General features: G+C 34.6%; 2 protein-coding genes across 13 annotated transcripts; both read right to left on the bottom strand.

The window, feature by feature from the left end:
- Positions 1–16876: 16876 nt before the first annotated feature.
- Positions 16877–53410, bottom strand: LOC134854588 (RNA-binding motif, single-stranded-interacting protein 2-like). Of its 12 annotated transcripts, XM_063870905.1 has the most exons (4): positions 30004–30887; positions 26771–26846; positions 18927–20196; positions 16877–18678 (listed from the first exon to the last, which is right to left on the bottom strand). In XM_063870905.1, exons 3-4 carry the CDS (start codon positions 20170–20172, stop codon positions 18104–18106), a joined length of 1821 nt encoding a protein of 606 aa, XP_063726975.1. In that variant the 5' UTR covers positions 20173–20196; positions 26771–26846; positions 30004–30887; the 3' UTR covers positions 16877–18103. The 12 variants fall into 12 exon arrangements, with proteins under 12 accessions (XP_063726975.1, XP_063726966.1, XP_063726970.1 ...); XM_063870896.1 differs by lacking the exons at positions 26771–26846; positions 30004–30887 and adding an exon at positions 52523–53410; XM_063870900.1 differs by lacking the exons at positions 26771–26846; positions 30004–30887 and adding an exon at positions 52440–52552.
- An 8423-nt stretch (positions 53411–61833) lies between these two features.
- On the bottom strand, positions 61834–67413 carry LOC134854045 (importin subunit alpha-5-like). The gene is made up of 3 exons (XM_063870114.1): positions 66025–67413; positions 62544–62694; positions 61834–62325 (listed from the first exon to the last, which is right to left on the bottom strand). The coding sequence occupies exons 1-3, from the start codon at positions 67387–67389 to the stop codon at positions 62237–62239; spliced, it is 1605 nt and encodes a 534-aa protein (XP_063726184.1). The 5' UTR covers positions 67390–67413; the 3' UTR covers positions 61834–62236.
- Between the last annotated feature and the right edge of the window lie 4676 nt (positions 67414–72089).

The raw sequence follows: 72089 nt of genomic DNA, 5'->3' as shown, positions 1-72089 counted from the left end.
CTGGTTCTACGATGTGTTGACGCATCTTTATGTGTGTAATCTCTTCCAAATTCAAGACATGCAACTCTTTCGTTTCTATTGAGTGACGGCATCTCATTAAAGAACTTGAGAATAAAGGGGGAGCTTTAGGATATCCCAAATTTTTCTAATGAAAAGAGTTGAATAGCTTCAAAAAATTAATAAAACTGAATAAAAACAGCAAATTTCTTGACCAATTGTTTTCAACGTGAAAGAAAATCAGAATGGAGATCATCTTATTTGGCCAACATGAAAAAAGGATCCAATCTAACCTTGGAGGTTTCAAAAGTTCTAATATCAACCAATCAGAATCGAGAATTACTTATAAGGATGTTATCTTTTTTGATATCTACCAATCAGAATCGAGCATTACTTACATGGAAATTGTGATCTTTTTTGATATCAACCAATCAGAATCCAGCTTTATTCATAACAAGTTTTTATGTTTTTGGTATCAAACAATCAGAATTGAGCGTTCCTTCACAGTAATATTTGTGGTTGTAACCAATCAGAATGAAGTATTCAAAGATTCAAAATTTTTTATAGATCAGAACAAAAGTATGTTTATGAAATTTTCTAATCAGTCAAAATTATTGACCTTTTTTGACATAACTAACATATAAATTTGACACCAAAGTGAAATATTTTAGTTTTCTTGTCTGGTTTATAATATTGTTTCAATACTTAATTCGAATTTTGAAATTTCGATCGAAACTTTATCGAGTTTTTCTAATTCTAACCAGTAAAAAAAGGAATTACCAAGATATACATTTTAATTGTTTTTTTTTGGTATATTGTAGTATAAACAACTGGAAGTTTTTCAAAATTGGATAATCGATTAAAAGCTATTCTGACAAATCTAGACTTTGTATTTGTATCAAAATCAAAACAGTAATCGAAATAATGTTCCTCATCTCCAATTTATGTTTCAAATGCTCTTCCGTTGTTTTGTTTTTTACTGATAGACCACTCAATCTGAGTTAACTCTTCTAAGTAAAAACATTGTCGATAAATCTGGCACTATTCTTCTTTTTTGTAATTTCCTCTCCATCTTTTTGTCAAAATTATTGAACTCTCTGTGTTTCTACACAAGTTAAAACTCAAACAATCTCTATCAAGGTCATCTTTTCACCACTCTTGTGGTTTTTAGCAATATTTCATTTTAAAAAATTTTTGAATGTCCATTTCAAACATTGAAAACGCTTTTGATAGAAACATTTTTCTTACTGAAATAAACAAAGAAACTTAAAAAACTCGATTTTATCATTTTCAATTTATTTTGTAATAACAATAACCATAAAAACTTTTCCATCATTTAGAAAATTGGTGTAGCCAACCAAAAACTCCAATTATGGTAAAAAAAAAGGAAACAACAGGTTAAATACTGAAACTCCCTTTCCTATCCATCAAATCTCCAGCGCCGAAATTCCCTCAATTCTCTAGCAGACCTCACCTCATCTCCCCTTACCAGTTTTTTTTTAATTCACTACGCTTGGACTCAAGACGATTCAATCCTAACAATTTTCAATACCATCTCTAATTTCAATAATTCTGATATAGAAACCCTCGACGAATTCCTCGACTCCGAACCCAGCCATACAAATCTTCTCAGCCACCTTTCCAACTCCACCAATCCCTAATGCACCCTCTCTCTCTCCATCTTCACACTCTGATGCTACCCCTATCCTTTCCCCTCTGTCAAGTAACGAATCCGATGTCCCCAGCCCTATCACAGACGACCAACTTGAGCATGACTTAAATAAGTTAATATCTCAGCAACAACAAATTCGCGACAAAAATAACTCAATAAGAATTCACCAGTTAACCTACTCAGCTTCAACCTCCGAATCCTCTACCACTTCTGTTGACATTGCGCTACACGAGTACATACAGTTTTTTTTATAAAACGAAACCATCCTAACAGTAAACCTCAATACTTTGTTAAAAGCCCTCGATCATCTCGATTATTCCCCGGAGTTTTTATTACAAAACCTACCATTTTTTCTCAATACACTGACCACAAAAATGAAAATGAAAACCGACAAACACCATACGTCGATGAATATACCCTACTCCCTATACTATCCTGGATCTCTTATTTACAACTTTACTAACCCACTAAAATTCCACTGAAAAACAACCCCGATGTGAAAAATTTTTATGACACCATCAATTACCAACTGACCACCGCACCACATTAAAACTAATTCACCACCATAGGTTTAAGTCAAACACAAAACACATTCAAAACACCAAAAGCAAATCAACTTAATATTAACCACTACAATCAAAGTGTCACCAGATATATAGAAGATTCCCCGTACAACGATGATCCTAATATTAACCCTCAACAAACTGAAATTTTTTTCATAAAATTGCAATACATATTTCATCTGGACAGAACAAAAAAAATTTGATCATATCATAGATCACGCACTAACAAACACTAAAGCCTATGAGCCATTTTTCAATAAACTCAATCTATTCGCTCTTACATTTAACTTCCTCGCGCCAAAAAAAAAGAGATATTCACTGCTCACACGAAATTATATAGATGTATATCTTTTGCCCATTGACTAACATCCACCTTCCCACTAAAAAACGCCCGCCCCATCCTCATTGCCCACAAATATATATAGGCCATTGAAAGAGACTTACTAGAAAACATCCATAACATCAAAACTAACCACAAGCCTTACCATCTAATCCCAAAAATAAATCACGAAATTTCAGCTATTACCGAAGAAGTAAAAATCATCAGAGCGCTTGAACTTCTTTCGCCACTGCTTTGGACTTAAAACGTAATACGCATGCTTGCAAAGCTCTTAGTAACATCTGCCACGATTAAACTCACTTCCCCATGTATTTTTCCTTGAACCTGACTCCTCGTTAGTATAAATTTTACTATTATCACTAAAGATAAACAAAACATTGACCTTTTTTACACGCGTGTTTCACCTTTGTTTTCTAGATTTCACCAGTCACTCATCTAAAAGATAAAATGACTCGAAAAGAAAAAACTCTTTTTTGACTTACTACTTTTCAATCTCACTAAATAACTCCTAGTGAATTAAATTTAATACTATTGCAATCAAATAGTAATTTCGTAGTAAATTTCAAATATGAACTAATAAACTAAAAACAAAAAAACTACAGAAAACTAACCTTTTTATGTGCTTTTTTTAAAAACAAAAGTTTCTCATTTACTCGCCCACATTTCACGCATTCCATTCTTTCTACCAAAATCGACTAACTCGCCCACATACAATTGTTTATTTAAAAATTTTCAGTTTCCAGAAACTAACTGATAACAACTTTAATTTGTTTTCACGCGTATCAAACTTTCCCTTAACCCGTTGGAAGTAATTATAAGTAAGCTTAAACTAACCAACGAAGCTTACAAATGCCACAAAACCAACTGCATGTAGGAGAAAGTCGCACGGTTCCCAAACCAGTTTAAACCCAGATCAAAACTGGATACCTTTTTCTTTCGAAACTCGCTTTCAAATTTTATTAAAACCACTTGAAAGAATAAAAACTCCTGATAAAAAGAACAAAAAGTGAATGCGAAAAAAGACACTGGTCAAAGAGACTTTTATTAGTATCCCATTCCAGTCTAACCCACCAGAATGACGTCGCTCGAAGTAAATGCGCCCACTATGTGCTACGACCCCGATCCACATTTTTTGCAAGGAGTGGCTCCAGAGTGAGCAACTCTTTTAAAATAACTCTTTTAGGCACTGAATTTAAAGTAAAGCGCCTTTGCGAAAACAAGTAATAAAAATCATAGCTAAAACTGATCTCACTAACAAGATATAAATATAAATATGCAATGTAAAAAGATTTCTTAGAGCAAAAGGAGCGAGCAGCAAAGGAAGATGAAATTTCGATGGCATTCCGACTTTGAAATGGCAATTTGTTTGGTTTGTTGCCCTAGTCACAACCCTCGCATCAAAGGTACTCAAAGAAGAAGAACAATGACCAACTCGATATTGACTTCATATACGGATCCTAACCACTTGGAGCTTCACAAAAGGAAGTCAAACTTCACCTTGCACGTAGTCTCGCTCTATCTTAACGAAATTAAAACATCATTGCATAAATCTAAAATCTTGACACGATCACTCAGAAGGGACAGGGTATAGGAGACCCAGTTCCGGAGAATGAGCAACTGTCCCTCTTCTTTCTATGAAGATAAATACTCTGAAACACGAACAACTGTTTCTCTCTCTTCCTTCGCGCAGTCACTGCTTCAAAAAGAAACTACTCCAAGAAACAAGAAACTTCTTCGTCGATCCTTCACTGTAATAAACTTTCAAACTTAATACTCTCTAAACCCCGGATGGGTGGAACCAGTTTAAAACTAGTATTGACATCCATTTTGTATTATTGTTAAAACTATCTCGATGAAATATTTCTAACTAACCAATCATGATCCATATCTAGTTGTAACGCTGAAATTATTCATAGTTTCAGCAACAGAAGAAAAAAATATAACTTAGAAGACAGACGTTCTCCTTCAGAACAGTTCCAGATATCTAACTCGCAAATACCAGTATACACTAGATCTATTGAGACTAGAAGATAAAAGAGTAAGATTAAGATCGGTATTAGACTAAGAAATCGCACGATTCTATCCGGCCGAAAATAAGATAGCGTGACGAACAGACGGTGTACCTTATCTGAAATTACTCTATGAGTGAGCCACCCCGGACAAAAACTCACGAAAGAAGGGCATACATTTTTGCGAAAACCTTCTCGGAAGTGTAAATGAGCTAAAATGGGATTAAATCTAGGTATGGGGCTTTATATGGTTAAGTAAGGTGGTTATATTGAGGGTGTTACAACCACAAATGAAGAAGGGTTGTTAATATTGTGAGGTTTATTGTTTGTTCGAGAATTTGAAGGCAACTAGTTTTAGAACTCAAGTAAGGTAAGGCAAAATTTGTTGCTATATTCAGATATTGTTTTGCTAACCATACTCTTTAAAACATATCGTTTATTTCTTTGCTGGATTGTTTTCGCATCTCTATTCACCCTAATCAAATAAGTCAAAACAAATATTTTGTTTCATTTTGAAAAAAATTCATCGTGTTCAAGACTTAATCTAAATTTATGTCAGTTTGTTTCTCAATCACGAAGATAAGTCGGCTTTTACATTTTAAGGAGTTTAAGAAAATGTTCATTGTTCTGACCATTAAAAATGGGGAGGAACTTTGTATTCGGGTGTTTTAGTATTTTTCCATACAAAATCAGTTACCACAAATGATCGTTGGACTGAGTTGAAAGATATATCATATTAAAGCCCTTGCAGTTCTGATCTGAACCACTTTAAAAAATTCAATACTTTTTTCCCAGTGTCGACAAAAACCGGTGTGAAATTTTAATTTTTCGTCTTATTTTGAGCGAATAAAGCGAGCAAGCAGTCTTATTTTAATTGTTTAAAAGTTTAACATACCTTATTTTAAAACAAAACAAACTTAAATAGAGTTATTTTAGTTCCATATGAGTATTTTAGCGCCTTTTTGGAATCAAAAGTTTCAAAAATATAAAAAACTGCAAAAATAAGTTTCGATTTTTTTTTTAATTCATTTTTTGTTTCCAATTAATCATCTAGTAATTTTTCTACAAAAAATAATTTTTTATATCCTTATTTTACTTTGAATGTCGAATATACCTATTCCACAGTTGTTTGTTCAATTTTTTTTATTACACCACGCCGAAAAAAACGGCAATAATTTTAAAAAAAGCTTTGTTGTATTTTTGTAAGACTATGCTCGGAACATTCTGGGCTTTTTGCACAGTAACCGGCTATCCTCGTTTTTATACGGTAAAATCATAGGCTTGAGAATTGAAACTGATGGCAAGTGCAAGTTGATGGAGTATCAAGGGACTAGTTTCTTAAGGATAATTTTTTTTTAAAAGTTAAGATTAGGTCTATCGAGTAGTAGATTTCCGGGATACCGAACAAATATTTATCTATCTGTTTTTTACGTGACCGAAAATTGGACGTAAGCACAAGTAATAAAAAACCGTACTGTCATCTTCAAGAGCATGATATTGTTTCACAATGAAAAAAACTAATTAGCTTTTTTTTGCAGTGTTTAATAGGAAAACTTATGGTTTTTTGATATAAAAATTTAGAGGTTTGATTTGCCCGAGCATGTTAATTAATAGCACAGGGGCGGATTTAGGGGGGGGGTTGGGGCAGGCGGACGCTTTTTCTTAGTGATTCGACCCCTGCCAACCCAAAGGCAAACCGACCCTAAAATTTTTCTAAAGGCGTCAAAATTTTCCAAAAACGGCTTTTTTGACCTGTTTTTTCAAAAGTGCCCAAACAGCGTCTTTTTAGTGCTTTAGTGAAAATCAATTTGGTGGACCTAAAAAAAAGGTCCTCAAAATTGTCGAAAATTTTTTGAAAATCCGCCACTCGAGAAAATGCTAGATCCGCTCCTGGGATCTACTTAACAATCTCCACCCCTTTCAAGAAAGGGGGGAGATTGTTAAGTAGGTCAAAATGGTCGATTTTTCAACCAATCAGAGTGCAGCAAAATTATAATTCTCAATAGAAAGCTCAGTGCTAATTCACTGTATTTATTTATAGGGGTGGAGATTCTTAAGTAGGTACCATAGGGGGGGGGGATGGTTAAGTAGATCCCGCTCCTGTGAGCACACGACCACTTTCGCTAAATATTTTGTTGCAATAACGTGGTAGCAATGAATTGGAAGGTTGATTTTAGCGGTGATCCAATTGATACCCAAAGCGACTGAAAATTGTCATCTATTAATGACAATTTTGTAAATGCTTATTTTCATACAATTTTGAAAACCATGGGCTTAAGCCACGCCTCTTTATATAACCAATAAAAAGACTATTGAGAAATTAAGCTGCAAACCTTTTTAATTTTTATTGTTTTAAGAGTCAATGAATACAGTAAAGGCTTTTATATGGGTCTTGAGGATTTTTTGTTTGTTCTTTATGTTAGTAATGATCAATTATTTTTCTTGCAATTTCATCTTCATTTTATTCACAAGTTCCGTTCATTTCCGTGGTTAAAAATAAAGCAAATTCACTAAACAAGTGCAAAAGTATAAAAATTACAAAAAACGTGATGTGATCTAGTTCGTTTCAAAATTGAATTTGAAACTTTAAATTTCCTAGCGGATGAAAGTTTTACCTTTTGAGCCAGTTTTCTCAAATTAAAATAATTTTATTGAAAAAAGTAGATCATAAAATGTTGTTGAAAGACAAAGAGAGTCAGTGACATACATTGTTTATCTTCGAAACTTGAAGTTTTTGCAAAAAATTCATACCACTTTTCTGTTGATTGAATCTTTGTCAACTGTGCGTGATCATGATCCATATCTAGTTGTAACGCTGAAATTATTCATAGTTTCAGCAACAGAAGAAAAAAATATAACTTAGAAGACAGACGTTCTCCTTCAGAACAGTTCCAGATATCTAACTCGCAAATACCAGTATACACTAGATCTATTGAGACTAGAAGATAAAAGAGTAAGATTAAGATCGGTATTAGACTAAGAAATCGCACGATTCTATCCGGCCGAAAATAAGATAGCGTGACGAACAGACGGTGTACCTTATCTGAAATTACTCTATGAGTGAGCCACCCCGGACAAAAACTCACGAAAGAAGGGCATACATTTTTGCGAAAACCTTCTCGGAAGTGTAAATGAGCTAAAATGGGATTAAATCTAGGTATGGGGCTTTATATGGTTAAGTAAGGTGGTTATATTGAGGGTGTTACAACCACAAATGAAGAAGGGTTGTTAATATTGTGAGGTTTATTGTTTGTTCGAGAATTTGAAGGCAACTAGTTTTAGAACTCAAGTAAGGTAAGGCAAAATTTGTTGCTATATTCAGATATTGTTTTGCTAACCATACTCTTTAAAACATATCGTTTATTTCTTTGCTGGATTGTTTTCGCATCTCTATTCACCCTAATCAAATAAGTCAAAACAAATATTTTGTTTCATTTTGAAAAAAATTCATCGTGTTCAAGACTTAATCTAAATTTATGTCAGTTTGTTTCTCAATCACGAAGATAAGTCGGCTTTTACATTTTAAGGAGTTTAAGAAAATGTTCATTGTTCTGACCATTAAAAATGGGGAGGAACTTTGTATTCGGGTGTTTTAGTATTTTTCCATGCAAAATCAGTTACCACAAATGATCGTTGGACTGAGTTGAAAGATATATCATATTAAAGCCCTTGCAGTTCTGATCTGAACCACTTTAAAAAATTCAATACTTTTTTCCCAGTGTCGACAAAAACCGGTGTGAAATTTTAATTTTTCGTCTTTTTTGAGCGAATAAAGCGAGCAAGCAGTCTTATTTTAATTGTTTAAAAGTTTAACATACCTTATTTTAAAACAAAAAAACTTAAATAGAGTTATTTTAGTTCCATATGAGTATTTTAGCGCCTTTTTGGAATCAAAAGTTTCAAAAATATAAAAAACTGCAAAAATAAATTTCGATTTTTTTTTTAATTCATTTTTTGTTTCCAATTAATCATCTAGTAATTTTTCTACAAAAAATAATTTTTTATATCCTTATTTTACTTTGAATGTCGAATATACCTATTCCACAGTTGTTTGTTCAATTTTTTTTATTACACCACGCCGAAAAAAACGGCAATAATTTAAAAAAAAGCTTTGTTGTATTTTTGTAAGACTATGCTCGGAACATTCTGGGCTTTTTGCACAGTAACCGGCTATCCTCGTTTTTATACGGTAAAATCATAGGCTTGAGAATTGAAACTGATGGCAAGTGCAAGTTGATGGAGTATCAAGGGACTAGTTTCTTAAGGATAATTTTTTTTTAAAAGTTAAGATTAGGTCTATCGAGTAGTAGATTTCCGGGATACCGAACAAATATTTATCTATCTGTTTTTTACGTGACCGAAAATTGGACGTAAGCACAAGTAATAAAAAACCGTACTGTCATCTTCAAGAGCATGATATTGTTTCACAATGAAAAAAACTAATTAGCTTTTTTTTGCAGTGTTTAATAGGAAAACTTATGGTTTTTTGATATAAAAATTTAGAGGTTTGATTTGCCCGAGCATGTTAATTAATAGCACAGGGGCGGATTTAGGGGGGGGGTTGGGGCAGGCGGACGCTTTTTCTTAGTGATTCGACCCCTGCCAACCCAAAGGCAAACCGACCCTAAAATTTTTCTAAAGGCGTCAAAATTTTCCAAAAACGGCTTTTTTGACCTGTTTTTTCAAAAGTGCCCAAACAGCGTCTTTTTAGTGCTTTAGTGAAAATCAATTTGGTGGACCTAAAAAAAAGGTCCTCAAAATTGTCGAAAATTTTTTGAAAATCCGCCACTCGAGAAAATGCTAGATCCGCTCCTGGGATCTACTTAACAATCTCCACCCCTTTCAAGAAAGGGGGGAGATTGTTAAGTAGGTCAAAATGGTCGATTTTTCAACCAATCAGAGTGCAGCAAAATTATAATTCTCAATAGAAAGCTCAGTGCTAATTCACTGTATTTATTTATAGGGGTGGAGATTCTTAAGTAGGTACCATAGGGGGGGGGGATGGTTAAGTAGATCCCGCTCCTGTGAGCACACGACCACTTTCGCTAAATATTTTGTTGCAATAACGTGGTAGCAATGAATTGGAAGGTTGATTTTAGCGGTGATCCAATTGATACCCAAAGCGACTGAAAATTGTCATCTATTAATGACAATTTTGTAAATGCTTATTTTCATACAATTTTGAAAACCATGGGCTTAAGCCACGCCTCTTTATATAACCAATAAAAAGACTATTGAGAAATTAAGCTGCAAACCTTTTTAATTTTTATTGTTTTAAGAGTCAATGAATACAGTAAAGGCTTTTATATGGGTCTTGAGGATTTTTTGTTTGTTCTTTATGTTAGTAATGATCAATTATTTTTCTTGCAATTTCATCTTCATTTTATTCACAAGTTCCGTTCATTTCCGTGGTTAAAAATAAAGCAAATTCACTAAACAAGTGCAAAAGTATAAAAATTACAAAAAACGTGATGTGATCTAGTTCGTTTCAAAATTGAATTTGAAACTTTAAATTTCCTAGCGGATGAAAGCTTTACCTTTTGAGCCAGTTTTCTCAAATTAAAATAATTTTATTGAAAAAAGTAGATCATAAAATGTTGTTGAAAGACAAAGAGAGTCAGTGACATACATTGTTTATCTTCGAAACTTGAAGTTTTTGCAAAAAATTCATACCACTTTTCTGTTGATTGAATCTTTGTCAACTGTGCGTGATCATGATCCATATCTAGTTGTAACGCTGAAATTATTCATAGTTTCAGCAACAGAAGAAAAAAATATAACTTAGAAGACAGACGTTCTCCTTCAGAACAGTTCCAGATATCTAACTCGCAAATACCAGTATACACTAGATCTATTGAGACTAGAAGATAAAAGAGTAAGATTAAGATCGGTATTAGACTAAGAAATCGCACGATTCTATCCGGCCGAAAATAAGATAGCGTGACGAACAGACGGTGTACCTTATCTGAAATTACTCTATGAGTGAGCCACCCCGGACAAAAACTCACGAAAGAAGGGCATACATTTTTGCGAAAACCTTCTCGGAAGTGTAAATGAGCTAAAATGGGATTAAATCTAGGTATGGGGCTTTATATGGTTAAGTAAGGTGGTTATATTGAGGGTGTTACAACCACAAATGAAGAAGGGTTGTTAATATTGTGAGGTTTATTGTTTGTTCGAGAATTTGAAGGCAACTAGTTTTAGAACTCAAGTAAGGTAAGGCAAAATTTGTTGCTATATTCAGATATTGTTTTGCTAACCATACTCTTTAAAACATATCGTTTATTTCTTTGCTGGATTGTTTTCGCATCTCTATTCACCTCTATTCGCATCTCTGATTTTTTTTTAAATTTGAAATTTGTTCTATAAAACTCATCCCTCCACACGCGATATAAACAACAAAAGAAAAGATTTTGCTCTTTGTAACAAATCAATTATGTCAAACAAGCTTCTTTCAACCAATTTGGAACGATTTCTATGACGGATTAAATCTCCGCTTACGCGTTAATAGCGCGAAACATATCGCGCGTTAATAGCGCGAAACATATCGCGCGTTAATTGTCCCAAAGTGGCCAAAATGGCTATCTTTAAACCCCCAAAACTTTACGAAAAATCACCACAGGTAAAATATCTTTTCAAATTTAAGCTCAGGACAACAATACTTTTTGAATGATATAAAAAAATCTTGTCAAAAATTACTAGTTAGAAAGTCGAAATTTGTCTGAAGAAAAAACCCTCCCGAGCACAAATACTTCGTTACTTTCGTATCGAAAGTCGGAACAACAAGAACAACAAAACTGCTCGTATCAGGGCGAAGCCTTGAATGTTCCGACTGCCTTTTAAGTTTTATGGAGCAGCAGTAATAACATAAAAAAATCAAATGAAATAAAATAAAATGAAAATTTTTTTTTTCTAAAATTTGAAAATTTTTATGAAAATCATCCTCCACACGCCATATAAAGTACAAAAAAAGATATTTCGTTCCTTGTAACAAATCAATTATGGCAAATAAGCTTCGTTCAACTAATTTGGAACGATTTATAAGACGGATTAAATCTCCGCTTACGCGTTAATAGCGCGAATTATATCGCGCGTTAATTGTCCCAAATTGGTCAAAATGGCCAAAATGGCAATCTTTAAACCCTCATAACTTTACGAAAAATGATCACAGGTGAAATATCTTTTCAAATTTGAGCTCAGGACAACAATACCTTTTCAATGATATAAAAAAATTCCGTCAAAAATGGCTAGTTAAAAAGTCGAAATTTGTCTGAAGAAAAAAAAAAACCCACCCCGAGCACAAATATTCCGTTACTTTCGTATCGAAAGTCGGAACAACAAGACTGCTCATATCAGGGCAAAACCCTGAATGTTCAGACTGTAATTAATGGTCTATAAAGGACTGTAATTAATGGTCTGTAATTAATGGTCTGTAATTAATGGTTTATAATTAAGTCTATAATTAATGGCCAGTGTTCGCTTTAGAAAAAATGATGAATTTTTTGAAAAAAAAATTACACAAACTTCGAGTTTGTTTAAATCATCCTTCCGCAAGACATATAAAGTATAAAGTGATAAATTTCGCTTCTAGTAACGTAGAAATTATGACAAAAAGAGTGTTTCAACCAACTTGGACCAATTTCTACAAGGTAATCAATTTCCGCTTAGGCAATATTAGCGCGAAATATATCGCGCGTTAATTGTCCCAAATTGGTCAAAATGGCCAAAATGGCAATCTTTAAACCCTCATAACTTTACGAAAAATGATCACAGGTGAAATATCTTTTCAAATTTGAGCTCAGGACAACAATACCTTTTCAATGATATAAAAAAAAATTCCGTCAAAAATGGCTAGTTAAAAAGTCGAATTTTGTCTGAAGAAAAAAAAAACCCACCCCGAGCACAAATATTCCGTTACTTTCGTATCGAAAGTCGGAACAACAAGACTGCTCATATCAGGGCAAAACCCTGAATGTTCAGACTGTAATTAATGGTCTATAAAGGACTGTAATTAATGGTCTGTAATTAATGGTCTGTAATTAATGGTTTATAATTAAGTCTATAATTAATGGCCAGTGTTCGCTTTAGAAAAAATGATGAATTTTTTGAAAAAAAAATTACACAAACTTCGAGTTTGTTTAAATCATCCTCCCACACGACATATAAAGTATAAAGTGATAAATTTCGCTTCTAGTAACGTAGAAATTATGACAAAAAGAGTGTTTCAACCAATTTGGACCAATTTCTACAAGGTAATCAATTTCCGCTTAGGCAATATTAGCGCGAAATATATCGCGCGTTAATTGTCCCAAACTGGCCATCCTGACAATTTTAAAACCCTCATAGTTTTATGAAAAATGATCTCAGGTAAAATATCTTTTCAAATTTGAGCTCAGGACAACAATACTTTTTTGCTGATATAAAGAAATTCCGTCAAAAAATCTTAGTTAAAAAGTCAAAATCTGTCTGAAGGAAAAAAAACACCCCGAGCATAAATATTCCGTAACTTTCGCAACAAAATTTGGAATAAAATTGTATCAACAAAGAGGGTTAAAATCAGGGGCGGATCTAGGATTTTCTCGAGGGGGGGGGGCGGATTTTCAAAAAATTTTCCAAAATTTTTTTGACCTTTTTTTTTTTTAGGTCGACCAAATTGATTTTGCGAGCTCTCCCAAAGCACTGTTTTGCCCCTACTTTGGCGGCTAAATTTTCTTCGGCGCAGGCAAATTTTTGAAAAAATAGTTAAAAAAGCCGTTTTTGGGCAATTTTTGAAAAATTTTGACAAAAAAATCGCGTTTTTTTGGCGCGCGCTCCCCCTCAAAGTAAGTATATATTGGCGCCAAAGGCGCCTTTAGAAAAATTTTAGGGTCGGTCGGCCAAAAATGGATTTCTGAAAAAGTATCAAAGGGGGGACCCTTTGGGTCGGCAGGGGGTCGAATCCCTGAGGGGGGACGTCCGCCCCCCGCCCCCCCCTAAATCCGCCCCTGGTTAAAATGAGCAATTTAGAGCTAATGCGTCAAGAAATGTTCTTCGTGAACAGTATCAATCAATCGACTCAATCGAAATAAACACAACATTTAAAGCAATGACTGAAGCAACTTGCAAAGCAAATAAACAGCTACTTGTCTAGTTTCCTCATTCCAAAAAATTACAAAGCAAAACTGCCATTCAAAAAATCTTGCAAATGTAAATTGGTAAAATTAATAACTAAGAGCCCCCGGTGAGTAAATGATACTGTTTGAATTTTGCTTCCGTGATTTGTTCTTTGAAAAGATTCAAACTGGCTTGTCGTTTCGAACACGCAGAAGTTTCAAATTGGCATGTATTATTCAAAAATGTTTCTCAGTGAGGACCAGACAAAGAACCAAATTGATCAGCCTGTATACATTTTGCTCATGAACCATTAAATATTTTCTTTTGAAAATATAAGCGAAAAATTTTAGTTTTTTTTTTCAAAAATTCGCAATACAATTTTTGAATAACAAGAAGCGGCAAAAACAATTTGTGGCTGATGCAATAGCATTTGAGTAGTACTTTATATAGAACACATTGAGTTCTTTTAGAAACGATATCACCAAGTTAAGTAAGATTTGTAGCATAATTCTAAACGGGATGCAGAGGTAAGTTGAGAATCCAAGTAAACATCAAGATATTAGTGTGGTGAAGCATTTTTAAGAGTTTTATTAATCATAGATATATAAAAAAAAAATCAAAATTTTCTGATAAAATAAAGTAAACAGTAATATTAGTATTGAGCGATACAATATTAAAAATTAACCGATCTGTAGACCGTTGAGTTCGTGATTGAAATAATTGAGAGGACAATTCAGAATTAATCGAGAGAACGTCAAAACCATCCACGAAAAGATTGCTGGTCTTGCGAACTTTTTTCAAATCCTCATGTTAATTGAGAAAAAGAGGCTATAAAGTTTAAATTTATCCAAATAATTGGGTATTTTTATTTTTAGCAATTTGCATACGTTGCTTCAAGTACCTTTTAATTAAATCACTACAACCACCACCGCACAATTCTACCTTTTAAGCAAATTGAACTAAGCGAGCGTTTCGAACGCTTTTGTTATTTCAATGGAAACAGATTTTCTAGTTTTTTGCTTATATGTAGACAATTTCTTTCGTTTATCTAGACAACTCTGCAATCGCATCCAAACAGTGTAGTTTTTGCGGAAATTGAAAGATTTTATGTAAAACAGATAATTTTGTTTCCAGATACTTGTATGCTCTGTAGTACTTGGTTTTTTCAAAAAGTTAGCTCCAGCTTGTCGAATTAGATGTTTTTATGATGTGTTTTTGAAAACAAAATTTCACTAGTTGCTACCTATTGTCGAGAAAAAGCAATTGAATTTTTTGGCAAATGTGAAAAACAAAAGAGCGTAGACAAACCAAGTGCAGGCTTGATGGAGCAGTCAGGGTTCCTGGTTTTTTGCTGTTTGCCCGCTTTGCTTTACCTCTTCACAAGTGCATCACTGTAATGTCAATTCTTGATTTTAAGTTCCAATATGGAGTAGAACTCCGTTGTGCTGCCAATCAATTACCAGTGCTACTCACTGTGCCAAGAACATTGCGATTATCTTAACTACCAGCATAATTTGAACAATCGAATCACAAGAACATTGCACGATGGAAACTTAGATGAAAAATTGTCTGTAGGGCTGTTTCGCTGAAGCCCGCAAGGGGATGTGAAACAGCCTGATATATTAGTGCAACTTCAATCATCTGAAAGACAGTGCAGACATTTTATTTTTAAAATTTCACTAACTTCAAACCAATCAAAGTAAAAAAAAACATTTAAAAAAATGAACTGTCTGTTTTGAGACTCGAACTGACTCTGGTATATTGGAACGTTGCTTCACGATTTCAATATCTGTACTAGTATGGCCACAGTTAATGACAGTCACGAAAGAGGAGAGACATGTTTTTAAAGGATAAAAAATCATTTAGCGACGAAAATATTTAAATCATAGCGAAGAAAACTTCAATTTCTTTAAATCAAAATGAGCAGCCTCTATTTTATTCATATTCGAAACAACTGATCAATTGAGTGGTACCACTGAAAACTGCCGGTGCTTATCTTTTTTTTAGCTTAGAAGATATGAATGTTTCATTTCGATGAAGATATGAATGTTTCATTTCGATATTCAAAGTGAACTTATGTTTGGTAACTTAAAAAAGGTTTCACGGATGAAGGTTCATATTTCTCTACTCAGCTTGCGATTGCGCGACAGATACACTCGCCAACCGACCTTTATGAATATAGTGATTAAAAATTGTCTCCGATCGGAATTTGAACCTGGTCATCCGCCGTCGTGGATCAGAACATATATGCTCGGCTATGCTGATATTTGAAATATAAACATAAAAAATTTTTCAAAAATTAATTCATTTTCTGTTTAATTCGCCGATGCTCCGGAAAAAATGGGATATCTCCCAGAGAAGTGAATGGAAATTGAACTTCCAGTTTTGTGTTCTCCCTAACTTAAGAAGCAAGTATCAATGGAAAAAAACCCGAGCAAAAATAGCGTAGCGTAAACTTTGCGAAATCGTCATTTTGCAGGTCAAAAGCATAACGTTAAAACCTCGCGGTGGCTCGTTAAAATAGAACTGACCCTCGTACGTAAGGGTGGCGGAACAACGCCGACCACTTACGGCCTAGGGTGGAGTATTCTAGTGTTGTTTAACGGTAAGTCATTTCGATTCGTGATTTGGATTCTTAAAAAATACCGGAAAATGATCGCAGTGTTTAAAAAAATTGATCGGAATGTTTCCGTGTTAAGAGCAGATTTTCATTTAGTTAAGTAAATGTACTTAATCACTCAAAGCCTGTAATTTTAATTGTTTGAGCTATTTCGATTTTAGATCTTAAAGAATCAAAAAAATTTTAGCTATGCCAGAAATTAGCCAAATTTTTTGAAAACATTTTGTTTTTGAATTGCTGATGTGGTTGCTACTCTTGTGCTACATTCACAGAAAGCGGCTACTATTGTTATTATAAGCTAGTTTTTTAAATTCAATTAAGGGGTGAAAATTAACAGGGCTTCAAACATCACACACAAGCAGGATGGAATTTTGCAATTCGAAGTTTGGCAATTATGTTAAACTCGATAAGGCCTGGTAGAATCGCCGGTTATATATGCTTCGCTCTTGCACGCTACAAATTTTTTGTTCCAAAGTGATGACTTGAACGGTTTTTGATCAAACGCAATTGCCAGATAGTTATTTTAGATTTTTTTGACATTTTTGATTCAAGTTTTGGCAGGCTTCATTAAATCCAAACTGAAACATTCATGGACATTTTTATTTTCAAAAGAATTGGATAATATGAAAGATTCAATATTCAAATTTGTTCCTCACTGCAAAAGTTTAAACGTCAGTTTTATTAAACTGCAAAATGACAATCGGATTTTAAATTACGGCGCAGTTGAAATGACAAGTCCACTATCACTCATAGAGTACATACTTGCCGAGTGATATCAGCATCGGCAAAATTTACTGCTGCAGTTCATAATTTAGACGAAGAATGTATTCTGGCCGTTTTCAATAGCAAAATGGGAATGTCAATATATGGAAAGAAAATGAGGAACTTCAAAAGAAAAATTAATAAAATTTTTAAATCATCTTTTTAAACAAATTAAATCGCAATTTTAAATCATTTTGGTTTTATCTTTAAGAGCACAAGAAATAAAAATAAAGAGATATTAAAAGGAATTTGGAAAATTAGTCACTTTACACACTGAAATATTGTGGATTTCAATCAGTAAACTAACAATTTTTGGCCAACTATCAAACCATGGGGACCAAATTTCTCAAATTGAGTCCAACATCAGTAGAAGAAACCGTGCTGTATTTTCAAGTGAAATTAGGACTTAATTTTAAGAAGGGTAAAATAATCAGCAACGTTGCCCTCGATTTAAGAAATATTTAATCTAACTATCCTCTCGACATGGAACTAAGCAAAAAAGATCTAACACAAAAGTGACATAAGCTCGAAACTTCATATTAGATCAGAAAAAAAATGTTAATATCGTTCGCGGCCTTAAAACCAAACTTTAAATGCACTATCACGTATGAAGTAATGAAGTATTATCTGCAATTGGCTGACCCGCATTTTAATACCATTCGAAGAGTTAAACATCGATATTGGACAACTCAAAAACTGAGCAATAATATTGAGAAATAACAAAGAGCACAAAGTAATAATATTTGACATATAATGCAATTAAATTAAACATACAACACCTGTCGTGTCTGTTTACAGCAAAAAGGACAATATTGGACATCACCGAAATGTGAGAACTAATTCTGCTAAAACATCACTGCTATTGCGCAGCAGAGGTTCTAAGGAAGGAGGGCAATATAAGCGTTTGAAAATTGTCAAAAGCGCAGAGAGTTCAAATGGGGGGAGGGGTGGGGGTTGTACTCTTAGTTGCTTTAAGTTAGAAAGACTGGAAAGTTTGTATTATTAGTAGCGACTAAAGTTTTCTCTTGTGGTTTTCTGAAGTTTGCTTCACTGCGAAAGGGCTGTTGTGTAGTCACCGTTGACATCCTGACTTGTAGAAACTGTAGTTACGAGTCCGTTGAGTTGCTGCTGTTTAAGGTGATCTTCCAGAGATATTTGCAGATGATGGGGGTTCGCCTGTTGTCCGTATAACGCCGCCAGGTGTTGATGCTCGTTCCCGTTTGCCATCCCGCTTTGGGCTGACGCTACTGGCAAGTATCCTGCAGTCCCGTACGGTCCGCAGCCGGTAGCTGAGAAAGGATGCTGAGTGGTCAAATAATGCGTATGGTGGTTAGCCAGTGCGTTAGGATGCGGCCCACTTAGACCATTGACAGCTTGGGATCCATTTCCGGTGATTGCCATATGGTTCATCTGATGTGCCAAATGAGCCAAGTGACTCGAATAGGCGATGGAAACCGGGACTCCCGAAGTGGCTCCCGAGAACCCGTTTCCGTTCGGCATCGTCGGCGAGACTCCGTGTCCATTGGCAACACTTTGGCCCGAGGCAGTGGTAGTTGTCATCAGAGCCCCGTTGCTCTGAGCTCCAGAGGTGCCAGAGATTAAGTTTTGGTCCAGGTGGATGCCTACAATTATGAAATATTGATCGAACCACTCATATCCGATAACAAGTTTTGAAAAATAAAATGTCTTTTCATTTTTTCCACTAGAGTTAGAGAAATTCTGAAAAGTCTGCTTGCAGATGTTTTGCAGATTTTTTCCAGAACTTCTAATCAAAGTTTTTTTTTCCCAGAGCTTCCAATCAAAGTATTTGAATGAATTTAGATATTCCATTCAATTTTAATAAATAGAGAATCAAACGGCGAATACTGACCTTGTGAGTATTGGTTATTGTTGGTTGTTGACAGCAGGTAGGAAGGCTGTCCCGCGAGTCCCGCTGGAATTCCGGCCGCAGGTTGATGGGCCCCGTTGGGCGAGAGCTGCTGCATGGCTGCCGCAATTGACTGCTGGCCCAAAAGTGCGGCAATCGGAGGGTAAGCCCCGTTCCCTAAGTGACCGTGATGGGTAAGTTGGCCGGGTGCTCCGTTAGGTGAGTTCGAGGGATATCCGGCCGCGAGTGGAAGATGGTGTGGGAAAGCAGCCGCGAATGCGGGGTTCGTGGCCGCCGCCAGAGGCAGCGCTGCGGCGACAGGCCCTGACGTCATTCTGTTGTTGGCAATGCTGTGATAACAGAACCCATTAGGTGTCAAAATAGACGGGTCCAGTGCTGTCAAACTCGTCAAAAATTCCTCTCCGTTTCTGAACTTCGTTTCCGGTTTCTTTTTCTTCCCAGTATCTGCAAACTTCACTAGAAGAGGTTCCTTCTCGGGCGGTGGGTGGGGCTGGCCCGGCAGAGGGTTTCCGTTTAGTTTGTCAATAATGTGCTCACAAATTTCTTTGGATTCCATACGCGCAAACCCAACTCCCTTGCTCTGGGTTGAATTGTCTCTGAGAATGCGGGTTGAAATCACATGGCCGTAATTTTTAAGAAGTTTTTCCAGTTTCTTCTCATCGAAAGACTTAGGCAAGTTTGAGATGTAGAGATTAGTTGGGTCTTGTTCTTGCTGTCGAGCCATTTGGGCCAAAACCCCTTTATTTTGAAGCGCTACAACTGCTTTCAACGCTTCACCCTCGTAGGCGAAATCAACGAACCCGTAGCCCTTGCACAAATTGGTGTTTTTGTCTAGAATAGCTTTGGTTGACACTATTTGCCCATATGCTTTGCACATCTCTACTAAGTAAGCATCGGTGGTGTTCTCTGAAAGACCCCGAATGTACAAGTTAGTTTTGCTCAATTTTTCCCCGCTATGGTCGTCGCCGCTGAGGCAATACTGTGTTATCAACTTCGGGGAATCCGCGGACGACTGGGAGTTGTTAGAGGAGGAATCACAAGGGATCCCGTTGTTTCCCGAAACCGCCACACCGTTCGTGCTATTCTTTGCCGGCGAGTTTCCGCTGGCGACGCTGCCTCCGTTCAAGTAAACCCCGCTGTCTTTGCCCGGAGATGAGAGGTCGGGGGATGCACTGTGAACCCCATTGGGTTGTTGTCCGCTGTTGCTTCGCATGATAGTACTCACCATGGTAGGGAAGTCGATGGTCGGATGCTGAAACAAAATAACTTTCAATATATGATTAATTTATCGATTGCACTAAAAGCACATTACATTTCAGACTTTTTTTAATACAGTCCATTTTTTTAATACGCCTTTTCGAGCTGTCACATTTCTCTGCGTGTCTTGTAAAAGCTGGGATTACTTCTAATTACTGAAGTTAATCGTTTTTTTTTGCTTAAATTTTGAAAAGCAAGCAAGCAGATGGCCTCGTGGTAATTACATGCAGCAGAAAACACGTTGGTGGCATTGAGATTGTGAATTCAGGCAGTTGTTATTGGGAGGAAAAAGGCGGCAGATAAGTTTAATTTGCATTCGACATTGCTCTCATGCTTACTAGTAATCGCCTTAATCTCATCCGAATTAATAATGCGAACAGCATGTGACGTAAATAAATAAATTCGCTTGGTTTACTGAATAAAATACAACATTGCTTTTTTTCTTTTTTGTTCAGAGCGGTTATTTATTTAATAACATTAAATTACGTAAATCTAAAAAGGTCCCTCTCCAAATTCTCAAAGAAATGTCAAATGTCACCCCTATGCAATAGGCCACGTGAATAGAAAAGAACGATCATCAGAAAAAAGCAAATTTAACGGAAGAAAATCACAAAAGTGCACTATTTAATCAGCCAAATGTTCCCTCTCAGAGAGAGCTTTGTTGTTACTATCAAGGATTTCCCTTCACTTCAGCCAGTGCTGCGCAATCCAAGTTGAATTGAAATAGTACCAACATAAAGCGTGCGGTTCACTTCCAGCGTAACTGGCAATTGAAAATTTCATCATCTCAACTGAACTTAATCCAGATTATCGCAACTGATGACGCAGGGAAAATCTAAATGAACGCGTGTAGGAAGAATAAGACCAGGCAATGTTTATAAAAAATTAAATCAAATTGGATTTTGTGAGCGATAGATTATGAAATGAGATGAAAAAAACGGCTTCAATTTATGTTGGAATAAATTGAAATACTTCGTGTACCACCATTCGCCAAAAATGACGGAAAACCTTAGAAAACCAGCAAGTTCATGCAATCCAAACTTACTAAGTTTAACAAGACCTCTTCTATCAAAGCTCTGAAACTTCCGGCTACCATTTTAACATATCTAAACTTGTTTTTCGATAGTTTGATTTATCATTTTTTTAAAGTTGTTTTTCTGAGATCTTCTTCCCAGACGCACGCAATTTAAAGTACATATGTTTTAAGTCTAGTTATACATTATTTGGTGCAATTAGCTTTTCCCAAATCACTTTGGACTGATGTTTGCACCGGATTGTATCACCGACTACGCACCGCGTTGAATGAAAATTGGAGCACTTGCACGAATTAGTTTGGCAATTTATAAACACCTAAACAGAGTCGATGAATGCAACTTAAGAAAAACAATTGACTAGCTTTTTTGGAAAAATCTCATCTTTTGAAAGTCTACGGAAAAATATATGGTATCAAAGCTCTTGAAAGTTCTGAAACAACTTATGGTTGCCACTTTTTTGATATATTTAACCAATTTGAGAAAACTGGATCAATAGCTAAAATTTTCATTTCGCTAGGAAATCTGATAAATATTTTCCATTTTCGAAATTAGAATTTGATCACATTTTTCGTGACCTTTACGCTTTCGCTGTTCGATAGTTGAGTTTGCCTACATTTTAACAAAAGATATGAAGTGACCTTGCTTGAAAAGAAGACAAAAACCAAACCGCAAAAAAAAATAAATTTGAGCCTGAACAAATTTTGAGACTGTTTCTGAAAAAAAATCAATGTGACCTATATAAAGCTTGAACTACCTTATCGACTCTTAAACATAATCATAGACGAAAAATCGTTTTGGAATTTAAACTGAGGTCAGTAATAGCTTTCAGATCAAAAATGCATCAATCAAAACTTGCTGTTTAGAAAGTCGCAGGAATATACGCATGCATATTCGTAGTTTTCTATGAGAGTCGGTGCAAAAAAACTCAATATTATCCAAAAACTATTATGATCAACACAATTGTGAATAAAAATTTAATTTTTTGAACAATATTGTCACCAACAGATCAACAAAAAAATTGATAATGAATTCCAGAAACCAAAACAAAAAAACAGTTTTTTTTTCGAAATCCAAATCCCAAACTTTTCTGAAACTGAAGTTTTTTCTTAACACCTCATAGAATTTCAAGAAAATTTTCCAATGACAGTTCCTTCGTTAAACTAATTCAATTGATTAAACTGGATGCAAGTTCTTATTCAACTGAAAAATTAAATTTAAACCAGTTGCAATAGGTTAATCCGCGTTAAAAACAGAGGGAGCAAAATTTACACATTTTTAATGAATATAAAATTAAAGAAAAAACTGTTGTGTTGGCATGTTTTTTTTTAGATTTATGACATAGTTTTTGGCTCAAAAATTATAAAAATGGAAATTTCATTTGATTGCAAAATCGTCTTCCCAGCGCAAAGTCGAATACAAAGTAAAGTGTTTCTTCTCATCTGGTAAAACTTGATTTGTACCCACTAGCGTGTCTCAACTCAATTTGGATTGATTTCTGAGCCAGGTTAAATCGCTGCTTATGCTGCGAGTTACAATGAAAGTGGTGAACTTGAGCCCGCCATGACTTTGCTAAAAACGATAACAAGTAAAATACATTTGTAATTTTGAGCTCAAGGCATTAATTCGGGCTGTATAAAAACAGCCTTTGAAAAAATGTAGTTAACAATACGACGTACGTAAGTGTCTTCACCAAGTTCAGTGACACTTGAATGTTAAATTATTTTTAATCACCGGTATGTGTAAAAATAATGAAAATTCGATTAAAAGTAATAACCTTTTTTGACAAGGATGATGAGTAAGTCTCGCAAAGAGAGACAAGCTTTAAGTTAGAAAAGTCGCATTTATTTTGATTTTCACTATGGATAATATAAAGATGATAATGGATCAAAAAATAAATTCTAATTCAACGGGAATTGGTGCCATTAACGGGTTAGTACTGCTCAGAATGAAGTACATTCAAATTTTTGAGGGTCGTCTAATACCTTTACAGCAGGAAAGTATTTATTTCAACGCAGCTTCTGCTCACTTTTTACTGGTTTCATAACACCAAGAAGAGTTTGGTCATAAAAGTAAGAATTTAAAGCTCCTTTATAATACAAGATCTGTTTGGAAAAATGGAAATTTAAATGGTTTCTATAGCGCTAAACAGAGAAGCGGTTTAAAGGGCGGAAATCAGGAAGTACGCTGACTTAAATGGCAGATTACTTCAGTTATCGTACGAGGAAAAATATATAAAATTAAATAACTATTACAGAAAAAAAACAAGCAAACCAATTGACATTACTGGTACTATTTAGCTCCAAATCAAATTTAGAAGAAAAATTCCCACTTCAAGGCTCTGTATTTGAACAAAAAAACACGCCCAATTTTGAAGAATTTTGTATAAACAGCAGTAATTTAATTTGGAGCCAATTATTTTTTGGGGAAACCCTTTACGCTTGCCGCATTTGTGCACTTTATGGTCCAATCTCTTAACAGCTCTTCCATAGCTGATTCTATTGTGCACAATGTTTAAATATTAGAGCAAGTCGAACCATCAGCAGGATGAGAAGCAATTCAGTGGCTCTAAACTGAACTTCCTCGCTAAATGACAATAACGTATAGGCGGTTGGACGGTGAAATTGCACGCTTCTGGGCGGCGACTATTAAAGGTGTCACGGGCAGGCGGGAGGCAAACTATTAGGGCGGGGGTCTTTGAAGACGTAGATGGTCAGCAGAGTAGGATCATGGCGAGAAGGAAGGACGCACCTCAGTGAAAGAGGAAGCTAGCTAATTGTTCGGGGCTAGAATAGAAAGACGGCAGGGGAAATAGGGGCAAAGGGCGGAAGGGAGACAAAATACAATGGACAAAGGAGAAATTTCACATGGTCAAATGAGGCATATTGAAGCGATTTAGCGTTGCCAATTAACAAATGCATTTTCAAATTCACTCTCCGTTCTGCCATTAAACGCAGATGCTATCAGACTACTGCGCTTAAAATGTCAGATACAGATTTAGAAAGCTGTTTTCAATTTTTTAATATATGCAAATTTGAAAGAAGGGTAGCCGACGGCTCTACAAAAAGCGCAGAATACTCAGACCACAAAAAAAAGTTTGAAATGTAAAAAAAGGTCGTTTTTCTTTTAAATTGTCTGCTGTTTTTTTGAACAGTGAATTGAAATTTGCTCCAAAAAAGATAATGTTACTTCTAATACGGCTGAAAAAAATTCTACAATGAACAATTTGGATCTGAGCGATGAAATAAATATTCAATCCATGACAAAAATTCAATCCCATGAAAAGTAGATATTCAGAACAACTTTTCTCGACATTGAGTCAAATTTTTCAAAATTTCATTCAGGAATCCGAATTTTGACAAATAATTCTTGGTGGTGCCTGATTTTGCATGAAAAACGCATCCTAGGCCATAGTTCCACAATTAGCTGAAAACATTTTTCGAACAAAATGGGGTTTCGAGCAAAAAGTTCGGTTTCACATCATTAAAATTTTCTTCAATATCATAGAAGAAAAAAACAAAAGCAACAACTTACTGAAAATTGGCAAATCAAGAAGCTGCACATTTTTGAAACTTTGTTCCAAGAATAATCATTTTTCGGATCTACTTAACAACCTAACAACCCCCCCCCCCCCGCTATAGTATCTTTTAAAGAATCCCCAACCCTACTATATATAAATAGTACATTAGCACCCTAGAGCTTTCTATTGAAAATTCTAATTTTGCTGCATTCTGAATTGGTCGAAAAATCAACCAACTTCATCTATTTAACAACCTACCACCCTTTCTCGAAGTGGGGATTGCTGAGTAGATCCCATATTTGTTTTTCTTATGAAGTATTGCATACTCATTTGCTGAAAGACATCAACAAAATATATTTCGAAAATTGCAAATGTTTACCTGTATCTCAATTGAAGAGAGGCCCATTGAACTAGATGCTTATATTTAACAAAGAAAGAAATGATTAATTCAAAATGAAAACTTCTTCTATTTTTTTGTGATAGTTATGCAAAATCAGGATCTAGACATAAATGAAATTCTTTTCATCCAGACATCCAACAAAGTTTTCAGGAAATGGTTTGAGGTGATATGTTGTGATAAAACAAGGGATTTCAGGATTTAATAATTTGAAGTCGTGAAATAGCCGTAGATTTCTTTGATCCAACTTGGACAAAACTCGTCGGCGCGGTGGCGGGACCTAAGGTAGAAAGAGTGAACGAGTGTGCACCAATGTTTTAATGCTATTAAGAATCAGAGAAAACTCTACTATCTTGTTAGGCAAATCGAAAATCAAACAAAATCTTAAGATAACAAAAACAATTTTGGCGTTACATCTACTGATGAGCAATAGTATTGACTTTTCTGCTCAATATAAACTACTACATCGTAAATCTGGACTAAATTTCATCTTTAGTTCATGATTCGGTTACATATTTTTTCAGGGGTTCAAGTTTCGTCACGTACATATAATCTGTCTACAATTAGAAAGCAGCTTCGAAGGCTCAAACTACTTTTGCAGGTAACTGCATTAGGTGGCCTGGTTGCTCAATGAACAAAAACAAGTTATTTCTCATCCGATCAATTGTATGACAACGTCCCCATTAATTAACCGACTAAGCACGCAAAGTCAAGCCAATAGACTATTTTGACCAAGTTACAGATTATTGCTAGCTAAATGAAAATACCTGCTTGGCAATTTTAAAATAGCAAACATACAATTAAAATGAATAATTTGCAAATTTAAGTGCTTTCACATTTCAGACATTTTTAGCTGAAAACGATTACACTCGTCAAATAAGTCGCATAAATGTGACATAAGTTGAAATATTTGAGTACACTGAGGGAAAAAATTTAAATTATTTCTTATTTAAATGATTAAGTATAATGATAACTGCTGAGCATGTTTTTATCTCGTTGAGAAAAACTAGAGCTATAAAAAATGAAAAAAAAATATCATATTATAGCTGTGTCAAGTGTTTATCCAAAACGCAATGTGACTAACATAGATTAAAATTAAAAATAAACGATCTCATTTTGCGATAGAAAAAAAAACGTGTTTAATGATATAAAAAATGTCCCACATAATTTTTAAGCAACACCGTCCCACTTAACACTTCAGCTGATGTTGCCAAAAATAGATTTAGCTAAAAGATGAAAAGTTAAGTCGTTTTGAAAATGAAATCGCGTTTTTTTATCACGTTGAGAAAAATGTGAGCAACAACAAATTTAAAAAAATCAATTCTAGTAGTATTTAACTTGCTTGTTGAACTTACATCGAAAAGGCGATACAGACTCAAGCAAGACTAAGTTAGAACTTTATATTGAAAATTTTGCTTCGCGAATGAAAAAAAAATGTGTTCCCCGATTTAATAAAAATGTCCAGATATATTTCAAGCACCACCGTCCCACTTAAAATTTTCATTGATTTCTCAAAAAACGCACTTTGAGAACAATAATTTACATTTTTCTTTAAAACATGATAACTTGAGTCATTTTAGATAATAAAATCATCTGCAATTCAAAAAATTTGCGCACTAACCTTTTAAATTGATGTCAAGTCAGCTGCCATTTATAAATACTGGTTTCCAAATGAACTCCGGATTAAATTAAAATATCTGCCGAATAAAAATAAAAATGGTTTAACGTCATCTCTGTTGAAACGCGGCTAAGAAACTAATTAGCTTAAAATAAAAAGACCACAGAAAAAAATGCAAAAAATTGAGTACTATTGTCTACTTCAAAGCAGTTATAAGCCCATAGGTAAAAGAATTTTGATTGAACAACAATGTTATTTGCTCTACAAAAAGACGACTTTATTTTTTAACCTAATGTTTCTTTTGTTCTCTTTCCTAGTATGAAAAAAGCACGTTTGAACTAAATTCACTCTAACAGTCAAAATTACAACAGAGATCAATAATGGAAAAATGCATTAAAGTAGTTTCCTTGGAGCAGAAGAAGCGCCGCCTCCAAATAATATGTCGCTATGCTTCACCGAGCAAGGAAAAACCAATCAATGGAAAAGAAATTGTTACAAAATAAACACGAACAGCGGGCTTCTAAAATTAGCGGAAAAGACTAAAAACTTAAAGCCAACAAACTTAACGGCTAGTTATCCAATATCTCCAGAAGAAAATCCCCTGCAAATTGGAGTCAACTGCATTTAACGAGTGAAATGTAGAATTAACAAGTTCGCATACAGAAATAAAAACTTGAAATGATATCACTTTTCCATGTTGGTTAGATGTATAACCAGGTTTAAAAGCTGCGTCTCGCTATTGTGAAGTGCGTTTTAAGAAAAAATCTTCTCTAAATTCCCTGATCGTGATTGCTTTATGGCGACTTATTTAATTAAAAATAACGTGTGACTTATGATTGGGGAGTATTGGACAGAAAAGAATAAGATTCCTATGCAGTTGCACACAACTTTCAGACATCAAATTCATTTTATTACTTTTTTATAATTATCATTTTTACAGCTTGAACCAAATTAAATTTTCAGACAACTCTCCTTCCTTCTCTTTGGAGGCGGTCAGATGAAAAAAAATCACCTTAATACAAAACTTTCCAGAAATAGTTTATTGACATTTTAATCCGAGGGTGTAGACAACGGTACAATTTACCCTATTCTACCATATGTACCAACCTACTCTATCACACTTTACTACACAACTCGGGTTCATCCTTAATAATACGAGGTGTTAAGGACATGTATCGAAATATTAATTCACTCTGAGTTTTACCACGTAGACTCAAAAAAAATCTCGGTTATTCTCAGATAGAAAAAACCTTTTAAATTTTGATCGAAACTTTAGCCTTTAATTGAATTAGCGGAATGTTATCGGTAATTAAAATAGAAATAGCCACAAAAATTGAATCTTGGTATAAATTTATTAGTTACAAATCATCACACAATGAGCGAAATTGCATGAAGATTACGGTAGCAAAAATGCGAAACGTTTTTTATGGAGGTACAAGCATTAGCCGGTTGCTGTGCAAGTAGCACAGAATGTTCTGACAATACTTGAAAAAACTACGTAAAAAACTTGAACAAATGTTTCTTTTCAAATTGCGTCGCTTTTGTTTTTGGTAAGACAAGAATCCTATCGAAAGCCTAAAAATTCGATAGCAAAGAAAAAATTGTGACAACAGCTTTTCAAATGCGAAAATATAAATTAATTTAAAAAAATGGTTTCAGAAATATTTTCTAAAATTTTTTCAAATTATCTGCAGAACTTTTTTTATTCGTTATTAAACTTTTATTCCCAAGAAGGCGCAAAAAAGAAATTCTCTGTTAATAATTTAAATTGAATAAAATTAATAATCAATTAGTTTTTAAAGTTCAAAACTAAATGTTATCAGCCTGCTCACTCGCTTTATTTGCTTGAAATTAGACTAAATTATTTTAAAAATTCAAACCGGTTTTTCTTGAAACTGGGAAAATCTTTTAATTTCGTTCGAAACACGATTGAAAGGGGTTTAATATGATATATTACTCAACCTATTCCTATGCTTCTTTATGGTACATGATTTTCCGTGGAAAACAAAAAAAAACTAAAACACACGAGTAGTTCCTCCTCACTTTCAGTGGTCGAACAACAAGCAGCAAAGAATGGCAAAAAAAAGCTTGTAGTGTTTACATTGGCACTCCCACAAAAGCAAGAAGACTGCAATCGCAAGTAGCCTCAGATAGAAAAACCCAGTCAGTTGCATGAACGTTAACAAGAAAAAAAAAACATGTTTTTCAGCTGATGACTCTTATAAAAAAGACTACATCATATAAAACCAAGATAAAAACAAAAAAAATCGTGAAGGACAACTTTTTCACCTTTACACTAAAAACAGACCACGTGGCATAAAAAGGTACCATTACTAGAATCAACAGCATATATCAACTACTAGAACAAAATCAAACTGTCACAACCAAAGCATTTCCCTGCAAAAAATTGAAAAAAGTTATCGGCTTGAGGAAAACAGCAAACAAAGCAAAGCTGTAATTTTTTTCCGACCAATTTTTGAAGAAAAAGCCGGAATCGACGTTGCCGGGTTGTTTTCTTTTTTACAAGTCGAGATTTTGAACAAGACATGATTCTTTTTCAAGCATCTGAAAAGTTTTGATTATCTGCGCTCAAACTTAACAACAATTTTTATCTGTGATCATTTTTTGCCAGGCTATGAATTTAAAAGATACTAATTTGGCTAATTTGGGATAATTAAAGCGCGATACACTTCATCCTATTTACTCGTGAGCGGCTATTCAGTCCTGTTCAGAAATCATTCCAAATTGAATAGGCATAAAAAATTTCTAATTAAAATGTTAATGTATGCTAAATAAAACATAACCAACTGATGGTCGCATACAGTAGTGAACGCAAGGATACAGAAAAAAAAGACTTGTTTTTTGAAAAAAAAAACTTCAACTTTCCAATTTCAAAGGGCATAGCCAAACATAAAATTAACTCAATTTGAATAAACTGGATATATTTTCTCGTAATCTTTACACTTTTGCTGTTCTATTGTGGAGTTTGCCTTTCTTTCAAAATGGAAATGAACCGAACTTGAGAAAAAATCAAATCGCGAAAAATTAAATTTGAGCGTGAACAAATTTTAAAACTTTTTCCTAAAAAAAACAGCAAGACCTATATAAGAGTCCTCACTACGTTCATTACTCTAAAAATGAACTGCTTTAAAAAGAGATCATCGACTCTTGCTTAGTTCACATGCGCTGGTTCGCATTTAAAGCTAGTTCTAAGAAAATCATGAAAATTTTCTTACCGGTGAGCTAGTTATTCTCATTTCAGAGTCCAGATATAGAAACAGATCACAATCGCGGAAACGTAAGTGACAGATTTTCCGGTACAAAAGACGTTTTTAAAAGGGCAATAAAAATAAAGAATATAGATTAACCTGCTTAATGACTTGAATTTTGAAATAAAACACTGCAGTAGCTTTTGTTTAACGTTGTCCACTAGTCAGGCAAGTGTATCGAATCATACGACGATATGAAGCTATAAAAATAAATTTAAGTAGCACGATACTAAAGGTCACAGCCTACTTATTCGACTCAGTTAGGTATAGTAGCGAAACTATCTGACGAAAATAAACCAGCGCGAGTAACAAAATTATAAGTTGAGCACAAAAATTCGTTTTGTAACATAAAAATGTTTTTGTGATATGCGAATTGCAAAAAAATACGTTAAATGAACAACGACCAAATATATATTTTATTTGGGTTTCAGTTACATACGCCTAACTAGGCAGGTAATAAGAATTTTTGATACAACTGAGATTTAGTTTCCCCAAAAACAATAAAACTAAAGCAAATTATTTGAAATACCAAAATGAATGAACACAGGACAAAACAAAGACCTCCAATTGTAAGAGAAAAATTGAATTACAGTAGATAAAGAAACAAGAACCGCCAAGATAAAGCTAAATCGCAATAAAAGAAAATTGTTTGGATAAAAAGAGAAAATGTTTTTCTATTTCTCCTTTATTTTTTCTTCCTTTGTTAGACACACCGCAGTTGGTAGTAGTCGAGGCACAATGTACAAAAAAGGCTCACATTTGTGCCAACAGAATGATATCTCAGTTCGTGGAGACACGTGTCGCAATGCTAATGGGGGAATTAAGTTTATTTAGTCAGCAACTAATTTCACTTAACAACTCAAGACTCATAACGTTTCGATCACTGCATGATGATGACGTTGGCATTTAGATTTCTAAAAAAGATAATTTCCGGAAAATTCTATAAAAAAGATTGACAAAACAGTACATTGACAACAAAGCAAATTTCTACTTAACATCTTTTTCTGCGAGTAAGAAAATAAAGCAAGAAAGAGAGAGAGAGAGAGAGAGAGAGAGAGAAAGCGAAGCCTAGTAACACCATTAATGGCTTCAGTAAACGTTAAATATTGCTGCAATTTGAAAAAAAAATCCAAAATTAAAATTTGGCTCGAAAAGTATTTTTTAACGGATTTTTGTTATATTTTTTGCAGTTTTTGAGCCGGAAAAGTAATTAAGTGGTAAATGAAACCTTACTGCGTTAAACCTTACTTTGCATGGAAAAAGTAGAAAAAATATGAAAAACTGAAACACACCTGAAGATCACGGTTCTCGGACAAACCCGACGACAAAGTTTTACTGGTCGGAACAAAAACTAACAAAATTTTAGAAATTCAAGAAACTCTAATGTACTTCCTTTTCGCGAAAACTAGATGAACATAAAAATTTTTGGTTTAGCTGATAATTCTCAATATATGGATCGAATTTGAATCGAACTTTGAACCTGAACGCCGAACTCTATTTTTAGGGCAATTTCAATTTTTTGAGATTGCGATTTATCCTTTAGTTGGATTGCGGAATTGACAGGGTAGCTGCTACTAAAGTAAACCTAAATATAGCGTCGGCAGGACAGTATGTGAATAAAAAAAACCAAAACCACGAACTGCTTAAGAAAGCGAGAACCCACTATGTTCATTGTGCATTAAAATTCAATATATCGTAAATCAATGTGCTAAATAACATTTAACACAATTGTAAAGAAGTCTTCCAGCTTCGAAAATCCAGCTGCAATATTTTGTCAGCTCTTCGCTAAGTGTAAGTCTGAACAGCAAAGTTTTCAGAACAATGTTTCTCGACACAGAGATTTTTTCAAGATTTTTTTAAAACCCAAACTACGACCAGATGGTCTACAATGGAAACTTCGATTATATCCCCAATTTCGTATTCATTCGGTTGTTAGGCCAGATTTTACTTTCAGGATTTGGGATTTTTTTTCTGTAAGTATTAATGAACTTCAGGTGACCAAAGAAACTGACCACTTTTTTGAAAACATTTATGGGTGTTACAGAAACCATATGTGACCTAAGCTCTTTGAATTACAAGATTAATTTATCATTTACAGTACTCTTAGTTTTTTTTTTTGTAAAACGATAATTTTGTGCGCCATTGAAGTTTTTTTACTGGAGAGGATGATTTGCCTTCCTTTCAACAAATAAAATTGAACTGAACTTGAAAAAATCGAAAGTCAACAGCAAGAGAATCAAATTTGTGGGTGAACAACTTAAAGACTTTTCTTGAAAAAAACCATATGACTTATATAAGTATCTTCACTTTGTTCATTGACACTTAAGCAAAACATTAAAACACAATTTTTTCCCTCATAATTATATAAGATAAATAGTAGGGAAAAAGTCAATGAAGGTAAGGAAACAGAAAAAAATGACTTATTTTTGGAAAATTTCATTTTACGATTTTCAAAAAAAACATGAAAATTCTGAAAATTTCATTTAAGGATTGAACCTTGTTAAAAAATTAAATTGGGAAAACTGGATCTATTAGGTAAAATTTTGATTCCAGTGGGAAACCTGAAAAATAAAATCCACTTTCGAAACTAAAATTCGTTCTCGTTTATTTTTTTTGCGCCATTTTCACGTTCGTATTTGGAGAGCAAAAGTTACATTACTTTTAGCTGATGAATTTGAATTTAAATCAAGAAGATTATGTTTTTGCTCTTTCACACATGTTCTTTCACGATAAGGCATGAATGAAAAATGAAAAATTAGAACGCATGAATGAAAAAAGAAATCATTTGCATAGTTTTGCGCTTTTTTCCGGGCTGTTTCACAATTTTCCGGTATCTTTCCCTCAGAAAGAGCAAAAACCTACTCTTCAACAGTTAGAACATAGTTGAAGATGGCCTCGGGCAAAAAAGCCGCACTCGGGCACTTCGTGCCCTCAGGCCGGGCTCTTTTTCCCTCGGGCATCTTTCAACTATATTTCCATATATTTTCCGGTATCTTTCCCTCAGAAAGAGCAAAAACCTACTCTTCAACAGTTAGAACATAGTTTAAGATGGCCTCGGGCATCTTTCAACTATGTTCTAACTGCTACAAAGAGCATATTTAACTAAGAGCATTCATAAATGCATTATACATTAATATGTATAAATGCATATCCGTCGTTATTAGAGCATTTTAAGACGTTCCTGAAAAACAAAAACGAACCAAAAATCACCAAGGCCTATCAAAGAGTCTTCGATATCTGCGTGCAGTTATCCTTAGCAAGTTTTTTTTCTGACACTACAGAACAATGAGCTTTTTTGGAGCGAGTAAAAAAGCGAAACCACCAAACGAGAATTCATAAAACGACTTAGTTTTTTCTGCGTTTACTATAACTTTGAATTTTTCATAGTATTAGCCCTTGCGAATTGTATAGTTTTACCTGGAGTGACTCCTTCAACAGTATTAGTCCATATAAGGAGAGTAGATATAATCAAAAAGAAAACACTCCAGTCATTAAGATAGGGGTAAAAAGTGTGAGCGAAGGAATAATCTCAATACGTCAAACAAATAGTCGCCATCGGGTACTGCATTAAATTACATTTTTTGAAGTTTGTATTTCTGCCAATAACACTCGACTACAATCCCCTTTAATCCATTTACAAGTCAATAAAGCATTGTCCGATGAATGTGCAACGGGACTCTTGATGACTTATGTAGGGCGGTATTTCTTCCAACGCTACTCTATTCAAATGCCAATAGGAAAGAAAGCCCTTTCCATCCATCCAAACTTTTTATTCCAATTGACAGCTTTAGTCTCAAATAGATAAGGGCTTAACAAAATACTAAGCGATCCATTCAATTTAAATTCAAATTTCCCTCATAAATTTACCACAATCTAGCGTACTTTTGGTATGAATTCTAAACCCGAGTAGTTTAAAGACTGCTTAATCTTTAAGACCACTCGTTCTTCTTTTGAAGCGCTTTAATCAAAAATTTTTCCTTATTTAGGCATCCTCGACAAGAATTTCAAAACATACGAAGAAAAGAAGCCGCTATCAAAAAAAAACTGCTCTTTGTGATTCCAATTTAAAGTTCAAGTGTCGATTTTTCATCAACAGAGCACGCCTTTATTGATCTTTACCAAAAATGGCGTATTTTTTACCTTTAAATTTATGCAATTTGGATGGTAATCTGGATAATAATGCAAGAAAAATACATATGATTGTAAGATATGAAGCAACAGAGGTTAGAAATTGAAATGCAATTCAATCGATGACCTAGCCATTTCAGGAAGCCAAAGTTTGCTGAAAATCAGCTGGAGGGAAGGGCGTTAGTATTAAAAAGTTACTCGATACGACTTTTCAATTTTGCTCAAATAAAAAAGAGCTAAAGGGGAGATTATGGCAAATAAGACCCCCAATTTTTGAAACCAAATACCTTCAGCAAAGCATTTGGGCAATCAAGCGTGGAAAGCAGTGAGATAGCCAGCGACAACCAGGATTGAACTGGGCTAGAAAGCCCGTATTAAGCAGTTTGTCGTTTATCAACTTCAGACTATAGTTTCCACAAAAATAGGGTAAAATGAACTGCGCCTAAATCGCCTGACCGGTGCTCGTACCACATAGCCAAGCACTGACATCCAGGAAAGTCGATTAAAATCAAAATTATTTCTAGAACGTAAATCGCACGATGACATAATTGGTTAGTATAATTTATTCATAACGCATTAGACACTAAAAGCCCAACAATCCCCAGCAGATCTTTAGATTAAAAGCCACAAGGCAAAAAAAATGTTTCAAAAAAATTACCTTTGAATTTGAATCGTCTCTCTGTTTAAGGATTATTGGATTTGAGTAAAAACTTCAAGTGCTGAATGGAAGTCAAAATCAAGCTCTACTATTTCAACGGGTCAATTGACTAGCGACATATCTTTTTACTTAGAAAGAAGAAAAACTGTTCTAAATCAATTGTAAGAACATTAATTTTCGAGCTTTCAAATTTTCAAACGACCGCTGAATTATGGCTGCTAATAATGATAAATTTGGTTTCAAGCAAGTAAAAAACCACAGGAATTAAAAATATAAACGTAACTTAAATGACTGAAAAGAGGTAAAAATACGGCTTGAATTCATAAAATCAGGAGCCGAAAAAATGTTTAATCTGGTAATAGGCGCTTATATATTATTAGTTATCTGCAAGGCAAGATTTTAGATTTACTAATAAAACGAGGTAAATCTAATTCATTCCTTTACACAAAGCCAGACAGTGTAGATCTATTGAGGGAGAAACAATGGATGCTAGATAAATCCCCCATGGAACATTTCACATGGACAATAAGTACACTAACTTCAGTGGCGACCAAATTCTGAAGGTACCTCTACGCAAGTTACTAGTCAATTTTATTGACAGATTTTTTCCGCAGCGCGACTTCACGCGACGTAATCTACTGCGCTTTTTTCACGGGCTTTGTAAAATCATAAAAAGAGATATCGTGTTTCATAAAAGAGACATGTTTTGTCTCGAATTTATTTCAAGATGCCATAAATTAAAATCAACAAATTTCTCGTGAAATTTACAGTTTTTAATTTACCAAAAATTGAACAGGCAGTCAAATCACTAGTGCGGAAAAAGCACACCGATGAATAAATTACAAGTTATCGTAGGAAGAAAATGTCAAACAGAGAATGGAGAATGCCATCAGAAAGGCTGCTTCATGCCAGCAAATTTTGCTAGTATTTTATCGTATGTATTTAATCGGGGTACTCCGGCAAAAAATCAACGAGAATTGAAAAAGAAACTACATTTTAGGTAAAACTAAAAATATAATTTTTCCAGTGTTGATAAACGCTAGCCGAGTTCTTACAGAATAGCTTCTCTTGCTACAAACGAAGTAAACTTGAAACCAAACACAAACGTATATAAACTTTTGCAAAATCCGCCAATTCTCAAAAAGGTGAACCTAATCAAGTGATCTTTCGAACTCTTCCACAATACTATAATGACCCTATATAGACACAAAGGCTTGTAAGTTTTGACTAAATTTAGATTTTTTTTTTACAATTTCCTTCCCTGTAAAACTCTAATATTGAGATAAACGTGCTTTTAGAAATGATTTAGGGTTGGACGACTAAAAACAGGTACCACTAATAACCACCAAATGAAGACCATATGCGTAATGAAGTGGTCGAGTTCTTGGGAGGAGTGGTGGATTTTCACGCCCCAGTCTGCAACTGGCCACACAAGTGAAAAATTATTTTCGTAAAACTTTCAAATTTCTAAGCAAAACATAACCAACAGACAGTTAAAATTTAAAAAAATCAAGAACAACGCAATGAAACAGGAAAAAACGACCCCTTTTTTCCGAAAAACTTCAATGTTCGAATTTCAAATTTAAAAATATATGGCCTTATAGCTCTTTGAGTTTCTAGAACAACTGATTTTTGACCATTACACAAAAAGATTTCGTAACCATTACACTTTTGCGGTTCGATAGAGGAGTTTGCTTTTCTTTAAACAATGTAAATGCATTGAACTTTGAAAAAACCACGAAGTCAAACCGCGACTTTTAGCGCAAATAAAGTTACGACTTTCCTGAAAAAAAAACAGCCTTCATATGAAAACTAACTACGTTCAAATTTAAATTCACAAACTTCTTTCTCTCTTGAAACTGTTGCATAAAACTTAGCCACTACGAGAAAGTTGATTAACTATGTAATTTTTTATTCCGGTGGGAAATTCAAAATTGAAGTCCACTTCATCGACAAGAAAACATCGACAGTCAAATTGCGACAAATCAAGTTTCAGGGCGAATAATTTGCAGGAAATTTTCCTATAAAAATGGGTAAATAAACCATAACACCTAAATGAGGATTTTCCCTTGTTTCTTTACAATTCAGAAATAGCCAACAGACAATTTAAAAAATGTCAAGAACGAAAGGAAACCAAACAGAGATATACTTTTTTTACCTTCAAAGAAACAATTAGGTGGCCTTAAAGCTCTTTAAATTTACGGACAATTTATGATTGACAATTTTTTAAACATAATTAACCAAAATTGGGAAAAAAAAATCAAACGACAATTTTTTAACCCACTAGAAAATCTAGAAAAATAGCCAACAGACAGTTGGAAAAGACTGAATGAAAGCATATAAACAGAAAAATGAACAGAATTGTTTTTTTTTTAAATGTCATCTTACGAATTTCAAAGAAAGAAACAGATGCTCTTAAAGCTCTTTAAATTTAAAAACAATTTATGATTGATAATTTTTTAAACAAAATTAACACAAACTGGGAAAACTGAATTAAACGAGAAACTTTGAACCCACAGAGAGTTGGAAAAGAGTCAATGAAAGCAAGTAAACAAAAACAAACAGATTTTTTTTGTTATTAAATGTTATCTTTTGAATTTCAAAGAAAAAAATAGATGCTCTTAAAGCTCTTTGAATTTCTAGAACACATTTTAATAGACAATTTTCTGATGAAATTATTCCAACTTGAGTAAGCTGGATCAATAGGTAACAATTTTAATTCGCTAGGAAATCTGCTTATTAGATTCTATTTTCGAGATAACATATCAATCACGTTTTTCGTGACCTTAAAACTTTCGCTTTTCGGTAGTGGAGCTTGCCTTTTTTAAACAAAGGAAATGAACTGAGCTTAAAAAGAAAAGAGTTAATCCGCGAAAAAGTAAACTTTAGCATGAATAAATTTAAGACTTTTTCCTGAAAAAAAAACTTACGTTCATCGACTCGTAAACATAATCGTGAACTGAGATTCTTTTTAGATTTGAACTGAGGCCAATTTCTCAGAGTCTAAAAAAAGTGACATTTTAAACATTCATTTCAGTAAGTTTGCATCAAATCATAGCACAGAAGCAAAACAGCACTCAAGAAAGCACAACCAAAACAATGAACCCAAAAAATACTGCAAATTAATTTCAAAGCTTTTTCAAGGAGAACTACATAGCCTAACAATTTTTTAATACAGAGGCGAAGTTGCACTTCGCATACACAAGCAAAAATATGACCGATAATGCTACTGGGAAAACTGAATGAGTAAAACTTTGAGTCTACAAAATTTCTTAAGTGACGAACGCCAATTATGAGTCTACATAAATGCTAAGTGACGCTAGCCGTTTATGACGCATTAACAGTACCAGTCAATTTGAAAAAAAAAAATAACCATCTAACATGCTTCAATTAATAGAGTAGACGCATTTTAACTAGCATACGAAAAAGTTCGTTTAAAACATCCGACCCTGCCCATGTTCGAACCCTCTTATTTTATTGCGGGTCTCCTTCCCTACCTCTACGCTCCAGATCCATGATATCTCAAAGCTAAAGAGCTATTTGCAATATAATAGTCTGTGTTAATATCCTTAGCATTGGCTGTACTTAGAAGCTGGCTATTGATCAAATTGAACACTTTCAAAATGAACACATTTTGTCGCAACAATATTTGCGACTCAGGTTGGAAAAAAGAGAGTTCATACTATCACACAAGCTTCGCTTTTGTAAATATCCAATTAAATTAATAATTAACACTTTTTAGATCAATCTAACCCCCATTCAGCTCGGAAACCTTAGTATTAAAACCGAAACTCAGACTCATTCGATTTTTTTCTCCATTTCCTTTTCAATAGTGTACTGAAAAGTGTAATTTGCCTTCTTTTCTGCAAACGAATAGGAAGCTCGAATCACCACTTAAAGCTCAGAAAAAATCATATCACGAACAGCCAAATTTCCCTGAAAAAAAAAAACTTTTTCGTGAATTTTTCCGATTTTGCCAGAAACTCGATACATTATATCTTTTTTCGAAGCTTCAATTAGTAAGCAACTTTTCATCCGTTTCCTCTTTCACACTCAGAGAAGACATTTTCAGCTCTCCGTGCAAATATATTTTCGCAAGTTAAAGAAGATCTCAATAAAATTCAGTAATATATACTTTTCATAAAAGGAACTATTCGACCTTAAAAATGTTCACCCGATAGATAACTATTACTCGATCAAAGTTGCCGTGTCCGTGCACATTCAGATAACAGTTGGAAAAGCTGTAAAACTTCAGAGCCCAATAAGCACGGAAAGTTGTCAATGAACCCAAGAAGGCTGAAAAAAAATGTTCGATTTGAACAGTTTTCTACTTTCGAGTTTTGAAAAATTGATCATGAGAAGGCTCTTCGTATTTCAAGAATCTTCTATTCCATAATAGAAAACTAGGTCAAAAGTTAATTTATTTCATTCCGCTGGAAAATCTAAACGTTTTTGGCGTCATTCGAACTGGATAACGTAATTGCCTTCATTTTAGCAAATGAATTTGAACTAACTTCAGGAAAACAGAAGTCAGATCGAAAAAAAATCAAATTTGAGCGTGAACAAACTTAATGACCTCGGCCTTAGCAATTGTCTTTATTCATTATTACCTATAGATGAATCATTCTGTTTTGTTCTGTAAGAGTTCTTGGTTCAGAATTAAGATATCGGCTTTTCCTGTTGAAACAAGATTAAAAAAATATTGATGGTTTTTTCACTGTACTCAACTATACCATAGCTTTCAACCGCCAATGCTAATCACTAAAAACATTCCGACCATTTTTACCAAAGCACTGAGAGAACATTTTTTCGAATTGCTCGAACCTAATTTTTGCGTGATCACAAAACAACTAACTTAATTCAAAGTTTCTGATCTACTTCGTTATCGTTCCCTTCTGAAACTTTCTTCAACTATTATTTATATGAAAAATCAATTATAATAACAACAAGTCACCTTCATGAAAACATTTATAAAAAATGAAGCTGCCATTCATAATTTAAACTCCTGCCAATAATAATTTAAACTAAAACGTGCTGATTTAAATTATCCGGACAAAACGAACAAAACTTGAATTTTTAAACGCGTTTTTCTCAATTTGGGATAAGATTAGACAAAAAGCGAAGAGAACAAAAGTTGCTTAGAATTTCACCAAACTAATATCGTGCAATTTTTTCTCCGAAACTTTACCGCAAAAATGGGTCATTTTGGCTTTTTCAATTAATCAAAGTTTACGCTGAAACTACTTTGCTGATTGATGAGAAATTTATATCACAAGAAGCCTCTAAACACAGCCCAACAAAGTTTTAGAAAGATTAAATCTCCAAAAACTTGTAAAAGAGAAAATATTTTTGCTTGATAGTCAAGAAATGTAATTTTTACTATATAAAACCCAAAATCTTTGCTTAAAAACAAATTTTAAACAATTTACTCAAATTTTTGGAGATTTAATTTCTCTAGAAGTTTGTTGGGTAAGAGGCTTTTTGTGATATATTCTTCATCAATTAACAAAGAAGTTTCAGCGTAATTTTTGATTAATTGAAAAAAGCAAAATGACCCATTTTTGGGGTAGAACTTTTGTTGAGAATTTCGAGAAACAATTGCACTATAATAATTCTGATAAAATTCTAAGCAACATTTGTTCTAATCCATTTTTATCTAATCTTAACCCAATTTGAGAAAAACGTGTTTGAAAATTCAAGTTTTGTTCATTTTGACCGGATAATTTTAAAGAAAACATGAGTCGAAAAAAAAATTAGATGTCGAAAAAAACTAAGTGAACCAAATTTTCGTTTATGTCGATACAAACAACTCGGACATCAACTAAAGCTGGGGGTACGTGTTTGATATTGAATGAATTTGCTATACTGATGCAGTACGAAAAGTGTGATTTCATAAGTTGAAATATTCCGAAAACCTAAGTTGTTTCTCTACTGAAATAAGTGAGAAAAATTTTGAAATAATCAATTTTCCCGAGGAGATAACATTTATCTTATGAAAAATTGAGGAGTCGTCGCTTCTGCAGGATCAATCAACGCAACCGGTTCAAATGAACTTTTCATCTCAGATTTGATTGTGTAAATTTTAAGCAAAGTCAAAAAGTTTAGCGATAGAACACAACCTGAGAATTGGCCTGGTAGTTTTCGCGTAAAGTCATTAAGTTTCCAAAAAACAGTCAAAGACTCAAAACTTTGACCTGTTTGAAGTCCATACGTTTTTTCTTAAACAAGCTGGGCAGGGCTAATTATAAATGTCGACTTTCAACAACCTGTTATTTCGATTTAAACTATGATATCAGATTTGGCATGATAGTTAACGAGAAATAAACCAAAAGACAGTCAGATAATCAAAATATTGACATTTGGGTCATAGTTTTTTGTGTGGAAAAATTATGCGTAGCCGCTTCTGCAGAAGGGACTCACGCAAACTGCACTTCCCATTGAACCCGAAATCTTAGATTTGGGATGGCGTTTTCGAGAAAATTCAAAAAACTTTCAAACAAACTGTCAAAAAATCAAAGTTTTTACTTTTCCGAAGGCCAAAACATTTGGTGTCAAAAAATTGGGAATAGTCGCATAAACAAATGAACTTTCAAAACTCGTTCTGAGAATTGAACCCAAAATCTCAGATATGGCAGGAGATTTTTATAGAATATTCAAAAAGTTTAAAAAAACGTTCACAGCCAAAAAAATTGACTTTTCCGAGGGCATTAACTTGTTGTGTAACAATTTTTTGTGTGTCCGCTAATCAGAAGAGCTTCCCGCAACTTATCATTTCCATTGAACCCACAATACCAGATTTGAGAGGTTCATTTTCGTGAAAACTCGGAAAGATTCACAAAACGGTCAAAAATTGGCCTAATCCGAGGGTCATAACTTTATCTGTGAAAAAAATTTTGACGCAGCCACTTTTGCAGGGAAACTTTTCAAAACAATTCTAATAATTGAAACCAAAAACTCATATTTGAGAGCGGTAATTTTCCTGAAAACGAAAAAAAAATCAAAACATGGGTCAAATAACCCCCAACACTTTTTCGAAAGCCGTAGACAGAGGGGTCAACTAAAAAAAGACTCTAGGGGAGTATGTGGGCACATAGAAGAGTGAGCGGTTTTTCAATTGATATCTTTTAATTGAAAACCAATAGAAATTTCCGATAAAAACTAAACTTGTTGCAAAATGTGAAAAATTTTTCCAAAGTGAAATTTCAACAAACCGATAGGTAAACATACAACCAACTTGAAAAGAGGGAAGTGTTAAAATTGTGTTTCCTTTCAAAAGGCTCAAATTTAGGTCACCAAGCCGATGAAAAACAGGCCGAAATAATTTGGGCCAAGAAAATTTTTTAGCGAAACAAAAACATAGCAGTCAAGATAAGTAAAATAATAAATTGTAGCGTAAATCAAACAATAGAAGCAACATTAAAGAAAATGCGGGCAGCAAAAAAAAAACCATTCTAAGATGAAAACACTAAGCCGATTTCATATAAGCAGACAAATAATTGGCCGAAAACTTAATTTGAAACAGAATATTTCCGTTGTGAAAAAAAAACAGGTCTTGGTCAGATTCAAACCCAGACCCAGGTTCAAAAAAGCCTAGAACACGATTGCAAAACCCTAGCTTGTCGCAAAAATAAAAATTCTAAACCATTCAAACCGACCAAACCAATAACAAAAAATCTAAATAAAATCTTGTCTGGTAAACTTACAAGTTCAAGGAACAAAGCACAATGATTTCTAACAATTGTGATAATTTGAAAATTGTTTTTATCACAAAAAAACGCACTGTACGCGCAACTATACAGAGAAGCGAAGCTAAAATTCGCAAACACAAGCAAAAGAAGCCAAGAATTAGCTTTAAAGAGGATGAAAAAAGAAAGAAAAAAGGCAAAAAAATAAAAAGTAATGATGAGTTTTGGAAAAAAAATGACCACTACGTGATTCGAATCTCAACCACGGAGGACACAAAAGCATTTCATTCACCTTCCATGCAGACCTGTTCCACTGGAGCTTACAGAAACCAAACGGTGGAATCCCTCATACGCGAAGGACCGAATGCGCGAAAATAAAAACCAGCCAATCAGATTTCAGTAATCTAAAATTTGGAAAGAAAGTAAACATTTCCAGGGACTGAATATTGATATTCACCGAATATAAAAACGGCAGAAACATTCTAAATTTTCAAAATGTCACTAACCGCCGCCGAATTGGAACAAATTTTATATTTCATGGGTTTCGTTATGAAAGAAGCAAAATATTGCTTCATTTAATTAATTTTAATTGAATGGCAATTGCTTCTTTTTAAAAATTGACTTTCGGCTAATTTTGTTTTCGGTCCTTCTCACTCACGAATTTTTTTCGCCCATTCGGTCCTTCGCGTATGAGAATAGCCGCAAACCAAACACTAGTCACTAATAAATTGGAGAATAAATTCATCAAAATGCCAATACAAAGCAACGAAAGAAAAACCAAATGAGCACTTTATTTTCCACTAAGCGTGGAGAAAAGTAGCGTTTGTAATGTAACACTACACTCGCTAGCTCGCAGGGGTACACCAAACAAACTTTAGAACTGATTCAAGGATTCTGTCAGACAAGCTGGTGATCTGCAAGGGGATCGGGAGAAGTTCTTCAGTAGGTCCAAAGGGGGAAATTGTTAAGTACGACCGAAATTCTTTCCCACTTCATGGTCGGAACAATAATTTAGTTTTTTAACATAACAGTTAATAACTTTGTTTATCAAAACCTAATCAAGTTTAAGAACCTAAGGCTTTATGTTTCTATCTACTCAATCAACATGAAGGAAAAACCCAGTCACATTTTGAAAACCCACTTAAACGAACGTAACGTTTAATAAGATATCTGATTACGCGTAAAAAAACCGCATTCACTGTTCTTTCTACCCCCATGGGGGGAAAATACAATGAGTCGTCTCATGGGTTTTTCTACACCCAAGAGAAGCAAATATATTCGTGTTATTAATAATGAATACCCGAATATGGCGTGAAAACAACTGATGATGACAGCGATGGATGATGACAATAAAAAAGAGTACAGATTTTGAAGTACTTAATCTCTTCAGCTCACAAATAAATTTTGTCTACGGAATTAACAGACAACAATTGACCAAAATTAATTTTTTTTTCAATGAATCGAAACTCAAAAGGAATTGTTTTAGGATGCGGTTATTATATTTAAGCTAAAGAGACACGAACCCGAAATGGTTCGATTTACTTTAGGATGCTTGCAATCACAAGAAATACAACATTTGTCAAGATTGATTTCATTTTAAGTCGGTTGTAAAAGTGATTGGGAACTAAGTGATCAACCCCAAGAATTAATTGCAATTGGAGAGCAAAATCTTTACTTTACCTCCTCAAAGTGATTTAGATGTCCAGAGGCTGCGTGGGTGGTTTTGGGTTCGCTACTTTCAAGACCAAGCTAGATAAAATTTAGAAGCAAAAATATGATACGTGTATCGGGGTTCTAAATGTAGATTTCAACTAACTATCGGCCGAGAAAAGGGAATAAAAATGGTAAATGTTAAGAATTAGAGTCCGACCAAGGGAAGGGTAGTTTTTAAATTTATTCTGTTTCCGATCAAGCAGCAGTTCCAGCAATTAGGAAGTATTTGTTCACTCGCACTTGCACGGGAAAATGTTTGAAACTACACTCAGGAATTTTAATTACGGAGGGTAGATTTGGGGTGCATCGGGCAAATGTGAATGGATGGATTTTAAAAAGGAAAAACAGTTTTGGAAAATAGTGAGATTTAATTGTGCATGCCATCTCAACCAAAGCAATTCGAATTAGGCTACTGATGCCAGTGATTGATGATGCATTTATGAAGACGTTAAGTAAAACTGTCACTTAAATGTGCCCAAAAACGGCCCAAGTCGGGTAGAAACAATACGGGCTAATCTTAGTTGAGCTCAAGTCGAAATTCAAACGCTGCCATTCCATTCCATTTGCGGCAACTAGATGGGCGGCTTACGTCCACACAATTCTGGGCTGACCTGACAAAAAGGATTGTAACGGGCACATAGGGATTGCGGCAAGAATGAAGAATATTCACCTCACAATTGAAGCGTATGAACTAATTTAGGGGGAAAGCACCGAACAAAAAGCAGGTAAAAAGCTGAAATACAAAGCCGCGATATGATGCCTTGAGCATTGCTAATCACAATTAACTCGCCTTGTTAGCGCAGCCCGTCAGAAACATAATCAGCTCTTGACTTGGGTCGGGTTAGATTAGCACACACCATTTCACAGAAGAAGAAATCATCAAAGAAGACCAGCAACGGAGAGAGTTCATTAATATTTAAAAGTACTTTTTGTACTTCGCTTAATAGTACAAGCGGTACATAAATCAATGAAATCAAATTACTTAACAGCAACGCAACCTGGCAACTGCTAAACAATCATGAAAAATACCTTTCTGTCAAATTAACTTTAAGATCCCTTTTATCGCACAATATTTCATGCGATCTTATATGATAATAACAGCAAATTTATCCAACTTTCAACAGTACTCTGCTAATATAAAAACGAATTTTAAACAAGAACAAAAATTATTTTACACCCAAACTAGAAAACTTACAGAGATATGAGTAAACAGTAGATCCTTATTTTCCTAACTTTTAATCCCACTTAATAAAAAAAACTAGCGCTTAACGCACCTCCTGTGCTTCGAATTCTTTAGACAGCTCATGAAAAACCGCATATATTGGAAACAAAATCTGCAAACTTTTAGTGTACTCTAACTGCACCCAATTACAGGGTTGGTAATTTCAAACTTTTTAATTTTTTTAATTCCCATTTTGAAAAACCATAAAAGCGCCATCTTGAAAACTTAAGGTGCCTCTGGAGAAATTTGGAGCCCAGATTTGCAACCACTGAAAGCCTCTGATAGCACCCTACTATACGGTTGGGAATTTCAAATTTCGTGAATTTTTTTAAACTTAAGATTCCCGACAAAAATTGAATAAATCATAAAGTAACGTCTTATCTCGGAAACTAAAAAGATTTGAGCATTCATATTGGAGGCAAGATTTGAGGAGCCTGGGTATACGCTGACAATAAGGTTGTGTCTTCACCAAGTTGGTATTTTCAAATTTTGCGAATTTCTTTGTAGATAATTTCTTGTAGAAATTTTGAAAAAAAAATTACAAAAACGTCACATCTCGGAAACTAAAAGCATTTGAGCAGTCGCATGTGGCAAGATTTATAACTCCTGAGAGTGCCCTGAGAGCACTCAGCTACACAGTTAGGAATTTCAAATTATGAAAATATATATATTTAAATTTTCTCAATTTTTTTTGAAGAAAAATCACAAAAAACGTCATATCTCGAAAACTACAAGGATTTGAACAGACATACTTGGAGGCAAGATTTGCCACACCTTAAAGTAGCCTGACAGCATCCAACCACGGGGTTGGGAACTTCAAGTTTTCAAAATTATTTTGTAATTTGAGTTTTCAGAAAATTTTTGAAAAAATCACCAAAATCGTCTCATCTCGTTAACTAAAAAAAATTGGGCCATTCAAGATTGGAGGCCAAATTTGCAACCCCTTGGTGAATCCGGACAGCATCCCAATATTGGGCTGCTTATTTTAAACTCGGTGAAATAACGACTAAAACAAAACTGGAAAATCGAAGAACAAAATCTTAACCATTACAATATACGATATTGCTTAAACGTGCAAAAATAATACGTTGAAAAAGCTTAAACTTGGCGAGATAGTGAAGCCCGCATTTAAATATATAATAGATAATAGATTGCACTAGCAGTTCAGCAAAATTTTGGAAAAAATCCTGCAAATATTTGAAAAGCAATGGCAATCAATGGCTAGAAGATATCAAAAAATGGATCTCTTTTACTATATCCCCCCTCGGGTACCTAGCACAGAATACCACCCTATGAAAAAATAAATCAACGGTTAAGCATATGAGAATAATAAAACTTGTAACGAATCTCCCCTTGTGCAAAAGTGGGGATATAATTAAAGAGATCCAAAAGTATTAATCAAAATTTTTATGTAATCAAGCTTATTAATGTATATTAGGCTCACTAAATTCAAGCCATTGAGACTCAGATTCTTCGCGAAGCTTAGAATATCTCTCACCAGAGAAGTGAATGCTCAATGTTAAATCTATCTTAGAGACATGGCTTTTCTGAGACTTTTCCGGTATGGCCGCATCACAAAATAACATCAAGCTATGTTTCTTAATCGAAAATTTTATGTCAATCCCTTTAAAAACCACCTAAGCAAAAGTATAAATTACCTCGAAAAAACCGAAAATAACGACACTTTTTGAACAATTTCAAAATTGCGAGTTTCAAAGATAAGAAACATATCACCTTACAGCTCTTTCATATTCAAAAAACTTTTATGATAGATACCATTTTCTATAAAACAATTTCCCTATTCGTAAAAACTATAGCAATAGGTACTTTTTTATTCCGTTGGAAAATTCCGAAAAAAAATTCTTATTCATAAAAAAAATACTGGCGTTTTTTGCGCCATTTTACTTTTGTTAATAGTATCTTCGATTTTTCCATTTACACATTGTGAAAAAACTTCAAATTATAGCCAATGGACAGTTGAAAAAGAGGCATGAACGCAAGGAAACAGAAAACAAAAATAACTTTTGAAGTTCAAATTTTAAAAAAATATATGGTCTTGAAGTTCTTTGAAATTCTAACACAATTTATGATTGACAATTTATGATTATATAAAACTGGTCCAATTTGAGAAAACTAGATCAAAAGGTAGAAATTTTATTCCGCTGGGAAATCTGAAAATTAAAATTCTCTTTCAAAACTAGAAGTCGATCGATCATGTTTTTCTTGACCTTCTTTACACTTTCGCTATTCGATTGTGGAGTTAACCTTCTTTTCAACAAAAGAAATGAACTGAACTTATAAAAGAAATCAAAAGTCAAACCGAAAAATGAAGCATAGCCAACGAATTGGAATTGATAGTGAAAATGACTCAAAAGTCAAACCGCAAAAAATATGTAGAAAAATAAACTCTTCGAATTTCAAAAACATTCTATGATAAGGTTAAAAATTTTGTGCTAGACAAACTAGGAGATATGCCATGCAGTGCTTTGCACCATTTGTGATACCAAAATGATGAAATTAGGAAAAGGCAAAACCAAAAAATAATGTGAAAAAGAATTGATTCAATATTACTTGAAAATTTTTTAAAAATATTGAAAATCAAAAAATCATTAATGGAAAAGCTATGGAATGTAATCAGATAAAATCGGTGAATAAAATTGAAAAGTTCGGAAAGCAAGCCAACATTTCCAGCCGGAACTTAAAGCCAAAAAAATGAAATTGAAAAAAAGAGCCATAAAATGAAATTGAAAGAAAAAAAACTTCGAAAATTTTATTTTAAGCATCGTCTATAAGCCCAGAAAAACGGCCGTACAATGCTTCATACAGGATTTACAAGCAAAATTCAGCAATTTTTTTTTTTACCAATTAAAAGACGACAATTTTTGAAGAAGAAACTTAGAACTCAGACCAGTTGCTATACATGACGTTTGAGGAAAAAATGTTCAGGTCAATGATCCAGTATTATACAAAAAGCTAAACAGATGCCAAAACCCCCGCCAAAAACAGATACAAATACAATGAAGGCAAAAACCATTGATTGATTTTTCCAAAAAAAAATTCGAGCTTCAGAGCTACATTGCACACATCAGAAACGTTACATTGAAATGTCTATTCGATGGTACACTCTTTGAGGTACTTTAATTTACGGAGCAGAATAAACCCTAGTTGATTTTTTTAGGCGGAGAAACTTCAAGATTAACATAATCTTGCAATATTAATATTGGCGATCGACAGGTAGCATTGATTATTTCACTTTTCAGGAAAACCTGTGATCAGGCCGGTATGGATTGGATCAATAGCTATAAGCCATCTCAAAAATATCAAATAATCACTCAAAATTTAATGAACTTGTTGATTTATAATGCGACACACTGTTTGCTCTATAGTACATGTATGAGACATCACCGTCTTAGGCTATTGTACTTTTTGGCGGATATTGATTTTACCACAAATCAGCTGAAATTCGTGAGATAAGACACTCAGTCAAGGAGGGGCGGAATTATTAATTCTTCTGGTCATATGATTTATTTAATCTTACTTTATGCCACAAATCATGCGCAGGTATTCTAAAGGTTTTTCATTTGACTACTAATTCCAAAAAGACTATTTATGATGCAAGTTTTATTTGATAGCATTTGAATTGAAGTCTGCGTCTATCAAATGGATACTGGTCGTTCGAGACCACTCATTCGCTGCGCGCGTTATCTGTTGCAACATTTCCCAGCCAATCAAAGTCGGGAAAATTACTGATGAAACCTGTACGAAACTTGTCTTATAAACATTTTGAAATCTTATCGATGTTTTCAGTTCGTCATTTATTAGCAGGCGGCTATAAAAAAAAAGAGTTCCTAACCAATTTCACAGACTTCTGGAATGCTCAAAGTGTTTTATAATGGCATTTTTATTAACATAACCAACAGACAGTTGGAAAAGGAGCCATGAACGCAAAGAAACAGAAAAAAAATACAGTTATTTACTGTCTAAAAAAAATACTGTCTAACACTTATTCACTTATTTGAAAAACCTCAACTTTCGAAATTCAAAGTAAAAATAGATGTCTCCGAAGCTCTTCGCTCTTCAAGAACAATTTACGACGGAAAATTTTTTGACAAAGGCTAAGCTCCGCTTCGTAAAAACTTGAGAACACGCCAAAAAGCAGCTCTATAAGGTGCAATAATAAAAAATAAGAAATAAGAAAAACTAAGCTACCTCTACGATTCAAACCTGCGACCTAGAGATTAGGCGTCTAACACACTAACGACTCAGCCACGGAAGCTTAGTAGGCACCAAACACTAGCCACAAAAAAGCAGAGAACAGATGCCATGCAATTTCCAATGCTACAGTGATATTCAAATAAAAGAACACTTTTAATTAAAACTTTCATTTGCGCCTAAGATTATAAAAAAGGGGAATAAATGTTTGTAATAATACACTCAGCTGATCGCAAGTGTAATAACAGTAACGCAATTTGAGAAAACTGGATCAACAGATAAATTTTTTATTCAGCAGAGAAATCTGAAAATTAAATTCCACTTTCGAAATTAGCAGTCGATCACGTTTGTTGTTCCGCTGTCCGATAGTGGAGATTACCTGTCTTTCAACAAGGAAATAAAGTGAACTTAAAAAAATCAAAAATCAAACCGCGAAAAATCTAATTTTAGCGTGAGCATGAATTGAAAACTTTTTCCTGAAAGAGAAACGAGCAAAATTTGGCAAGACCTAAGAAAATGTTTTCAATACATTCACTGACAGTTAGAAATGCTGACTCCATTTTTTTGACAACCAGAAAACAATTCAAAACTGATCATTACAGCTCGCTTAACCGCTCAAAGGGCTTTAATACGGTGTTACAGCTCGACTAACGACTAAAAACACTTTTTTTTGTTTATGTGACATTTATTTATGAAGTCTGAAATTGTGGCAAAAAAATTGCCTGATTACAGAATTTTCTACAGCTCCAAAGTTCAGATCAGAAACCGAACGAGAACAATTTTTGAGAGTTCTTAAATCACATGGAGTAAATTAATGATTTCACTGCGTCTCTTCAAAATTTACTCATTTAAATATATACGATAAGTTCGAAATTTTGTATAGTTTGGTTATGATACAACAAAACTATAGCATGGCAAAATGATCGAACTGGCAGCAATTGAGCAGAAGCCTTCAGTCGAAACATTTTCAAATAACAGAAATACTAAGATCTACCAAAACTTTCATGGTCGTCTCGAATCATTTTGAATTAAATGCATGCCAAAAAACAATTGATTGTTAAATGACTATCGAAGAAAACATACAAAGTAGTAACAAAGCGGACAAATGTTGAGCAAACATCGGTTCAGTAAAAAAAAAACGTTTAAAAAACTCAACTCTCAAACAAAAAGTATTCCCATCAAAATAATTAGATTAAAAAATTTTTTGCTCATAGAACGACGCACTAAAGGCCACTAAAATGATAAAATATTGACAAAAAACAAAGTCGAACAACTGAACGCAATATGCAAACAAGGATAGCCGGCTACTGTGAAAAAAGCAAAGAAAGTTCCGACCATAGTCTTAAAAAATACAAAGGTTTATCGAATGATATCGTTTTTTTTACTGTGTAGTGTAATAAAAATGTGAACGAAAAACTACAACTTAGGCATATTCGACAGTCATAGTAAAATAGGCAAATTTGACAACAGTGTTGTCAAAAATTGACTAGAAAACAAAAAATCGTGAAAAAAATTGAAAACTTCTTCCACATTTTTTCAAAACTTTTAAGCTTTTGATTCCCTAAGTATCACTGAAAAACATCCAAATAAATACTATGTTTTCGTGGCTTAAAATAGGCATAAATAAGCTATATTAAGACTGCTCGCTCGCCTTTATTCGCTGGAAATTAGACTAAAGAGTCAAAAAATTCAAATCGGTTTTTCTCGAAATTTCTAAATATCGTTCGAATCACAGCGTAAAGAGTTTTTATATGATATAACACTCGACCCTGTCCAATGATTATTTGTGGTACCGGATTTTGCGTGGGAAAAAAATTTCAAAAAAAGAAAAAAAAAACTAAAACACCCGAATTCACAGTTCCTCCCCATTTTCAAGGGTCTGATCTATAAAAATTGAAGAAAAAAAAAACGGAGTGCAGAAAGTATACTAATTATACTGAAAACAAAGGTGATAAAATTTCAACTAACATAAAAACAAAATTTCTAAAAGGAACACAAAGAAAAAACAGGCATGCTCAAATGCGTGTTGGTTGACTAAAGTAAAGATTTGGAGATGACCACCGACTTCAGTCATCATGTGAACAAAGTTATCTACGTGAAAATGTACCTAGTATCCAGTTGCAATACCCTAAAATATGTCCAATATGTCTTCAATGTCCATTTTTGGCAACCTTTCCTTTGAAATTCAGTAAAGATTTTACATAGACCCAGAGCAAACGATCAGATCTACCCTCTACTAAACTATCAAAATTTGGTTTCAAAGACTTACCAATGTAATCCGGGCCTGAAAATGCCAGTTTCCCTTATCTGCACTAAGATTTGTATTGTAGTGAATTCTTTCTTGAATAAGCGGAATAAAAAAATTGTTCATGAGACATGCAAGATTCTCAGCCAGAAAATGGAAACAATCACTGTGAAAACTTTACAAAACTGAACGTTTTTTTTTTACTTTTTCACGCAAAGTAAGAAACTTAGTGCAAATAAAAACTGGCAATTTCAGACCCGAACTTCATTGGCAAGTCTTTGAAACCAAATTTTGATAGTTTAGTAGAGGGTAGATCTGATCATTTGCTATGGGTCTATGTAAAAACTTAACTGAATTTCAAAGGAAAGGTGACCAAAATGGACATTGAAAACAATTATTTCAGAGAATAAAATCTTAAATTTGCGCTTAATTTAGTGTAGCATATTTATACCGCAACTTCATCGTGAAAATTTTGGAACACGTATGACTTTGTGACTAAGCGCAGTAGTAGTGGTAGTACTATTAAAACTGATAACTTACCACCAATGAATTTCAGGGAGAAAATTATTCGTGCGCCTAATATTTTCTTCAGGTTAAAATGTTTCATCCCGATGTGAACTTACTGGTCTCGATGAAGATTTTCGTTCGCTCACCATAATGATAATGGAGATAATCTATAATTTGGGAAAATTACTGGATTCCAATAAAGATTAAACTGGTAGATTGATTAGGTGTTCTATAAAATTTGGTACTAAGTTGAGGTCGTTAAATTTTAAGAATTAGTTCGCTATTTGTGATAAAAATGACCGAATTCAATGTTCGATTTGCAGTCGCGAAAGTCCAATGGAGCGATCAAACTAAGTTTCTTACAATATGAGCCCAAAAACGAAATGAATTGTGTCAAGAGGTTTGAGATTGACAATGGACATCACTCTTTGTAGTTACTCACTCGCTATAATATGGTTCTCGAATTTGTGACGGAAGAAGGTAAATGATTTGGGCGAAGCTATAACACTTTCTTGCTTGACAAACATAGCTATCAGATAAAACTTCGGCTGATTGTAATTGGTCGTCAACAAGTAAGTTCAAAAGTTTAACCTGATTGCTTAAGCCAACCAAGTTAGTCCAAGAATTACTACGTGCCAAAATAATTGATTTTGATTCTATTACCAAACCCATCAGCTCATTGGTAAATAATAGATGAAGTTTACTCAGGCCGAAAAAGGAATTTTTCGGACAGTCGAAATGTTTTCGTTCGTATGTCGTAAACATTTACTCGGTCAAAGGTAAATCAACAAAGCACGCATTTGCGCTGTATTATTTGCCCTGATAAAGAAATAAGTAAAGAAAAGATGCTTCCTTCCCTTCAGAAGATGGACGCCGGGTTGAAAGCATGTTTGCCTAATTAGCAACCCTTCTGTTTATCTCACCTGAAGCGCTTGATTTGATAAGCTGTCTCTGAACGAATGATAAGACAATCAAAACGCCCCGTAGATTCTACCCAAGGGCTAGTCGTGTATTGACAACATGCGATGGTTCTTACAATATGATTACGTCAAGTGTGCCAAATGCACAAAGCGTGAAATAAAAAAGTAACAATGGTTAAGATGACGTTTTCATTTTTATTTCATACCCAGATTTTATTCGTTACTTCATGCGTTCAATTCACATCGAAACTTTTCACGTCACCGGAAACATGATTGATTTTATTCAATGCATTCAAATTTATTCGTCAAATTTTTGCTGATTTCTGTGTTGTTGAAGTACAATTTGAGCCTTTTTAAATCAAAGCTCTTGTTCGAAATTTTGCTTAGATTTATAACCAGCCGGTGAATTTCCAGATAGAAATACTCCAGAAAACTTTCCCGTAACTTTCAACATAATTTCCCTTAGTTTTTCAAATAAGAACCCGGAAAGTTTTAAGCTATTTTCTTAACTAGATTTCTTTTTAAATATTAACTGATAGATTTTTCATGAGTTGAATACCAACCCCGAATTTCTATATTTTTTATCAAATCGTTTTCATCATATGTCAGATGGTCCTAGAGACCTTATTCTTTTGCAATCAAAAATTCATGTCGTAATTGCTCCTCGATAAAATGGGGATAAAGCTACCTGTCATGGTTAAAGGCTACGCGTCTTGCTATTTACCTCGGACGTGTAAGTTCAAAATGCGAACGAATGGACTATTTTTTCTGTTCTAAAGAGACAGACAGAATACCATATAACTGCATTTACCCGGCTTCCCTAAACCGGACTTTCGATTGATAAGATACGTCATAGAATTGCATTACCTTGCTAACAATTAAATGATTGAAGACAAAACCATCGATCAATTATTGTGTTCAGCATTCACATTAGATGGTTGAATTAGTTTTGAGCCATTTATTACCATTTTCATCACATTCATGCGCTTAAAGAATTATCTACCATTGCAGAATGAATTTCTGTTCAATTAACACCTTTTCAAATGAGTAGACGTAAAAATTTGACAAATAAAACTCCGCAAAGGTGGAGAATTCGTTAAGCTAAATATATTTTCGAACTAACCGGGCTGAACAAATTCATCTGCGGGCTGTACCACGGGTTGTAGGACATCATTTTCCAAATTGTAGACTTCCAAATTATCTGAGCTATCAAATCAATTAGTTGTCTTCTGACAGCAGTTTCTTTACCTTTATAAAAAATTTTAAAGTGGGAAAGAGCAGAAATCACTAAAGCTAGCGGGAATAACAGGGGTATATTTAGTGATCAGTTCTTTTGTTCACGAATTCTCAAACTTATTATATTATTGCATCAATGTGATCAAAAACTGACCTTAAGAATACTCGCTTAGCTAGTTGACTTTTAAAGTTAGAATAAAAAATATTAAAATTCGCATGATTTTCATGGAGGAGTGCCCTTAAAAAGTCAAACGTATGAATGCGAAAACTTCCTTTGGAAAAATGAATACACACAATAGATACAAGAACACTAGCGGCTGATTCAAATTAAGTTAGATCATGACTGACCAAAAAAGCAATTTAAATATCCCCCAGGGGTTCAAATAAAAAAGATTAATTTCAAGTTTCTTCTGTGAACTCAACTGCGCCTTCTTTTTTCCACAAAAAAACTATCAACTGCGCCTTCCCTACATGCATATTAGTTTTTGACGCTCAAGCTCAAAAAAATTAATACTCTTCGGAAAACCTCAGACAAAAGTACAACGCTTAATTTTCGAGCATAACACAATTTTACAAGGTAAATTGTAGGATGCCTTTGTAGGCAAATATGAAAACGCGGTTACAGCGTAATTAGCAAATAGCACCAGACACTTAGCATAGTTGTAAGGTGTTCGCTTATAGATAGCCAGATTGAAAATCTGACAGCTTTCCATGGCACTGAACTTGTATGAGGACTCACTGATGTCTAATTTACGCCATAACAGAGCCTGACCAAATTTTTATTCAATAGATATCGCACATGAACTTTTAAGATGCAAAAAAACAGCGTCTCTCCGCGAAATAACTCAGTCTAGTACGTGTGCAATAAAGATTATTTCACAGGCTATAGCAGTACTAGGATAGGATATATCCTGTAGAATTACCAGAAATGAAATTACTTTTCATGGCGAAAAAGAAGCGAAGGAAAACTAGGCGAGCTTTTGCCAAAGCTACCAACAATATATTTGATAGCATTGCTTGCTGACTTTTTCGACTGAAGCAATCAAACTGATCAATTCAACAGTTTAGCAATATCAATGGCTGATAGCGATGTGAAAGATAACAAGGCTTTCAAGATTAAAAAGAAAACAACTGATAAAGCGGGCCCAGTTCGATAAAGATATCAATTGGAAAAAAAAGTGATTATTCAAATGAAGGAAGAAAAAATAAAGCTAGCGAATATTAAATAAAATGGAAATAGCAAAATCAAAAAAAATATCAGAAAAAAAATCAAGAAACACAACAAACACCATTAAACAATTCTTTGACCGTTTAACTAAACCGAAAATGCGTTCATTCAGCCAAAAACAGCTGCTCTAAGCCGCTCATTGAGCCCAAAACAAAAATAAACGCTATAAAGATTGTCGATACATTTTTTCGAGCAATTAATTATAGTGTTTTGCAAACTTTAAGCTTTTACAAGACACAATAACTGATAATTTTAATCAATCACTTTTTACCCATGAAGCGACACGAGCTATGGTATCTAAGCCGATAAAACACAAGCCAAAAATGTTTATTCCAATTACAGCTTTTAAGCGAAGCTAAAACAAAAAAAAACAACAGAAAATATATAACGTCAGGGCTATTAATTTTATGAATTACAGGAATACAGCCAAAGCACTTGCAGCTACAAAAAACTGTTAATCACGCGAAAAAAATCTACAAAATAGCAACTACGGCGATTACACATAAGCCGACAAACAGAAGCCCGACAATTCAGTTTTTTCAGTTAAAAAATTAATTTCATACATACTGAAAAAAAAGGTCCGGCGGTGACTCCATCCCAGCTCTTAGGGCACAGAGACAACCGGGGTGCCTCTAGGCCAAGTGGAAAGCTGTCTCGAAGTTGCTAATGTTCACTTACAAAGTACCTTCAATTTCAACTCACGAGGTAAGAAAGGCTGTTTACGGGAAAATAAGTCGTTTCCGATTACAAGACACTTGCTCTCGCAAGTGAAAAAATGAGATGATAGGTCCCTTTCATGATCATCACAAAATAAGCAGCGACATTTTAAAAAATTATAATACAATCAACCTGAAAACTTAAACGCAAAACAAATCACTCAAAGAACTAGATCTTGATTTTTAGATGTGCTAGTGATACAAAATAGCCAGTATGTCATATGAAACAAAATTAATAACGCCATCGAATCGCAAAAGGAGAAAAACCCATTTTTACCGCAAAATTAGGCTTTCTTGGCAAATTTTTGTTACATATTTCTGATTTATTGAATTATATCAACACGTAATTACTTTTATTTAGATACCTGGACAACAATTAGCCTAGCCCTTGCTTTTTTTTTCAGTTTGGTTACTAATTTTCTGAGAAGTTAGCAAATGGTTTCAGGTGCGCTTAATTTTTTGAAAATTGCGGGTTTTTTGTAAATAGCACGTGATTCGAACTACATTTCTCAGGTAGAGATAAAGAGTTTACCACTAACTCACCTACTCTGATAGCAAGGTTTCGAAAAAAAATCATTTAGAAAAAAAACTAGATAACTTCAAGGTTTCGAAGTTAATTTCGACCAAAAAAAAAAGAAAAAACAATAAAAACCTGCGATAAAATCATGTCTCGACGGAACTTGGTTTCGACTCAAATTTGTCTCGGTAGGCATTTTCCGCTTTTTTTATCTCGACTAAATAAAACTAAAGCAAAAACTACAGATAAACATGAATCAAATGAAAATTTGTAAATTTTTTCAAATTCTGAGAATAACCAACATTCAAATAGCTAACCTAAATCTAAGTTCCAACGAAATCAATGAATAAAAACTTCAGATAAATCCAGGTTTTCGAGAACTTAATACTTAAAAACGAAAATTGAAAAGCAATATATACATTACTATTCAAACTTTTGCTACAACTTTTGGGCTTTATCTTTATCAAAAAAAAACCTACGCTAACTTTTTCGATTTTTAAAATCATTCAAATTACTATCTGGAAGTTTTGTTGAGTTAACTAAAAGGGAAACATAATAAACATGTCAGAGCGTCAAGGCAATTTCAGATATCATTGACCTTTGCAGTTAAGAAAAAAAATCCTTGAATATATTGGTACACTTCCTCAAAGGAAGCAATTTACTTTGAACTTACTAAGATGTTCGGGTACAGATCAGGCGTAAAGTAATATTAGAGTTTTAAAAAATTGAAAAAATCCAAAAAAACTAACTCATAATTTAAATTTTTGAATGGCATCTAATTAGCTTTCAATTCTGGTTGTTGATTTTTCTTTCAAAATTCTTCAAAGGCTGCAGGAAAAGTATCCGACGCCATGTTATCTTACAAACCTAGCATAATCTTTGCATTAAAAATCATTTTAACTTTTCACTTCTGCCAAAAGCCATCGTATTTATTGAACGCACCAAAAACAGCTACAGAACGAAACGTTAAACATGCTTTACCAAACTATTGCCAAACTGTAAGCTGGAACTACCGTCAAACAAACGAGATATTGATTGAAGAAAACACATCAAAAAAAAAATTGGTTCAGTGACAGTATGATAAACAAAACTGGTCTCGTTCGTATTTGGGTTGTGCATTTAAGCGGTGCAAATTTATTAGGAACAAATTCAAATAACCTCTTGGAAAAAAACAGAACGCTTCATCTGGATCTTCCATCATAAACTATTCATTTTTACAAGATTCAAAACTATCATCGAGGTTTTCAAGAAACTGACTGACTTTATTGGGATTTAAAAGGAAAGATGTATCCCGAAACGTTACTTTATCGTTTGATATATCAACTGCTATATTCATTTCCGGGACTTTTGAATTAGGCGATGGTATGTTTTGATTGATGAAGTGATCCAACCAAATTTGCGTACTTAATGTAACACGAATTGGTTCATTACTAGAAATATCAAAACCGTTTGATGATATACTGTTTAATTAATTATGAAAAAGTAGTGTCCTGCGGAGTATCGATGTTAGAATTGCCACATAAGATGAATGACCGCTTTTAAGACTTAATGTCATCCAAAAAAAATTTCACGAATATCATTTTGTTAGCTTTTGGTCTATTGTACATAACAGCAAGTGAGAACTTGATACCCTTTTTTCGACATTTCAGCAAGTATACTTTCATCAAATAGCGTTTCGATATAGTTAAGTATATAACAAGTATTAAATGTTCAAATCATTACACCTCCACCATGCGTGTTTCTATTTTTGACGTGGAACTGACTATAACCACTCAAAAACCGATTCTCAGTTTTGTCATTTTCTGTTAAGCATGTTTCAGACAGGCATACTAAATCGGGTGAAAACTAAGCGCTTCCAATTGTTCGTAGTGTGGTTATTTTTTAGCTGTTTTAGATGAAGCTAAGTAGCACTGGGTAGCACTACTTAGCAACTAAAACTAGGTATCATTGTTTTCGATAAACTCAGTAGAAAATGGTCGCTGTCTGAATTATTTGCTTCTTCATGTAGTTGCTGGTTGTCATGTCCACTCACTTCATGGCCCAATTGGTTTATTGGTCTTTTTGTATGAAGCTTTCACAACTACTCTGTAGCTTCACAACAACAGAAGCGCCGTTGTTTTCGCAATATTTTCACTTAATTGAATATAAGTATTAACTTCTTGGTCTAGCGATAAATTCACCCGGGTTGACCTCCATAGGAAAAAAATGCTTATTATACAATTCCATACAAAAAAATGCTTATCATACAATTCCATGCATGGGTTCTATGAAAAAAAAATGTTTATCATAGGATTTTCATTTATGAAAATTGTATGATAATCATTTTTTTCATTGAATTTTTTTCAGGAAAACCTTTAAAAATAATTTTTTTAAAAGTTAAAATGAGCTTGATTCGTTTTCTGATTAAATAAGATCAAGTTGGCCCATTTTTTTTTTTTGACAAAAAATGTTTATTATACGATTTCCATTCTATGAAAATGGTATGATAATCTTTTTTTTTCGATAAACAAAATTTTAGCCGCGACACAAAAAATTTTACTAAGTAATTTTGAAAATTTGTCCCACAAAAATGTTTTTGTTTTTCTTTCCAACCGCAAATCAAATTTTCTACGCAAACAAACATTTTCCGAAAAAAAAAATTTATGCATGCAAAATTTAATTTTTTGTGTGCATAACGTAGTCCTGGATACGATAGTTTTGGCTTTTTCTTTTCAGTTGAAATTTTTTTTTTCAAAAACGCTAAAAAAAATCCTATTTCTTTTGTATGGCGTGTTTATGTATGCCCTGATCAATGTCTGATAATTTGAAAATTCAAAAATCCAAAATAATCATCATTGAAAAATTAAAAGTTTGTTACTTTTGTTATATCATTTGTGAAAGACAATTCGAAGATAATTCAGGTCGTTTTCTATGCATTTCTAAAGCAAGACCGCCCAAACTTTGGTGCTTTGTGTAACCAAGGTCGTTGTCACTTGGGTTCGGTTGCAAACAGACCCCAAATTGTTTCAGAAAAAAAATTATAAACAAAAAAAAAACTTTTTGGTTTAAGGCAAAAACAACTATCATACAATTCCATTTAATGGAAAAAATGGCTATCATACAATTCCATTGCATGGAAAAAAAGGTTATGCGATTTTTTTTCTACGGAATTGAATGGAATCGTATAAGTATTTTTTCCATAGTATGGAATTGTATAAGCATTTTTTGTCAACCCGGGTAGCTTTCATTTTTTCACATAAGGCAACTTTGTATGAAGGTTTCATAACCACTGTTAGAAGCGTCATTGATTTCTCAATATTTTCAGTTAATTGAATATAAGGATTAATTTCTTGGACTGGCGATAAATTCAGCTTTTATTTTTTCATATTAGGCAACTTATCAGGATTGCGAGGTAACAGTAGAGGTCTAACAGGGGTATCGTGAGTACTACGCTTCCAGGAAATTTTATGCCGCAATTTTACAGGGGACTCTTTACTAACCAACTCTTAACCAATACTTTAATAGTCCCTTGCTCCGGTAGGTTCTGGTTGTAGCAATGCACGTCTTGCTTTCGTGTGAAAATTAAGAAACCTAATCCCCTCGCTTCCGCTTTTAGGGCTCTCTCTCGCATCCAAACATTCCTCTTTCATAATTAGATAACCGGCGCGATTGACCTAACCTTTGAGCCAACTGAGTCGCCGCCAGAAGATTTCACGATCAGCATTTTAAATAAATTTTACTTTTATCGTAGCATGCCTTCGTAGTCCTAGTGGGTGGCAAGCTTCAATATTTGACGGATTGGTGTTGATTAATAGACGCTGGTATAGAAGGGCTAAAGTACTCGTTAGTGGTTCTCTGTTCAATTCTACCGTGTTAAAGATCAAAAATACCTTTGGCGATTACTTCTCGAGTTCGATAACTCTTTCGCCCATCTCACAGATTCCATTTATGTTGGCAATGATTCGATTTTCCATCTGAATTCGACTTTCCGTTAAAGTGTTGATTTGCCTTCCTTGTAGCATAATTGTATCGATCATGGATAGCATCAGCTTCTTCATTGTTCCAAAATCTTCATCTCCAATTTGATCATTTTTTGAACGAAAGTTTGCAATAGTATCCTCCATATCAACGTCAAAGTCAAAACTCGACACATGCATTTCGATTCTTTATTTAATTAGTTTATCGCAACAATTAGGCTAAACATTTATTAAATTGCAAAACATCCCAAAAAGCTCCGGAGAAAATACCTGCACCATAAAAAACTTTACAAGCAGCTTTCAAAAAGCTAGAAAGAAGCCGAATTTTTGAATAAAAGTCCTTTCTGTGGGAACTAAAATCCGGCAAAAATAAGCAGACAAAAATCTAAGCTAGCAAAAAATTTCAGGTTGAAAAAAAAAACAAGTCCCGATTGGAATCAAACTGCCGGCCTTTATGGTCAAGCATGGGTGTTACAGCAACTTGGAAAAAAGCTGAACTTTCAAAACACAATCGGGCTACGGGAACTAAGTCGACAAAAATACACAGACGGACGATAGTCTGAAAAAGCACAAAACTCAAGTTTGCAAAAAACAGGTCCCGACCGGATTCGAGCCACAGGCTTTTGCCATTTTAAGCATATGTGTTGCCTCTACTCCCCATGCGCCGGATGGTTGATTGAATTTATAATAAAGGAAGCATATAGGGGAGTTCAGGATACAGGAGATGAGTCCTGAAAACAAAATTATTTACGGGAAAAAAGTCTAGCACCCGATTGCAATACCCTTTCTTATCGCAAGGGTAAGGACATCTGCAATCGTTCAAGGGGATATCAATTCAGATACAGAAAACTGCAATTCACGAACACTTTATTAGTTAAATCAACAAGCAATCATACATACATAGTTATTTTCAGACTTCAAGTCCTCATCATCACGAGATTCCTCAAATTCAAGCCATTGTTGCAATTCACAAATTAAACGATATCATTCAACATCTAGTCAAACAGTATTCACTTCCACGCTAAATTAAGCTAATGAGTGGAGAACTCCTATATTTATCCCCCTGTTTTCCATCCACAACAAAAATTAAGTCAATCAAGTCAAAATTTTCAAAAGTCAATCAATTCAGTTTTAACATCAATCCAATCAATTTCATTTCTCAAGTTAAAATTGGATGAGTTATTGCACGGGTCAATTAGTTATTTAATTGCACTTGGGTGATTCAGCATGATCGGGTTGTGTCCTATTTGTGATTGATTAGAAGCTGAACTGATGTTCAGTCGCATCTTCATTCGATCCCATAGTCAAGTAGCCTTCTGGCGTGACCTCGGGAACCGCAGCTTCACCTGAAACAATATTTTTTGAACAGTATAATGCTTTTCTACTAATAAGTAGATGATTATCAAAAAATTTCACTGACGGGAGATGATACTCTAAAAAAAAAGACTCAAAGCAGCCGTTTCTTTTTCAGTTTTTCAATCAACGGTTCATTATGTTAAGATAATTTTGAAAGATAACAAGATTTGCCTTCACATGAAACAGATTCTTTTTTGAGTAGACGTACCTGGATTAGCAGCAACGGCTGCTTCGTCTGAAAAGAACTCCTCCAGTAGAGCGTAGGCTGCCTTGTAGATGTCCTCGTTGGAGTGGTGCTGCAGTTGCTCCAGTCTGTCCAACGTCCCACTCTCCTCCACAACATTAGTCATGATCTCCAGCTACAATCACAGACAAAAAACATGATCGTCAACTAGAAAAATAGGGCATCATTCAAATTAAACAAGAACAAGAGTAAATTGTTACTCGGTAAATAGCGCATAAAGTTCCTTTCACATTTTAACGTGCGAAAATTATCCAAAAAATCATTGAACTAAAACGCTTTTGAACTAGAACTATCTTTAAACTTAGATCAAGAAGCACAGAACGCTCCAACCACACTGATTCAAAATGAACAAAACTAAAAAAAAGAAAAAATTAAAATTACCCGATTTTTCCAGCAACCACAATTGAACACAGAGGCGAAGCGGAGCTTTATGCCACTTGCGATACCACAAAACATGACGTTGCAAGCCAGCAGGCAATAAATGAGACGAAAAAGAAAGGATGAATTTATTTCCCGCGAATTAAAGCAAGTTCAACATGTATTTACACAATATTAGCTATAATTTAACCCCGAGAGGACAGCAAACCGACCCGGTAGGGTTTCAAAACGCTGCCTTCCAATCGATTTGAAATTTGAAAAAACAGTCAAAAAAACTTACATCGAAATAACTTTGTGCAAAATTTTAACACAAAGGCGAAGCTTTGCTTCGCACCTTAGCGATACAATTATGAATAACTATGATTAAAAACAAACGGAAAAAAGGGAAAAAAAACGTTTTTGTCAATGACAACTGCAACAAAAGCCCAAAATTACCTGCATCATTGGAAAATCTTAAAATAGCTTTAGGAATGCTATAAATAAGGTAAGTTTTCAAAAAGTCCTTTCTGCAGAACTGAGCAGACTGACAATAATCTAAATTTGCCCAAATTATTTATTTGCAAAACAACAAGTCTCAATTGGAATCGAACTACCGGGATTTGACGTCTCAAGCATAGAGGTTACAACAACTTGGAATAAAGCTGAACCATCGAGCTTCAAGAAGCCAGCCGACAAAATAAACAGACGGACGATAGTCCGAAAAAGCACAAAAACTGTTTCAAAAAAGGACACGGCAGGATTCAAACCGCAAACGTTTGCCATATTAAACTGCTAATTTACCTCTGCGCCAGATGGTTGATTGGATTTGAATTTATAATAACCAAGCAGTAACAAAGCCGAAAAAACCTGAGCAGAAACCCTTCATGCCGAAAAAATACAAAAAATGTTCTAAACTGATAAAAAAGTTAAGTCCCTTTTTTCCTCAGAGCACACACACCCTCATAAAACAATTTTCGGTCGCAACAACGCAATAAGTGACCACTTAGTCGATATTAATTCAGCCGAAACTTATTAAGCCTATAAAAAGACAAAAAAAAATGATACGAAAAAATTTTTTTTTTTATATAGATTGAGCCGGTGAAATTACAACCAATATGAAAACCTAAGTTCAATTCCGCCGGATTTCTTAAATGCTAAAAGCAACTGCAGTGAGAATTGTTTACAGCTAAAATAAACGATTCTGGCCAACTAAATATAAGCAGACAAATAAACGATTCCTGCCAACTAAACATAAGCAGACAAATAATAGGCCGAATTTTTTTCGATCCGGAATATTTACCGTTTGAAAAAAACTGGTCCTAGTCAGATTCGAACACACGACCTTTGCAATCCCAGGCGTATTCGTTACCACGAGGCTAAGTATGCAAGAGACACTAAAAATTTTGAGTTCTTTATGAAGCAAGGTACATCAGGAGTATAATGAGTCATGTGGACAAAGTTGTTTACGGGAAAAAAGTCTAGTACACGTTTGTAATACCACAGAGTAAATAACCTTCGAAATAGTAAAAAAAAAATTCGGCAACCTCAAAGATTCGAACCTACGACCTGGAAAATAAAAGGATCACTACTATCCACTGAGCCACGGAAGCTTTATAGGTACCAAACACTAGCCACAAATTAAGTAGAGAAAAGATGCTATGCTATGCAATTTCCAATTCTGCATTGCAATTTACAATTCAGTTGAACACTTTTAATGAGCACTTTTATTTACGAATTAGGTTAGAAAAAAGAAGGTTCGTAATAACACACTAAGCTGATCGCAAGTGTAAATAAATTATCCTAACTTTTGGTAATCACATAGAAAAATTATATTCTAATTGAGTTATTTTGTAATTACGACAAACAAATATTTGGAATACTGTCTTTCGCCATACACGTGCGATTGAAATATAAGATAATTCGCTATCTGTCTGAGACAGGGTAACCAATTAAAGGTATCTATTACCAGTCGGTTATCCTCTTTGGTGCTAAAACTGCATATATGCACTGAAGAAATTTTTTATTTTTATGATTATCTACAAAAACTTCATATGTTTGTTTCGTTGTAAGTTCAATTTGACACACGGATCTTCAATTTGAGAAACACTATCTCCGGCGTTAAAACACAAATTAATGAATTATTCAAACAAAACTCAGCCAAAAACTCTATGAAAGACACCAGTTGGAGCATACAATTTGGAGCAAATAAGTTTTAAAACTTTGAAATCTTGCAACACAAAATAACAGAACTTTTCAGAAAAACCATTTCTTGCCTTTGAAGTGGAAAAAAAATAAGGTAACTAGTCCGATAAAAACATAAGCCGAAACCATTTAGTCCGAATAAAGCTTTTAAGCGAAAAAAGTAATACCAAGGAAAATATACAACGTCAGGGCTACTAATTTTTTCAAATTACAGGAGTAAATCAAAAACAAATGCGTCTACGATAAAAACTGCTGACAGCACAAAAAAAAAATCCCCGATGTGGCAACTAAGGCGACAAAACATCAGCTGACAACCGAAAGTCTGACAATTCGATGTTTCCCGGAAAAAATTAAATTTCATACCGACTGAAAAAAAACAAGGTCCACCGGGACCCAAATCTCCGACCTTAGAGTACAAGGCAACCGCGTTACATTAATTCCAAGTGGGGGGAGTCTCGAAGTTGCTATGGTTCAGTAATAAAGCAACTTCATGATTTCTTACAGGTGTGTAAGAAAAATGTTTACGGGGAAAAAGTCTCTTCCCGAGTACAAGACACTTGCTCTCGCAAAAGCAATAAAAAACGAGAAGTATTCAAATCTTAAAACAATTACTTTACAATTAAGAAACTGCACTCTTAATCTGTGAAAAGCTTATGTTCTAAAGGAAGTTGTTAAATCATGACTGACCCTTTTAAATATGTTTGAGCAGAATAAAAGCTCATACAACCCATTTCTTTTAATAATCTCAACTTAATATCTTGTCATCTAAACTCTTTTCTGCTAAACAAACACTACACATGCTGCTCAGATATTTTTTTGCGTCTATCTAGGTTAAGAGCGCCCAAACCCGTTTCAGATTACAAACCTTAAATGTTATTTAATATACCTGGTTGATTTGTTTAGCAGCAAGCAAGAAGTTCCTCAAGCCTTCCAAAACCATTTGCACAATTTTTCCATCTTGACAGTCCAGCAAAAGTCCGTAAGGCTCCATTATTCCTGCTTGAATAGGCTGCAAAATCTGTTGAATCTCTCCGCCAGTTGACAAATTAGTGATTACCCATGCTGCCTCTTTTTGACTTTTGAAATCACCACTCCTCAGAACTTCAATTACCGGACCTAGTAAGCCAGCGTCGAGAAACGCCTGTATTTGAGAAGTGTTTCCAGCCGTGATATTACTCAAAGCCCAAGCGGCCTCCTTGACAATGTTATTCTTCTGGTGCTTAAGCAACTGTCCAAATGCATTCAAGCCTCCTTCTTCAATGACACATTGAGTTTGCATGTCATTTCCTGTAACTATATTTCCAACAGTTCGCAAGGCAGGAGTTGTGATTCGTGGATCGCTGCTGTGAAGCAAATGAATCAATCGTGGCAAAATTCCGATATCAAGAGGAAGCTGAATTCGTTCATCGGTTGAATCGGTGACATAAGAAAGTGCCCAGCAAGCATCAGTCATAATATCGCGGTCATCATTGGCGAGCAACAATTTCAAAGTAGGCAACAGCTCTTGAATAACCTCAATTTTAGGCTGCGGATTCTTGTTTCGGCACAAGTTAGAAATGGTCCAAGTAATGTTTCTCAGCATAGGCAGATTCGTGATGGAAGTAGACAGCTTAATCAAGATTGGCACAGCTCCTGCCTCCGTAACTCGATCACGCTGCGGAGCCCCATCCCCGGCAATATTTCCCAGAGCCCAAACGGCCTGTTCCACAACATTCATATGCTCAGACTGCAACAAATGCACGAAAGATTCAACTGCGCCTGATTTTACGACAGCTTTGGTCTGCTCTGTAGTTCCTGACGCAATATTTGTTATTGCCCACGCAGCTTCAAACTGCAATAGCGGATTATCATCAGCCGTCAGATACCTCACTAATGAAGGAATCAAATTAGCGTCAATTATTTTACCGATAGGCGGATTTCGTTCACGAGAAAGAAGCCGTCTTGTACTTCTGACAGCCGAAAGCACTTTCATGGGGTCAGATCCCTCGATGTGGGTCTTGATGTCATCCAGAGTCATAATAGGCTCATTTGTAGCGGCATTTTGAATTACAGATCCGTCGGAATTATTAACCTGGACGGGACTCAGTGGTTCGTTCACATCAACCGACTCGATATTTCGACGTTTCATCATCTGCTCTTCCTTCTTGTTCTTACGCAGCTCAATTTGATTTTCTTGTCGGTTGCTTCGCCTCTCTTCGAGATCCTTTCCAACATTTTTAAACTTTCGCAGTCTGTTTTCCTGGTCAGTCATTTCGGAGAATGTGAATGGCAAAGACTATCTGAAATGGTCAATCTTGACAGCTGTTTTCAATTTTTATGTATTGTTTGTCATTCAGTAAAACAATCAAAATTAAAACTAATATCCGTTATGGTGAATTATTTCATATACTAAGTTCAGTCAAAATGTATATTTCAAGTCATCTGAGTAAGGAAACTGTCTTTAATTGTCCGTATTAACTCGGAATCAATGTGCTTCCGCTTCAACCTTCGGTTTGGAGCTTGATCGATACCAGATCTCCAGTGGGTATATAACTAAGAAGTAGACCGTAAGGAACGTCTTCAAATCCTCCCCGGTGAATTTCTCAGGTTTCTTGAGAGAATGTGTGGTCTGCGACATGGCCCGACCTGGCAGGCGTTGGATTCGACTTGATCTCAGCAATCGGGTCAACATGTTTGTCTGAAAATCGAACGTAATTGATAACAATATTAGGTTCTTAAAATTTTACGTTCAAATAACTAGAGGCCAGCTGACGCTGAAAATATCTGTTTGATAATTTTCTTAATTTTTTGTACTGATGCGGAATGAATAGTTGGTTCTCTCATAATATAAGTGGGAGTGAACTTCTTCGAGAATTTGGAAACTTGTTTTTCGTACAGCTTCGAGAATGTTTTTCGTACAATTCTTTAGGCGCAGCAGCTTGGCACGTAAGCTTCCGACAACCAGTTGCTTCGATTTAAAAATTGACATCAAATTCGGCTGGGAAATTTTGGAGAAAAATCAAATTTTAAAAAACAAACAAAACTTGACTAAGGGCTATAATCTTGGGTTTTTGAAAATTCCAACGTAACTGCTGATACAGGGGAGCTTCTCTCAATTGGCGGTCACCGCTTATGCAGTTGAGCTTCCCATAACCCGTTCTATCCATTGCAACCAAAATTTGAAAGGGTAGCTTTCGAGAAAAGTCAAACAGCTTCAAAAAACGGCAAAAAATCGATAAATTTGACATTTCCAAGAGCCATAACTTTTTGTGCATAAAAAATTTGGGCGCATGGAAAAGAGCTTCTCACAACCCGTTCTACCTATTGAAATCAAAACCTCAGACTTGGAAAGAAAATTTTCAAGAAAAGTCAAAGAATCAAAACTTAACTTTTCTGAGGGCCATAAAACTTTGTTTACAAAACTTTCTACCCGTTCTACCCATTGAACCCGTTCTACCCATTGAAACCAAAGTTTTAGATATGGGAGGGTCGTTTTTGAGAAAATACAAAAAGTTACATAAAATGATCAAAAAGTCGACAATTTGACTTTTCCAAAGATCATAACTTTTTGTTTAAAGAAGTTTTGGCAAAGCCGCTGCTGCAAGGGAGCTTTTCACAAACGCGTTCTTTTGATTTAAAACAAAACATCAGATTTGGGAGTGTAGTTCTTCAGAAAATGTAGAAATCCATAAAGATGGGTCAAAAATCCCGTCCGAATTTTTCGAAGGCTGTTAAAATTTAAAATTTTTCCCATAGCGTCTCGAAAAAAAACCCGATACCATACATTTTCACAATAACTGTTTTTATAAAACAAAATTTTGAAAATGCGTTAAAATAAACTTGAAGATGGTAAATTCACCAGATAGAGTTACATGATTAAAAAAATGAAACAAGGAAATATAAAAATGAGGACCACGCCTATAAGAGGAAGTGAGCAAAAAAAAAATTAGAAACACTAGCGCCAATTGAAGTGAACTACGAGAAGGAAATAAGAAAGCACCAGGAAAATGAAAAGAGAAGGGTAAAAGTAGGTAAACCATAATTAGGCCACGGGGCGAGCATTTCTGGAGCCTCTCAACATGTTGTCGCGGATCTCAGCAAGGAGAAATTTATATCCGTTCGTAGATCGCGTAGTGTTGGTGTGTACTCATCTCCGGACTTTTGACTCTCTAACGAAGCCAAGTGTGACATTCGACCAGAATGGACCAAAATGCAAATTCAGCAGATTCGGAATTTTAGCAGCGAACCTTCCGAATTGCCGGTTTTAAGCGATTAACAACGTTATTGGGACGATTAGTCAAACAGTGAAGGTCAAGATATTCTGGTATTTTGAAATTTTAAAAATTCGAAGTATGACGTCATATTTCTGAGAAACGTCAGAAACGGCCATTTTTGATAGAAAACCAGAGAAAAACACAACAACATTAGTTGCGCTAGCGATAACAACGAGAATTGTGATCGAAAAACAACGACAGATTGCAGGAATAGCAGAGACCGTTCCGAGTTGCAACTATTGTGTCGCTACAATAGTTGCAAGGCCGTTGCGAACAACGGTGGAGGGTGGAAGACAGCCTTCCGGAAGGAAGATAAGAGCCTTATTTCCACGGATTCCGAAATCCGGAGGGGTCTCGGGACTGGAACTTTTGTTAACTTATATAAACTTTTAGCTTCCCTATTATGTCCTGAGTTGAATTTAATTAACATCTGAATTCATTCTACTAAGATGAGAAGCTATGAGTTGGGGTAAAGGGTTGATATTGATACATCCATCTTCGATGGAGATGATGATTTTTATCTACTGAACAAAAACAATAATAATTCAATAAATAGTAGTAGCCCTGATTTTAGGAGTGATCTCGTGGTCTGGGGATACTGATACCCAGCCATGAGCTCACTATTTCTGCATGCAATCTAGTTAATATGAGTGTTTTGACCGAAGCCGAAGGCAGTAACGTTTCGTCGACCCGATGTTAGAGAGACCACCGAAAGTACTGGCTTGGTAGAGACGGTTAAAAGCATGTAAAGCTCTGTTTAGACGTTGGCCAGTCGTCTTAGGACTTAGTTTTATTTTCCGTCGATATGTATCTTCCGGGCGAATGTTACATAGATATTTTTATGGCGCTCCTGGGTGTTATTCTTTTTAACATCATGACCGGCAGAACCGTTAACGAGCATTCCGCGCCGAGCGGATGCTCACATTAACGTCCTTAGTAGGCCTAAACAGCCGGGGCGGAAGGGTAGTTCGGAACGTGGAAGCCTTCCGGATTACCGTGAATAGCTTTTTAACCTAGTTAAGACCAAAAATTCACGAACCAGGAAGGGTGGGGGGATTCGCGGTCCCGTCATTTCCTGAGTGGTCCGTGACCAAAAACACTTAAAGATATAGATAAAACCAAACAAAAAGTAGTATAGTACCCAAGAAAAACAAAAAACATAAAAATTAACCGAAAAAACCAAAAACAGTAAAAAAGTAAAAAATCAGTAGATATCATCCCCCCAGACAAGATGTGATCCGACCCTCCCGTTTGTTGTTGATAGATATATTGTTGCTACAGGCATTTATATCAGTCAGGATCGTTACGATCAATTTTGTGGCCCGTTTGTGAGGCTTGTACTGTAGAGTTATTTCAGCATATAAGCACGTTAATGATAAACTGCGCTCAATCCGGAAGGTTCAACTGATTTGCGCTCAATCCAGAGGGGTCTTGGGAGAAGATTGATCCGGCAAGCAGTACAAGGAGCAAGAAGAAGGGGCTCAACGACAACAACAATCAACTGTTGGGTATCGTTAACAAGTTTTGTATCCCTTTTGGTACAAAAAATTAAGATAGTAATCTGTGGGGGGCTCGACAGTGCTGCGCTGTAGTGACCCTTTACCGAACTGCGAATATCCGAGTTAAGCACCTTAATTCGGATATTAAACAAACCCGGAGGGGTGTAGTATTACTAATATTATTACTTATTTAGCCTATATTAATACTCCTATACCGTTTTTCAGTGAAAAACACAGAAAGCAGACCGGTTTTTAGGGTCAAAATAGCGATATTTTGACCCCCCCACAAATCGCGATTTTTGAGATATCGATAATTTTTGAAACGGAAAAAAGCGCTAAATTAGTGTGTTACATCGTAACTGCACTACTATAATATATAGAACCGGTTAAGTTTAGTTCGGAAGTGGTTGGAACTATTTTGGAACCAAAAACCAAACTTTCGTGATTTTTGAGAAAACGAAACACTATAAATTCCGAAAATTTTTTGAAATTTTTGAGTTAGAACAGTAAAAGTAGTTGTTCGGACAACGTCCACTAATGAATCTACGAGTTTTAAAACCCGCTACCCGAAAGCCTTCCGGGTTGCAGAGAAATCGAACTTAACGTTTTTGATTTGGTGGATTCATCAATCCGGAGGGGTCTAGGTAGCATAGTTTTTCGCAAATTTTTTCAACTAAAGCGTTTTAGATCAGGTCTTTTGCACTGAACTAGAAAAGTATAGGCCTTCTGAGATCGGATCAAAAATTTTCAGGTCGAAAAGAACAGAATTGCGGAAAAAGTTAGGCGGAACCTATAAGAGAGAAATTTCTTGACTTTAGAAAAAAGACGTTTTGGTTATTAACTTTGGAAGTACTGGGCATGTTCAATTGATCTTGGTACCAATAGATCAAAAATTAGCTGAGCTTACTGATAGGGACAAAAGTTTTTCGAAAAAGTAAGCGTGAGAAGTTTTTGAGATTGTTTTTAGCAAATTCACCAATTTGGGAGGGTAGACCCTTCACGTTTTATAATTTTTTTTTAGGAAAGCCCTTACACCCCTCCCAAAAGGCAACAGGGGTTGAATAAAGTGACTTTAGGCTGTTCTAGACGAAAAGGGAAGGCTAAAGGCACAGGAAAACCTTAATCGAGCCGAAGTTAGGCTAGCGATAAGACCCTTCACCGTTAGCGTGAATTGTCAAATAAGAGGCTTAGCTTCAATC

This window comes from Symsagittifera roscoffensis, chromosome 9 (genome assembly GCF_963678635.1).
Source record: "Symsagittifera roscoffensis chromosome 9, txSymRosc1.1, whole genome shotgun sequence".
NCBI lineage: Eukaryota > Metazoa > Xenacoelomorpha > Acoela > Convolutidae > Symsagittifera > Symsagittifera roscoffensis.
This window is presented reverse-complemented; position numbering and strand designations above follow the sequence as displayed.

Coding starts and splice junctions, on each gene's coding strand:
- LOC134854588 (XM_063870896.1), bottom strand. CDS start 52,555: ATGGTGAGCGAACGAAAATCTTCATCGAGACCA. Junction 20,197..52,522: donor GAAAATCTTCATCGAGACCA/GTAAGTTCACAT, acceptor ATTTTGTTTCAG/CATCCGACCATCGACTTCCC. Junction 18,679..18,926: donor CAATAACCAATACTCACAAG/GTCAGTATTCGC, acceptor TCATAATTGTAG/GCATCCACCTGGACCAAAAC.
- LOC134854045 (XM_063870114.1), bottom strand. CDS start 67,389: ATGACTGACCAGGAAAACAGACTGCGAAAGTTTAAAAATGTTGGAAAG. Junction 62,695..66,024: donor CTGCTAAACAAATCAACCAG/GTATATTAAATA, acceptor CTGTGATTGTAG/CTGGAGATCATGACTAATGT. Junction 62,326..62,543: donor AGCCGTTGCTGCTAATCCAG/GTACGTCTACTC, acceptor ATATTGTTTCAG/GTGAAGCTGCGGTTCCCGAG.